The sequence below is a fragment of the Diabrotica undecimpunctata genome, chromosome 4 (assembly GCF_040954645.1).
Source record: "Diabrotica undecimpunctata isolate CICGRU chromosome 4, icDiaUnde3, whole genome shotgun sequence".
Lineage (NCBI taxonomy): Eukaryota > Metazoa > Arthropoda > Insecta > Coleoptera > Chrysomelidae > Diabrotica > Diabrotica undecimpunctata.
The window spans coordinates 89,894,631-89,966,719 of record NC_092806.1 but is presented as its reverse complement, the minus strand read 5'-3'; the positions used below and the strand labels follow the sequence as shown (position 1 = coordinate 89,966,719).

The window sequence follows — 72,089 nt, the reverse complement described above, 5'->3', positions numbered from 1 at the left end:
CATCATTAATAACATAAAATTTGCAGACTAAACCCCAATTATGACAGAAAATATAGACGATTTACAAATTCTTATAGAAATCATTAACAGATAAAGCAAAAAGATAGGACTAAACTAAACAGATAAAAGTCAATCTTTACAAATAAGAAATTGAGTATGGTTATTAGATTGAGATCGTCGAATGTTATGTAAGGTCGCAACTGCTATATGGGGTAGAAGCTTGGACCCTGAAAGCCAAATCTGTAAAAAAATTAAAGGCATTCGAAATGTGGCTATATAGGCGTATTCTTAAAATTCCTTGAACTGTAAAAGTCTCAAACGAAGAAGCGTTAAAACGAATTGTCTATCTGGACATCGTATCTGGGCCACATAGTTCGAAACGATAAATACTCTCTTCTACGCGTCATCATGCAAGGAAGAGTAGAGGAAAGAAAAGTCTTGGGAAGAAAGACAAAATCTGGCAGAGAAATATCAGAGATTGGACTAACTTCAGTGTTGAAGAAATATTATATCTAAAAAATCTAAAAAAATATATAAAGTCAAATTTAACACGCTTCCATGCCTTGTAGTGAAATTTTGTTTCTTATTACGATACCGGATCCTGTAAAATTTTAAATACATTAAATTAAATCTCTCGTAAATTATAAAGCCTATCTCTTAGATTAAAATAACAAACTTCATAGTATTATGATATGTAGTATTGTGCTAATGTGTAGGTGTCAGTATTCTTTTAAAAGAGATTTATAGGTTGGTATATCAATTTCACGGTTATGTGTCATACGGTTTCATCTTTCAAACAAACATTAAAAACCTTAAAAAGTTTCATTTTACATACAATTAGCACCTTGGCTCTGAAAATGACCTATAATTATGCATTGTTAAAAATTGTATAGATTTATCAATTTAAAATGTTCTTTGTCGTCTTTCGATTATTTATCTCAATTCGTTCCTAATTAAGCACATGTTGTCTACAAGGTACCTCTCTCATTTTTTTATCACTACTTTTTTTACCTTTTGCCATAGTTTTCCTCATTTTCTTTATTGATATCTATTTCACGAATATTGGGTAGTTTATTGTTTCATGAAACTTTCTCTTTGTATGTCCGTATCATACAAGTTGTCTAGTTTTTATAGCGTATATAATGTCGTATGTTAATTCCATTTTATGTAACAACAAAATACTAAAAGCTTTGTTTTCAAAACTTACACCAAATTAATTGTATCTTCTGTTTAGGCAAAGTGTCTTTCTCAAGTCTCAAGTTTCTCGAATCCATCAATCATCTATTGTATTTCTTATCAAGATTTTGAAGCCGCTGTGCTCCATTAGTCCATTTTTGTGGCTTTTTGTCACTGTTTCTCTTTTTTCTTTATTGCCATCATTACGTAGCGCTACAACACTGGGTGGGTCTTCGCTAACTACAACTTTTTTCCAAGTTGATCGATTTTCCACGAATCTTCAATGAAATGTTAATTTTCTAAGATATTATTGGATGTTTTCTCTCCATTGTATACTAAGACACCCAAGTGGCATTCTTCTGTGCTAAGTTTCTTCCATACCAGTTTTACAAGTTTGACATCTTGGTGTCTATGCATGTGTCTGATCTACCTTAAGCAATTTATTTTCCTGAACAATATCGTTATAAGAGCTTTCTTTATTCAGTATATGTTCTTATTCTATACGGATTTGTAGTGATATAATAATGAGGTTGAAAAATTTTAGAAGAATTATGCTCTGTATTTCTTTAGTGACATGATTATTAACCGTGATTATTGATCTAAGATATTTAAAGTATTCCATACTTTCGAAATTGTAGTTGTTGACTTTATTATTTTATCTAGATATATTAAATTGCTCTCTTCTCTTGATTCGCTTGTATTTGGTTTTCATTTTGTTGATTTTAAGTGAAACAATTTTCGTACTCTCTTCGCTTTGTTAAAGATGTCGTTTGCGGACGGAAGAGAGTTTCTTATGAGATCAATATCATTAGAATATGCTAGGAGTGCTTTGTACCTTGGTCCATTAATGGATTGCATCTTAAATATGCGTTATTTCTATTTTAGTAAGCTGTTCATTAATGTTTTGAATATTTAAAGCGAGAATCAGTATTTATTCGACTGTTTTATAACACAGTTTCTTGGCGCCTATTTTAATCTCTGTTTTTTTGGTTCGGTTATCATTATTACAAAGATTTTGTGGGATATCGACATAGGGAACTCGGTGGTATGTCCTTAACGTTTCCATAACCAAAGTTCGAACATTTGTCTTACTGTAAAGTCATGACGATTTTACTAGGAAATATAGTGCTATTTAATAATAATAAAGTTCAAGCAACAATTCCTATATGCATTAACTTGGTACTGATATCTCTGCTCCCCGATCTCAGATAGCAGTCAGGAAAACATTAAAACTGCTACACTCATGCTCTATTATCCAACGATTAGCCAGTCCAGGACTTTACGCCTTATTATAGTACTGATATTGCTTCTTCCCCTCATAGGTGAATATAATATTCAAGCAAGGTTTTGGAAATTTAATAGGAGTTTGTATGTTAGAATATTATTTCTCTGAGAATGTGAAGAATATCTATTTGCTATCCGGTTTATTCCATAGATTAAATATTAGAATGCTATAGAATAATGCTACAAGCAGCAAAAAAAAACGGTCTAGTAGTCAGTAATCAGAAAACCAAATAAATGTTCTTTAACATACAAAAGAAAGGATGTAGAGTAGAGCATAACGTAACAATAAACCCATATAATTTTGAAAGATTGCAGCATTTTGGGTATCGTAGATAACGTTGTCACATAGGAAATAAAATGGAATATTCAGGTAACTAACTGATGTATATATAACCCTCATAACACTTTTAAATCCAGAAGTCTAATACGAATACCTAAAATCAGGATATATACAATAGTGCTTAAACCAATGCTATTGACTGCATATATGACGAGAACGCTGACAAAACAATGTAAGTAAAACTCAGGTATTAATATGTAACGATGAGTCCAAGCCATCACCGTTAAACCAGCGTGCGCGCGAACCAACCCATGAAGTAGGAGTGTATCGACAGTAGAAAGGGCAAAGCTCCGCTATATAAACGGCAACATTTCCTCACAGAGACAGAATCGACAGGTGTTGACTGAAGGTTCTCTTTCTTCCCTACCCCGGCTTGCGGACGTGTTGAGTTCACAAGCTGTTTCCGCCCCATACCGTCTTTACCCGAAAAGCGTGTTGAGCTTTTCACTACCCGTACTCTGAAGCAGTCGTGTTGCGATTGTCGAGGAGTGTCCTATTAACCCGAATCACTTAAGGGACGTGTTGAGTTCCTTTCCTTCCTTTATACCTATCGTCCGCTGTTATTAAAACCGTAAAATTTCAAATACACATTCGCTTGCCGATAAGACTGGTTCCATATGACAAGGTCAAACTTAATTTGAATAAATAGGCCAGGTACTGAGAAGACTAAACCAAATTGTAAATATGTATATAAGATTTTTGTCAATTTAATTTAAGGAAGGCAATAAAGTTTTATTTTTATTTTGAACTCTGTCTCTGACTGTCTAAAAGCTACCCGGATAGTGACTCCCACGAGAGGACGTCACAAATGGCGCCCGAGCAGAAAAATACGTTTTAAACAATAATACCGACCGAATTCCGAATTTTATTTTCATGAGACAGTACTACGTTTCAAATTTTAATCAAAGACAGGGTGATTCACAGTTCAAAAATGACAGACGCTCCGGAAACGTCGAAGGTTAGTTGGGTGTACCTATTAAAGAAAGACGAACTTATAGCCGAATTAACAAACAGAGAACAGCCGACGGAAGGGAATTTCAGCGAGCTAAGAGCGAGATTAGTTGCGATCATCAAGGCAGAGGAAATAGAAGAAAACCAGATGGAAGACAGACAAAGAAAGATGGAAATAGTACGCAAATGGGGGTTACACTTTGACGGTTCAAGAGACCCGATAGAATTCATAGAACGGTTGAAAGAACTCCAGACAGCTTACGGCCTACAAGACACCCACGTTTTACAAGCTCTACCAGGAACATTAAACGGGAAAGCATTACTATGGTACAGAAACAATAATAAATATTGGAACGAATTAAAAGACTTCGAACAAGATTTCCGCAATTTCTTCGTTTCCTCCGTTCTCACACAATCTCTGGAAGCTCAAATCCGGAACCGACTCCAACGAAACAACGAAGGTGTAAAAGACTACATCATTGATATTCAAACAATGATCAGAAGACATGGTGAATTCAATCACCAAGAAGAACTAAACAGGATATACACCAATATGAACCCGAAATACAAGTTGTATATAAAGAGGCAAGACGTATCGTCAACACAGGACATCATCAGACTAGCGGAAGAATATGATATGGTCCAAAAAGAAATATACAACAGAAACAATACACGGTGTGACTGGACACAGGCAAATAGTCGTAATAACAAAATACAGAATTTCGACAGACAGACTTGTTGTTGGAGATGCGGCCGCAGAGGCCACAATAGAAGAAACTGCAGAGCTATCGCTGTACTCTTCTGCAGCCATTGCGGAACCCGAGGAACAACTTCCAATAACTGCCAATGTAGAAGCCGACCGGAAAACTCCAACAGGACTGGACAAGAAGGAGGCAACCCAGTCAGCATTTAGAGTCCTCCCTAACAACCTCCAGCTACGCACACTATACAGATCAACGACCCCACACAACGATAACGTTCAGCAACGGTAAAAAGTTAAGAGCACTAATAGACACAGGAGCCCAAAATTCGTTTATAGGACAAAAAGGTAAAAAAATATTGGAACAATGTGGAACAAAAAGCGACAGAAAAGCTTTAAAGATCACGCTGGCAGATGGAAAAACCAGCAACATAGAAATCTGTTTTACAGCAAAATGTTCCATAGACAACGTTTGGAGAAATGCCAAGCTACATTTTTTACCAAACCTAGCTTCAGAAGTAGTACTGGGAATGCATGAAATAACAAGATGGGGCCTTGATTTATCAAACATCTTAAATAGAAATCGCGTAAGAAGGAGAGAACAATACCCAACCAGTACAGAACACGGATCCAGATCGTACAATGCAGACAATAACCGAATACCGACCAATTCCAGGGTCAACGAAACACCAACCGCAAGATATCCGCTCCAACAGAGAAGCAAAATATATAACAAAACGACCCACCGACTACCGACCGATACCGCGGTCGAAGACCAGACCGAAAATATACCGACTACCGACCGATACCGCGGTCGACAACCAGACCGAAGATATACCGAACTACCGACCGATACCGCGGCCGACGACCAGACCGAAGATATTCCGTCATACATACCGGAATTCACGAACAGTCCGAAACGAGAGCAGCTCGACATCAGTACTACACTAAACAATACCGAAAAAAAACAATTACAGGAATTGTTACTAACAGAATTGGAAAAATTTAAACAAATTAAAGGAACAACACATCTAACCGAACATACAATAAAACTCAAACATAATACACCGATCAAACAAAGATACAGGCCTCGAAACCCGGCAATGCAGAAGATCATAAACGATGAGATAGATAAGATGCTAGAAGAGAACGTGATAGAAAAATCCAATAGCCCATACAGTTCCCCCATCATCCTAGTAAAAAAGAAGGATAACAACGGATACAGATTTTGCATCGATTTTAGGAAAATCAACGACATCTCAGAAAAAGATGCCTACCCATTACCGTACATCAATCATATCCTAGAAAAGTTAAAATCTGCAAAATATTTTACCACGTTAGATCTAAAAAATGGATATTGGCAAGTACCACTTTCCGAAGCAAGCAAACCCTTGACCGCTTTCATAGCACCAGGAAAAGGACTATTCCAGTTCAAAGTACTTCCATTCGGATTACACGCCGCCTCCGCTACTTTTCAACGATTACTAGATACAGTAATCGGCCCAGAAATGGAACCACATGCATTCGCCTATTTAGACGACATAATAGTACTGGGGAAAACGTTCGAGGAACATATGGAAAACTTAAAAGAAGTACTGCACAGACTACAGCAGGCCAAACTACGAATTAATATAGACAAATGTAAATTCTGCAAAGAAGAGATAAATTATTTAGGCCATGTAGTAAACAAAACGGGAATAAAAGTGGACGACAATAAGACAAAAGCTATAGTCGAATATCCCGCACCAAAAACCGTTAAACAACTACGCCGATTTTTGGGCATCATCTCATGGTATAGGAGATTTATAAAAGATTTTTCACGAACTACAACCCCTTTAACAAAGCTACTAAAGAAAAAACAACATTGGACTTGGGACAGAGACCAAGAGGAAGCATTTAACAAAATAAAATTACTACTGACACAAGCTCCAATACTGATCTGCCCGGACTTCCAGAAAAGATTTTTTTTACAATCTGACGCTTCGAACCACGGTTTAGGAGTAGCTTTAGTACAAACAAACGACGAAGGACAGGAACAAGTCATCGCTTACGCAAGTCGAACCCTAACAAATGCCGAAAAAAATTACAGCGTTACAGAAAAAGAACTACTAGCGATCATCTTCGGTATAGAAAAGATGAAACCCTACATCGAAGGATACCCATTTTCAATTATCACAGATCATCAAAGTCTACGATACTTACAAACAATGGAAAACCCTACAGGTAGAATAGCTAGATGGGCAATGCTTCTGCAACAATTTGACTTCGATGTCATTTACAGAAAGGGCTCCCAGAACGTCCTGGCCGACGCGCTCTCTAGAGAACCAGTAGATCTGGTTTGCTTAATAAACGTAGAAGATGTAGAACCCGACGAATGGTACAATAAAGCTTTAAATAAAATCCAGACAAATCCGCAACTATTTCCAGACTACTCTATCAAAGATGGACTTCTCTATCGACACTTCTGGGACAAATACGATTTAAAAGAGACAGAGGTATCCAACCCCTGGAAATTATGCATCCCAAACCACAAGAGACAACAACTCCTGGCAGAAAACCACGAGCAACCGACCGCAGGACATCTAGGAATAGCCAAAACAATAACCCGCCTAGCTAGAAAATACTACTGGCCAGGGATGTTTAAAGACGCCGCAAAGTTCGTCAGGAACTGCAAGAACTGTCAGCAATTTAAGCCGCAACAAAGCTTAACTCCAGGCCGCATGCAATCTACACAAATTCCGCCACATCCATGGCACACCGTTTCAACCGACATCATAGGACCCCTTCCAACATCCAGCAAAGGAAACAAATATATAATGACATTCCAGGACACCTTTTCAAAATGGGTCGAAGCCATACCGATCAGAACAGCAACGGCAAAATCAGTCTGTCAGAACTTAAAAGATAAAATCATTATGAGATTCGGATCACCCAAAGAACTAATATCAGACAACGCAAGAACATACGATAACAGGGAAGTACGAAAGTTGCTAGACGAATTCCAGATTTCTAAAAGAAACATTCCGCCATATTCTCCCCAGAATAATCCAGTAGAAAGAACAAACAGAGTAATCAAAACAATGATAGCTCAGTTCTGCGATAATAACCATAAGAAATGGGACACGAGCCTTCCAGAACTACTATTCGCATATAATACAGCTAAACACGATTCAACGGGTTTCTCCCCAGCCTTCCTGAACTTTGGACACGAACTAGAAATTCCAAGTAAAGTCGTAAACACCCCAAACGACACACAACATACCGATCAAAACATAAAATGGCATAAACTACGAGAAACATTCGAATTAGTACGTACAAACCTGGCAAAAGCTTTTACAACTCAAAGCCATTACTACAACTTACGACGAAGAGAGTGGAAACCCACAATAAACGACAAAGTCATGAAAAGGGAATACCAACTCTCAAATGCCGCCAAAAATTTTAACGCCAAATTAGCACCGAAATTTTCAGGCCCATATACTATAACAAAAGTGTGTTCTAATGTAATATTCAAATTAAAACACGACGATAAAAACCGTACAATAACAGCTCATATCAAAGACCTAAAACCCGCATTTACCGATTTCCCTACTCCTTAATCAGTCCAAGCACTTACAGTCAACACCAAGTAGTGACAGTATATTTTAATACAGTTTACAGTTACCTTCAAATACAATGTCAGACACATTAGAAATATATTACAGTGACATAGAAATGGACGGCACAGTTACGCCGCCACCATACACCGTTCCAGAAGTAATATCACCATTAGGGAACACACCAAAACCTAACACCCCGGGCAAAGGCTGCGAGCCCCTGATAAAGGCTATTTCCAAATTCAAGAACCTTTTTGATGAACCAACCATGGGCATCACAAAAATTCAGAAAGTCCAGTCAATTCCAGTGTCAATCCCGCTGCTCTCACTAGTTCCGCCGCAGCATAAAAGAAAAAAATACAGGCTGAGACTCCCGAACCAGGTGCTGAGGATAAAAACCAATAATTGAAGCCCCACGAAGGAAGACGTTTTTTTTTAAGAGAGAGGAAGACGATTTTTTGTTTAAGAAGACGATATTTATATTTTTTTTAGGGCGGACATTTTTTATTTCGATGTATTGTAAATTTTTTTTAGGGTAACCAAGTACCTGGCAAGGAATAAAAATAAAAAAAAAAAAAAATTTTGTTCCAAAATTTTTTTTTCCCCAGGAAGAGGGGGTGTAACGATGAGTCCAAGCCATCACCGTTAAACCAGCGTGCGCGCGAACCAACCCATGAAGTAGGAGTGTATCGACAGTAGAAAGGGCAAAGCTCCGCTATATAAACGGCAACATTTCCTCACAGAGACAGAATCGGCAGGTGTTGACTGAAGGTTCTCTTTCTTCCCTACCCCGGCTTGCGGACGTGTTGAGTTCACAAGTTGTTTCCGCCCCATACCGTCTTTACCCGAAAAGCGTGTTGAGCTTTTCACTACCCGTACTCTGAAGCAGTCGTGTTGAGATTGTCGAGGAGTGTCCTATTAACCCGAATCACTTAAGGGACGTGTTGAGTTCCTTTCCTTCCTTTATACCTATCGTCCGCTGTTATTAAAACCGTAAAATTTCAAATACACATTCGCTTGCCGATAAGACTGGTTCCATATGACAAGGTCAAACTTAATTTGAATAAATAGGCCAGGTACTGAGAAGACTAAACCAAATTGTAAATATGTATATAAGATTTTTGTCAATTTAATTTAAGGAAGGCAATAAAGTTTTATTTTTATTTTGAACTCTGTCTCTGACTGTCTAAAAGCTACCCGGATAGTGACTCCCACGAGAGGACGTCACAAATAAGATGAGTATTACTAGAAAAGACATCAGAAGTATTGCCAAGACATGTAGAGGATATAGTGAAATCTAAATATCGTAGAATAAGATGTATCGAGCAGTATCGAGCGAGAACATTATTGATGAGGAAAGGGAGACCCATCGCTGAGAAAGTGAGAAACTAATTGCCAAAAGCAAAGGGTACTTTGTAATAAAGTACTCGTACTCTAAAGCATAAGCATGTCTTTTCCTACTCTTTAAGTAAGTGATGGATTCGACCGTTACTTGATGAAAATTTATTTTATTTGACAATAAAACAGGTATGCGTGTACATGTTATAGCCTGTAACTGAATAAGTTGAAGAGGGGACAACTGTTTGTCTCAAGTTGGTCATTCAGAATTATGGCTGTATATTTTAATTTGCTGATTTCCCTAAATTCTAATTTCCATAGAATCGAAAAATACCTTAAGGCTTTTATTTTAAATATACTTTTTTAGTAATGAAAATACGTAAACAGAACCTTTAATATACATGTAACCTTTGATCTCTGGGATAAACCCATCTCCTGAACAATAGCGCCGATATATTAATTTGAAATTTTGTACACTTATTTTATCCGTTATGTCCTTATTATCCATATATGAGTTGTCACCGATATGATAAACTCACTTACTTTTCACAAAGAGACTCTATATTAAGTACGGTGATTACTATACATATCTAATTCGAAATATCGTCGAAAAGTAACAGTATGTAAAATTTAAATTTTTAATGAAAAGTTAAAGATTAGCCATTTCTTATGGGGTGTAAACGAGAAGCCTTTACGAAAATTTAAGTACTAATAAGACCACCGCAATCGGACGTACCCTGGGCAATGAATAATTAACGGGATAATCACCAGTTCAATATGATTTTTGTCAAATCGGTCCTTTTTAGGACCAACTGTACTAATTATGTCTATAAATATTAAGGGCATATCTAGAGATAAAGACACTTTACTTTACTTAACTTTATCAGACATGTGCGCTTAGTACAAATGTGACGTATTTCTAGTGCAGGAAACATATAGAGGACCAAACCTAGGGCATTTGGTATTAATCTGATCCCTGAAAATCACATAATAAATGTAAAAGTGCTATCTCTGCCGGCAAAGAAGTAAAGAAAAACTTAAATAAGAGAGGACAAAACTAGTCAACTGAGGGAACCTTTCAACTATGTTGAGCTTGGATCCACTATCTACGTATATAATGAACAATATTACGGTTCCTGATTGAGGATCTGAGCACAAAGCTTATTATAAATTTTGTTTCAAAAACACAACAATTGCTGATATACAAAGTCTGCAGACAAGCAAAATAAAGACAAAGTTGTTACCTTGCTTAAACCTGGCAAAAACTCCAACGACCACAAAAGCTATCGGTCAAGATATTTATTTTCTCAGCTATATAAAATACTTCTGCACATAATCCTTAATATAATTTTACCGATAATAGAACATTTATACAACCCATATCAGTAAATACTAGGACTTTTATTATGCAGACGATACATCTCCTGTTGCACAACCAAAAACTTTTGTTGATGAAGTGGAAAAAAATCTAAATCATATATTAAACACAATAAAAAAATATATGCAAGGTTGAATGCTCCAATAAATGAACTTTGATAAAATAAAGGCAGATATCGAGCACAGTTTTATTAATTAAATCTTGCCCAAGTACCTTTGCTCCCTAGAGCATCTTCAGAGGTATCTGAAATAAGCCCAGAAACGTTTTTTTAAAGAAAGAAATTGATTAACCTCGATAAAGACTCAAAGTTATTGGATAATAAAAGTTTTTTGTGTTAACGTTTTAGACTTACTTCGTCAATTTTGGGCTATCCAACAATAATTGCAGAATGTCATAAATATAAAATTAAACATAAAGTTGAACATAACACTACACTATACAAGGACAAACAGTTTAAAATTATTTAAAAAAGTCGAAGATACATTCTGGTCGACAACAGAAGAGAGAATGGCTCCCGGTATTAACGGAAATGTTAAGGTGACATGTGACATATGACAGCTTGGATGGGCAGTCACAATCATGTAATTGTAATCTGCACATTTTAAAATTCTATATAACTAAGCATTGACCAAAGGTCCAACTGACACTACTATAGAAAATTAACTAGATTAATCTAGTTAAAATATTCTATATGTCATATTTCATCAGTTAATTTCTTGTAGTAGTGTCAGTTGGACCTTTGGTCAATGCGTAGTTACATAGAATTTTGAAATGCCTAGGTCAGATCTACATGATTGTGACTGCTCATCCAAGCTGTCATGTGTCACATTAACATTTCCGTTAATACCGGGAGCCATTCTCTCTCCTGTTGCCGACCAGCATAGCTCCGACTTTTTTAAATAATTTTAAACTGTTTGTCCTTGTCTAGTGTAGTGTTATGTTCAACTTTATGTTTAATTTTGTGTTTATGACATTCTGCAATTATTGTTGGATAGCCCAAAATTGACAAAGTAAGTCTAAAACGTTAATCAAAATAAAACTTTTATCATTCAATAACTTTTTATCAAGGTTAATCAACTTCTTCATTTAAAAAAACGTTTCTTGGCTTATTTTAGATGCCCCTGAAGATGCTTTAGGGAGCTAAAGTACTTGGGCAAGATTTAATTAATAAAATTGTGCTCGATACCTGCCTTTATTTTATCAAAGTACAATAAAAATAGACTATGAATCAATTTTAAGCCAAACCGCGGAAAGAGTCAGGTGTGCTCCTTCAAGGTCCCTAATAGAGACGCTTTCACAAATCTGAACATCCAATAGTGTCATGAAATTCTTAAACTCTGGACTTGCTATAAATAGCTTGAAGATAATTTGCATCACACCTTGTCATTCACAGAACTTTGTTTAAAACTAAATGGCAAACTACAACCAGAAAAATAATATTCTTCGCAAACTTTTCAGCTAAAAATGGGAAGCACATCCTTCAACCCTTAAAACGTAGACGTAGACGCTTGCACTCTACGCCTTTGCTGCCGAATATACCTTGCCAGTATGGATGACACCAACACATACTTAATATGTAGATTTTGCTATAAATTAGTCAGCCAAATTCAGCGGATATTAAGACTCACATCCATACATAAGCTCTAGAATATCGTAGCTATCAATCCACCTAATATCCAAAGATAAGTAGCTAGAGAGCGAAAGAAACCAAGTCTAGATTCGCAACATCCGCAAAAGAATAAGCTGCTCCTCGCCATCTGAACCCCCGAGAGGAATTTCCTTATGGTAGCTATCTTCCTAAAATCTTCCAGGACGGCTTTTGCCTGCAAACACAGGTTAACCTGTGTGAATGTGGGGTGGAACAAGATTCATCCCACCTTCTTAGATGACTTTGTTTGCCCTTCAAATCACTCTTTTCTGAAGTGACAAGGTTTAATTATTTGAACTGAACATATAAAGTACAGTCAGTAAGCTATTGCTTTTAAAAATCATTGCAAATTTGACACTAACTCCACTTATATTGATTACATATTACCCCTAAATAGAAGATAAAACATTCAGAAGTATGTAATATTGGTGAGGTGGTATATTCTTGTTAGATAAATTAAGCAGTCTTCCCTTTTTTGCGCATTACTACCAATTTTTACACACAAATATCTATCGTAGCACTTAAATATTTATTCTAAGATAAACTATCTAGAATTATATATAGTAAACAGACAAAACCAGAAATACAGAAATAAAATTATAAAGAAGCTGTATACAAGATTACGTAAAACAATGGATGAAATAAAAGAAGTTCTTATTAATCGGATTCTTAAACGAAACGTATAAAGACATACTGACGTTAACAAAATACGTTAGGAAATTTCCGCATATAAAAAAATACATCCAATTTGGTAATGAAATCCTTTAGTATCCAAAAAGCTATTTTTAGAAAAGCACGTAGCTACCAAAAACAGGTATTTGATAGTATACATATCTTTTACATACTGTAATGCGTATGAATGATAACAAAAATAAAGAGTCCGTATGAACCGTTTAGAACATAAGCTGGAAATATACGGCTTAATCGCCTAGTTGCCAAACTATCGGAGCTTACTTAGACCGATATACTTATGGTTCCAATATACAGTGAAAAAGATCTGAACGACCCCTATAATATATACACGTGAACTAAGCGATATACATTCATGATACAGGGCTACTTATGAGCTCCAAAAAATTTTTAAAAATTATGAAACTATACATGTTAACGAATCAACAGAGTCAATATTATGGAATAGTCAAGTGAGCTCCGTATATCGGTGTCCACTTGACCACGGAGCTCTTTTGAACCTGAATTTTAACATGGGCGGAGTTCACTTTATGCCGTAGATATATATATATATATATATATATATATATATATATATATATATTTATATATATTTATATATATATATATATATATATATATATATATATATATATATATATATATATATATATATGTATGTATCTTCTTGCCTATTGGCCCAGTCGTAGCGTATGAGGAGTAATTGGAAAGGAAAGAAGGCGAGAGGTACAATTAGAAAAAATTAAACAGAACATGTCATAAAAATCATTAGATATATCAAGTAATAGAATAAAAAATAATAATAACATTTTTTTGATTGTACACATACACATATCTTTATCTATTTTCTATCGTTGAAGGAATTATTGGTGTAGGGAATGGCAGCTGTCTCCGAATATTATGAACTTCTGGGCCATCCAAAAGGTAATTTCCAGTAATATGCTGCTCAATGAATTCCGTTTTATCGCCGGCTAGGGTTTCGTATAAAGACCATGGATATCGCTGAGCGAAAGATACATATTCCAGTCCCGCAAAGTACCGGCATGCTGAAATAAGGTGTTATTTGGTATGTACTAGTACAGGATTGATGATTCCCATTCTGAAATTTTTTTAAGAACAAGTCTGTAAATAAAGTAAATTCAAAATCACATCATATTTGTACTTTATACTTGCAGTCACATATTTATTCATTTATATTATCTACAAAACAGTAATTTTTCCTAAGATTGAAAATAATCACAAGAAAACTAAAATTTAACAATCCTTGCTAAGAGACTCATAATAAAACAAAAACAAAAATTTTAAATCACAAGTCTTTTAGTTTAGAGTAATTTGACTAAAAAAAAATTACATAATTGCAAGTTACAAATATAATAAAAAGCGAGATATTAGAAAAGAACTAATATGTATGAATAAAACTAAAACAAAATGTGTCTCTAGTGCGGGACTCTAACCTGATGCAATGAGACTTGGGGTAAAACAGAAACAAAAAATGTATCTAAAAAAGAAGGTCTGTAAGAGAGACAAGATCGTAAAATTTCAAAGCAAAAATATAGTTTAGAATAATTCGACAGAGAAAATTACATATATACCTATAAATAAGTTAAAATATAAGCGAAAATAGAATGAGATATTAGAAAAAAACTAGTATGTATGAAATAAACTAAAAAATGTGTTTCTATTGCGAGACTCTAACCTAATGCAACGGACAAAACGGAAACAAAAAATATCTAAAAAGATCTGTACGAGAAAAGCAATCACAAAATTTCAAAGCAAAAGTCTTCTAATTTAGAGTTATTCGACAGAGAAAATTTATACAAGTTACAAATATACATAAGCAACAATACAACAAGATATTTGAAAAGAACTAATATGTATGAATAAAACAAAAACAAATCTACTAAAACTAAAAAAATGTGTATCTGGTACGGGGCTCGAACCTAATGCAACGAGACTCGGAATAATACAGAAACAGAAAAATGTGTCTAAAAAGAGGGTCTGTAAAAAAGAAAATGACATAAAAATATATATAAGTTACGATTGTAATCAAAAAATACAACGTGACATTAGAAAAGATGCATAAATAAACCTAAAAAATGTGTCTCTGGTGCGGGGCTCGAACCTGATGCAACGAGACTCTGAATAATACAGAAACAGAAAAATGTGTCTAAAAAGAAGGTCTATAAAAAAAAGAAAATGACATATAAGTAGATAGATAGTGTTCCTTCTGGAGCGGAAGTGACGTCACACGTCGATCGTCAAGCGTACGTATCCTCATGGGTCAAGGCCACGCCCTCCTCGTGACGTAGAAACGTGCCTAGGGTCTCGAGGCCACGCCCCTCGACCAATGGTGACGTAGGAACGTACCTCGTGTCTCTAGACCACGCCCCTCGGCCAATGGTGGCGTAGGAACGTCCCCCCATGTCTTGCTGACCAATGGTGGACGTCCTCGTGACGTCGGAACGTGTCGTCGACCAATGGCGGCATAGCAGCGTCAGTGGTGGGAATAGCAACACCCCCAGCGACTAATGACAGCTCAGAATTTGAATAAAACATCATAGAAATGGCGGTATAGCGATGAGGGACCAATGGTGACATAGTAACGCCCTCCTCGTGACGTCGGAACGTATCGTCGACCAATGGCGGCATAGCAGCGTCAATGGTGGGAATAGCAGGCCAATGCTGACATAGTAACGCCCTCCTCGTGACGTCGGAACGTGTCGTCGACCAATGACAGCATAGCAGCGTCAGTGGTGGGAATAGCAGGCCAATGGTGGCATAGTAACGCCCTCCTCGTGACGTCGGAACATGTCGTCGACCAATGACAGCATAGCAGCGTCAGTGGTGGGAATAGCAGGCCAATGGTGGCATTGGAACGTCCCCCAATGTCTTGCTGGCCAATGGAGGACGTCCTCGTGATGTCGGAACGTGTCGTCGACCAATGACAGCATAGCAGCGTCAGTGGTGGGAATAGCAGGCCAATGGTGGCATAGGAACGTCCCCCAATGTCTTGCTAACCAATGGTGGACGTCCTCGTGACGTCGGAACGTGTCGTTGACCAATGGCAGCATAGCAGCGTCAGTGGTGGAAATGGCAACACCCCCAGCGACCAATGACAGCTTAGAATTTGAATAAACAACATAGAAATGGCGGTATAGCGATGAGGGACCAATGGTGACATAGTAACACCCTCCTCGTGACGTTAGAACGTTTTCCTCGACCAATGATGCCACAGAAACGTGTCTTCGACAAATGATGGACATCCTCGTGACGTTGGAGGCCAATGGTGTGCATCAACGGCCAATGAGAAAGACGTGCATCGACTAGTGGTGGAGTCGTACCACAATATTAACGAAAAGACACCCCCAGTCCCCCCCATTCCCCCTAAAAGACGCCCCCAGTCCCCCCATTCCTCCCGAAAAGACGCCCCCCCCAATAATAACGAAGCTACACGTCCAACGTAACCAATGAGAACGATGTTCAATCGCTGGTCGGTGACTGCGTTCTATGAATTGACAAAGAGAAGAAGACGAATGACAGACAAAGAGAGCAATTTTTCCTCGTATTTTTTTGTAATTAAAACCTACAACCATTAGCGTAAAACTTCTAAATTTTTTCAATTTATATTTTACGAGTTACTTCGTATATATTTTATCGATTACCATAATAACAAAAATTCGTTTATTTTTCAATTTATACTTTACATGATCAGTTGAAATCTTTATAAAATAGATCTTGCTACTGAGAATAATGACATCATCGGATACGCCGGCTATTAAAAATTTCTCACGCGATCACGATATATAGCCGGAAACACGTGCACATTCCAATTCCATTATTTAATGTGAGATAAAATATATTCGCATGGAGGCAGGAAACAGGTGCACAATCCGGTCTAGTTAATAATTAAGAACGGCATGTGATGCATAAATGAATAGTCTTACGAAATATTGCGCAACATAGTTTTAGAGTGGGAGAGGCAGTTAGATAAAGAGCAGATGCACTACATATCGTCAGTTCAATTCTGATCATCCTTCAGACAAGTTGTGTGTTTTGTGCAGCGTCAGCAATTATACAAAGTACCGTTCGGAGAAGTTCTGTGTTTGTAAAGTGCCGGCAATTATATATACAAAAGTAAGTTTTATAATACTTAACCTTTTTTATATCATTTAGAATTCATCATTATCTTTACTAATTTCCAATTCTTAATAATTTTTCTGATTTAAACATTTTATTCAAATTACTTGGTTATATTCTCTGTTCTAAAAAAAAAATGTTTGTAAATAGTGCGGTATTTGTAATTTTTTGTTTCTATGAAAGTTTTGTTAGTTAAAACTATTTCATTGTTAAATTAAAAAATATACATATTATAATAGATAGAATTTTTGTAAAATAATATTGCTAGTCAAAGATATTTCACTGTTAAATTAAGAAACTGCTAGTCAAAGATATGTTACTGTTAAATTAAGAAAATACATATTGTTGCAGATGGACCTAAAAAAGATTAATGCATCCTCTCTGCTTACAGAGAAGAAAATCAAGACAATTAGAAAGCTGAACAGCCTACCCGTAGGAGTACCTCAGAAGATAATTGCGGCAAGAGAAGTCGATACGAAATTTGGGAAATCCATCCTTATTGAATTAGAAAAGGAGGTGACGTTCTTGCCGCAAAGGGTGGTTGAACTCTACTTGCATTTGGAACATTTCAGCGAGGGAAAGTACAGCTTGGTGTTCCGAGGAAACGTTGCCACTGGAAAGGTGCAGCCAGCCGCCTCGTTTGAAATAATAGAAAATTAGAGGATTAAGAAAATATTGGTGAGTTTTTCATTTATTGATTTATTGCTTTTTACTTAATCATGAGTAACATTGGTGATCTTAGTAGTGACATTGTACAACATTTAATTCAAGCGCGTGATGTTTTGTTTCGAAATTATACACCGCGAGAAGCGAATATTTGGTTAAATCACATTAAAAGGCATTTGACTTTGTTTACTAAAGCGATTCGGTGTGGGGACTTGGAATTAGCTAAATTACGGCAACTACAGACAAACGCGGGGCATTTAAAGACAATTAAATCGGAAATTCAAAATTTCGGTCTTCGCGTGGGTGGTGGAATTACTAAACATCGTCGGGTTAAATGGGAAGATGTAAATTCCGCATTCAAGAGTAGAATCAGAACAGGTATAATTATTAATCTAGGACACAAAGATTTAATGCAATTTTTCGGGGATTGTTTTAAGTTATTTAGAATTCGAATTAAAAACATTTTAAAAAAATTAAATATGATAAAATGTAATATGACATTATGTGGAGAATTTATTAGAAAATCAAATCAAGGAGGTGATATTAACCAATTTAAATATTTTAATACCAAAAACGAAGCCATAGACGCAGGAACGGACTTGGTTTTATGGTTTCACACAAACATAGTCGATAAATTAATGTCTAAGCTATCGGAATTTGAAGAAACGGGATCAGGGTGGGCTTTGAAAAAAATAGTTTCTTTAGAAGTCAATATAAATAAATATGAAGTGGGAAATGGAGCTACGTCGTTCATTAGACTACCAGAACAAATCCAAAAGAAGCACGCATGTATTAATATCAACAACGATGATGAAGCATACTTTTTTTGGAGCATAGTTTCAGCGATTTATCCAGCTAAATGCAGTTCAGATCGTACATCTTCATATCCACATTATGCGACTGTCTTAAATATCGATGGGCTAGAGACACCTATGACTATAAAGGGTATTTCAAAATTTGAAAAGTTAAATAATATTTCTGTAAACGTGTATGGGTTAGAAATGAATGTTGCTAAAGAGAGAACATTTTACGTAACAACGCCGGTAAGGCTATGCAAAACCAAATTAACTAAACATGTAAATTTATTGATTGTACAAGATAAATATTTTCCAAAATTGAATGACTACGAAGCACCTATGGCTCACGATGAATCTGTAGAAATTAAGTATCATTATTGCATGATTAAAGATATGTCTCGACTTATGTCCAGGCAGTTAAGTAAGAACCGTAATAAAAAAATTTTATGTGATAGGTGTTTGAATTATTTTAGTAGTTTTGACAGATTAAATGATCATGCAAAATACTGTGAGAAAATTAATGAATGTAAAGTTTCTTTTCCATCATATCAGAATGTTGAATTTAAAAATCATATTTATAAACAAACAACTCCTTTTGTAGTCTATGCCGATTTTGAGTCAATGTTGAACAAAGTTAAAAATAGTCCATTAAAATGCAAAACAATTAAGTATCAGCAGCATAAAGCCTTTAGTGCAGGTTATTACGTAAAATGCTCTTACGATGAATCTCTGTCGTTTTACCGAAGTTACGCAGGTGAAGATTGCATGGAGTGGTTTGCCAAGGAAATGACGTTGTTGGCGGCATTTGTGCAAGGAAAAATTAAAGATATTGTACCTATGAATGTCACACCCAGTTTTAATGCATCTAATTTTCACATTTGCGAAAAAACGTTTTCAGATAAGGATGTAATTGTTCATGATCATGACCATTTTACCGGAGATTTTCGAGGATTCGCACACCAAGTGTGTAACTTAAATTTCAAAAAACTTTTCGTTGTCCCAATTTTTTTTCATAATCTTAGCGGTTACGATTCGCATATGATGATTAGAGATCTTGCGAAAAATGGTAGTATCAGCTTACTACCAATAAATAAGGAAAAGTATATTTCATTTACAATATACGATTCTGAGGTCAGTATTAAGTTGAGGTTCGTTGATTCACTGAGATTTTTAAATTCATCATTGGACAAGTTGGCTGCCACATTGCAACCTGAGGATTTAAGATATTTAGCTAGCGAATTTCCAAATACCACTCCCGAACAAATGGAATTATTGAAACGAAAAGGCATATTCCCGTACGAATATATTGAGTCTTTCAATAAATTGAATGAAACGCAACTACCATCAATTGATAAATTTTACAGCTCATTATCGGGTGAACACATCTCCAAAAATATGTATCATCATGCTCAGAATGTTTGGCAGTCATTCGGTATTAAAAATATTTTGGAATATAGTATGTTGTACATGAAAACTGATATTATGTCACTGACTTGCATTTTTGAAAATTTTCGACAAAAATGTCGAAGTACATACAGTCTTGATCCTGCATGGTACTATACCATGCCTGGATTTTCTTGGGATGCAATGCTTAAATATACTGGATGTAAACTTGAACTGCTGAATGATATCGATAAAATCATGTTTATTGAGAAAGCTATCCGAGGTGGTATAAGTCAAGTAAGTAATCGGTATTCTGAGGCAAATAACAAATACATGCATAATTATAATCCATCAAAGCCTAGTAAATATGTGCTATATTTAGATGTCAACAATTTGTATGGTTGGGCAATGTCTCAATTCTTACCATATGGGGGTTTCGAGTGGGTCGATACCAATATTGATGTCTTGTCTATTCCTGACGATGGAGATACAGGATACATACTACAAGTGGATTTGGAATACCCAGAACACTTGCATGACTTACATCGAGATTTACCGTTTTGTTGCGAACATCGTGTGCCACCAAGAAGTAAGCTTCCAAAACTTATGACCACCTTGTACCATAAAAAAGAGTACACTTTGCATTATCGCAATCTAAAACAAGCTCTGAATGCAGGACTCAAACTAACAAAAATCCATAAAGTGTTGAAATTCAAACAGAGCGCTTGGCTTAAGCCATATATCGATCTTAATACAAAATTGCGAACTGCAGCAACTACAGCATTTGAAAAAGACTTGTACAAGTTAGCCAACAACGCCATATTTGGTAAAACGATGAAAAACATTAGGAAACATCGCATTGTAAAATTTGTATCAAAATGGGATGGAAGATATGGAGCGAAAAATTTGATTGCTAGTCCAAGATTTCATAATAGAACTGTGTTTATTGAAAATTTAATGGCAATCGAACTTAACAAAACAGAGCTCATTTTCAACAAACCATTGTACATCGGCATGTCAATTTTAGATATATCCAAAGTGTGTATGTACGATTTTCATTATAACTTTATGCTGCCATATATGGGAGTTGAAAATTGTAAACTAATGTATGGGGACACTGATAGTTTTATCTATGAATTAAAATGTGATGACGTTTACAGAGATGTTATTAAAGCAAATTTATCCAAATTCGATACATCAGACTATTCTGAGAATAATATTAATGGAATACTTCAAGTCAACAAAAAAGTTCTCGGAATGATGAAAGATGAGACAAACGGTCGCATTAAGACTCATTTTGTCGGACTTAGATCTAAAATGTATTCGTTTAAGATTAGTACGACGGATGAGGATCGAAATGCATTGTGGGATAAATACAAGAATAATATGGATGATGCAAATATTGAAAGACTTGCAAATAATTTAGGCGTCACAAAAAAATCTAAGGGTGTAAAATATTCAACGGTAAAAAATGACATTACTTTCGATGATTATGTTAAGTGTTTAAACGAATTTACAACTAAAAGTGTTTCCCAATCAACGTTTCGTTCCTACGCCCATGATCTTTTTACAATAACACAAGAAAAAATTGCATTAAGTCCGTATGACGATAAACGTTACTTGCAACAAAATTCTCATGACACTTTACCTTGGGGTCATTATGAAACCACAATGATTGAGTAAAAACAAAAATTAATAAATGAAAACATAACCAATTTTTTTTATAGCTTTATCAATCTCCACACGAAAATGGACTGGCTATTTGTTAAATGAATATGTAGAATGATAATTGTAATTTAGTGAAAATCAACATTTGTAATTATTATAAGTAGAAAATAAAAACTCTAAAAAATATACATGGTTTTCCTGTAATTTTAAGTCTCAGCTTATCTTTTCCAGCGTTGTGAGACATTCAACGTGAAAATAAAAAAGACATGTTTGCATAAATAGCATTTATTTTGATTATTACATAAAATCATTTACAACTTTAATTTTATAATAATATAAATATTCTCTTAAAGCATTACTTAACAAAGTGTCTGTGGAAATTTCGCAAAACGCAGTTAAAGCTTCTAGTGGTACATATAAACTGCTTCTGCTGCAAAAGTTTGATTGTATCAAATCGATAACATTTCTATAATAAGCATGAAAGTGTAAATTATCCAATAACGATACACGATGACACACCAGACTGCTGTTTACTTCTAGGATTTGGTTGACATCACTTTCATCTAGATAGTATTCCAGACCATGCTTTTCAATAACAAGGAACTTGGTTGAATCATACACTATTTGTTTAATTTTACAATAGTCTCCACACTGAAACTCGATAGGATTGTAATCATCTTGAGAGGTGCTGTTAAAGAAATCGCTAATCTTCTGCTTAAAAACTCCGATTATATCATCCCACTCGAACGTGTTTAAACTAATTCTTGCATTCTTGTTGTGCTGACTAAAAATAATGGCTGATGAGAAATGACGAGCTGGAGAAAGGCCAACTTTGATTATACAGTTGTCAAACGGAAAGGATGCTTCTAGTAAATAATATGGTTCATTGTTGGCTGCTTCTTCGAATTTCGCCAAAACTCTATCTAATTCAGCATCATAATCGATATCATCTGATGGTGAATCAGCAGCTACCACCATATCGTCTGATGAACTATAACCACTATCTTGAGAACTCATATTGATGAACTGGCAGGAACAACTGGGCATGAGCTTGCAGCATTTATGAAATTTATACTTTTTGTCACCCCCCACTCATTTAGTGTATATCTACGCGGTGTATGTAAAAGTAGATCCTAAATGATATCTTTAACGTTAATCCAACTATTATGGCTACTATCGAATCCTAACCATTGAACATACATCTTATTTCCACGTCTGCGCAGTACTTTCTCTACTAAATATATGTCTTTATTTTTTGTTTTCTGTAATTCTTCTTCGTAGAATGCTCCTTTGATAGGCGCTCCAGTCATATCTTCAATCAAGTATGTTGTGGGATTCGTTATTTTAATTTCAGTAATTTTAAACAGTTCTGTTGTCCAATTCGGTTTATATCCCTTATCGAAAATGTGTTTATTTTTACTAATGCGAACCACGTCACCAACTTTCAATTTTCTTGGACCGGCAATTTTCAAGTGAGTATAATATTTTCGTAAAATTTCATTTTCGTTAGATTTATTAACATCAATAGGTCTAAGTCGAATTTTGCTGTGTTTCGTGTTGTTGTACTCTTTTGTAATTTGAGGCAAGATATCAATCCATTTGTAAGTTCCATTAAGACTAAAATACTTGTAAAGTTTTTCCTTCAATGTTCGAATAACTCGTTCACATATGGCTGCTTTTTTAACACTAAAGGTATTATAGTGATTAATACTATGCTTTTTCATGAGATTTTGAAACTTGGAATTGAAAAATTCTGTGCCTTGGTCTGTTTGTAAATTTTTCGGACATCGTCGAGTATGAGCGAGAATTTTCGAAAATGTTCGAGTAATTTCCTCCCCTGTTTTCGTCTTTAATGGTCGAGTCCACACAAACTTTGAAAAACAATCAATTACAACAAGAATGAGCTTGTAAGATGTATTTTGACTGGCATAAGGTCTCATCTCAGCAAGGTCCATTTGCCACAAATCGTCTAGTCCTTTAATGATTGTTCGTCGACGAGGATAATTTTTTCGTGCAGGCTTGTGTAGCTCGTTAACTAGTTGTATCTTCTCCTCGGTAAATGCCATGTCTAGCTTCCAACGATTCGATTCTTTGAACTAACGCTAATTCGTTGTTCCGTTGGCTTTATTATGTAAGAGGTAATCTTCCATTACATTAAGACGTTCATCTAAATCATGTGAATTAAGATCCGCCGTTTTAATCTTTTTTTCTATTTCCAACGTTTTCATCATAATTTGTGCATTTTGGTTTTTCGGCATCTGTAATATTCTTCGTCATTGCTTGTTTAAATATATCAAGATCATTTTTAAATTCATGCATTTGTTTTGATAAATCAGATATTTTCGAAGCAGTCATTTTATTCTCATCAGACAACTCGTTAACTTTTTTACTTAAATTAACTTCTATTTTACTAATGGAGTTTGAGATTTTTTGTTAGAGTTGAGTATCTTTTTGAATTCTATTTTTTTGTATCAAATTAATCTCTTTTCTTAGAAAAGTTTTCGCACGAACAATGCTGTCATCTACATATTTCTTATTGGAAAGATGATTACCTGCTACAGAAGGATCTCGTGTAATGTCTTTATGTACTTCATGTATCTGGTTTTGTAAATCCAAAATGGATTGCTTTAAGCCTTCACGTAGCTTTTTAACAACTTGTTCATTAGAACGGTAATGATGACGACCAAACTTGTCAACACTCATGTTGGAAATGATGTTCCAATAATCCAAACATTAATATATAATATCTGCTTCAGGTAATTCGTTGATAATGGCAACAATTTCGTTATTGTGGGATATGTTTCCTGCTTCTTGGGAAGCAACTAGCAATTTGAGTCTGTCGCATAGTTCGTTTGGATCATCCCAATATACATATTTAATAGGATTATCGTTGTAGATCAAATGAGAATTATCGACGAGCCCTGACCCTTTGGAGCTAGATGGTGAAGATAACGATGTTCGAGGAGACGTTGTCATCGATGATGAACGAGTCTTTTTTGCTAAACGAACAAGACCTTCGAAAGGTTGTCTCTTTAATGCAGTAGATCGAGTTTTCGGTGGCGATTTCTTTGTTGTTTCATCGGTAGGTTTAAATAGCGGTTTAATAATATGATGATATTTTTTCCCAGTTGCACCTTTAAGACGACCTTTGGAATCCAGATGAACTTCTGTACTATTTAATAAACTTTTATAGTGCTTTAAATCTGTATCATTATAATCTTCAGGGTTATCATAGAAAATTAGTTGGTATAGACCTGGCGTTCCCGGCACCCATCCTCCTTCCCCACTACCATCACTGATAACTTGTATACTACCTTTGTTTTTGTTAAAGTTTATTCGTCGTTTACCCAACATCCAGCCAATTTCATCATTGTAAATAGGTCCGTAGTTTTTATCAATTCTATTATCTTTTATCCACAATTCTTTTATATACTTATGGCTCATTGGAGGATATTGCTCGATATATTCATCAATAGCCTCTTTCGAAACATTATTAGGATCAAATATGTCATGTTCGTTAACTTGATCGATTGATACTGCATCGGAAAATACATCGTCATCTCTAGCTTCTTTTTTTATCTCTTCCTCCGTTTTCACCTCTTCTTTTTTAACGTGTCTAAGCTTGTTATTAATAGCATGATGCAACGTTTTTGACGATTGCGCAATATCTGTTAGAAGTTTAGCTATGGGCTTAAAGAGTTTATTTAGCGACTCATCTTGTTTTGTTTTACCTAACTTTAATGCCAAATACTTTTTGCGAATGACACGAGCTAGTTCGGCAACTTTACGCGTGCGCGCAGCTACCTCTTTGTCTGACATATTGTTATACAATGCGTGTTTTTCGATCATACCTACAGTTTTATAAACTTGTCGAAACCTTTACGATATCGTCCGTTAGAAATATCGAAATCCTTAACAATGACGAATGTACCGTATTTGTCCTTCCAACATTAGGAACAAAATTGTTTAAATTGCTCAAATGTCATATCAGGTGATACGTGGTCATCAAAGACGTGTTTCAAATTGAGCTCATCTTGCTTAAACAATACAATAAGATTCGCATTATCACGTAAAAGTTGTTTGTCTGCTCGACTGTATGATTGACATAGGTATGCACAATCAATGTCTTTATGTCTACCCATACAGTAATATTCACGTATTGTTTGTTGTGGATCCGTTGATACGTCATCAAATATGAATATTGAGTTTGGTTTAGCTTTACTTGGGCTTATAACATCATCATTATCTTTAAATGGAAAATAACCTACTTCTTTAATAATAACACTTCCTTCAAAAATTGATACTTGGGCTGAAACAACGACTTTGAATAAACGTAAACATTTTTGAATTTAGCGCCATTCAGGTCAAAAAGTAATGCCAACATAACATTAGTTTTTCCACATCCGCTTGGACCACATATGATAGCACGAAATGAATGTGGTAGCAATGCACCATGTTTGCTGGTTCTTGTCGCGTTGTCGACAAAATCCAAGTTTTCCTCGGCTAGTGTCTTGTGTTGTTGAATGACCTTCATCTTGTGATTGAGATGTATTTTGTACACATGGTTATATAAAGACATTTTTCAAAAAGCGATTCATTTCAATGTTGATCGTTCAAGGTGAAGGAGTGTTGAATTCTCTGATCAATAGTCTACCGTTTGAATTGCATGCTCCTGGTTACCAATATCTAGGACCTGGAACTAAATTACAGAAACGTCTAGCTCGTGGAGATCCGGGGATAAATCCGTTAGATCGAGCTGCGAGAGATCACGATCTCGCATATTCCCGAAGTAATTCATTGAAAGATCGACATAAAGCAGATTGGGTGTTGGAAAATAAAGCGTGGGAACGAGTTAAAGCAAAAGACGCATCTTTGGGTGAAAAAACCGCTGCCTGGTTAACTACTACAGCAATGAAAGCTAAACGAAAACTGGGTATGGGTATGAAACGTGGTAAAGGTGTTGGTTCATTTAAGCGACATGTGTTACAGCCAATTATCAAAACATTGAAACGTGCTCCTCCGTCACCAAATCTGCGTAAATCCGCTCTACTTGCACTACAGCAGCAAGAACGGCCGTTAAGAATGTAGGTGGGAAGAAAAATGTACGTGTTCCAAGAATTATTCCATTTGAACCAAAAGCTGGTGGGATTTTACCTTTAATCCCAATCTTTGCAGGCCTATCAGCTCTCGGAAGCCTCGCTGGGGGCGCAAGCGCGATAGCGAAAACTGTTATCGATTCAAAGAATGCTCAAAAGAAACTAGAAGAAGATAAACGTCACAACAATGCAATGGAACATCTAGGCAAAGGATTATACCTGCGAAAAAACGCTAAAGGTGGCTTTGGATTATATTTAAAAAAGACAAAAAATTTCCGCTGAAGCTACCTAATAGGCCTTTAACCAATGTGGATTTAAATAGATTTGTTAAACTACTTAAAATTTCAAATTTCCGCGGCGTGTTCATGCGAGATAATTTACCACGTAGCCCTCGTAAACATGAATGTGCTATTATTAATCTCGACATTTCCACAAACCCCGGTACACATTGGGTAGCTTACAGAAAGATAAACAACGATATAGAGTACTTTGATTCATATGGTTGCTTGAAACCACCGCGAGAACTAGTATCCTACTTGAACGGTGGAAGAATTTTCTACAATAACGACCAACATCAAAGTTATAACCAAATTAACTGTGGACATCTTTGTTTAAAGTTTCTCTAGAATGGAACCATCTAACGATATATTGAGAAGTGCCATTTGCATTTTTATGAAAAATATAACGAGCGTTGTTTGGTATGAACTACCTCAAGATATTCGTCGCGCACTAGAAGATTATTTACCCTGCAAGAAAGACTATGATAGACATGAATGGAGTGATGTTTGCGGCATGTATATGGAAAGTAGATGTGTATTTCGTAATGTGTCATATTATGAGAAAAATTTGTAACAGTATAAGAATAAAGAAAGGAATTTTTAACATATTTTGCTATTTAATTTCATACACCTATTCAAATGTATCAGTCATGTCTCGATTGTTGACCTTGACAAGTACTTCCAACAAGTTTTCGTTTACTCCTCAAGTACCTCTTGTGCTTGACCCTAACCGACAGTATTATGTAGCAGTGTTGGGATTTTATACATTTAATTCGATTCCAAACATCGATGGCGAAAAGTTTTACTACTACGAGAAAAATGATCGAAAAAAGTTGTGTAGCATCGATATTCCGTCTGGATCTTATGAAATTACCGATATCGAAACGTATATTTATAACGCATTAATCGATAAATATAATTCGATTCGAGATAATGAGTTCATCTTAAGACCCAACAACAATACGCTCAAGTGTGAAATCTTTAGTCAAGATCATGCTGTTACTTTCGAGAAAGATGACAGTCTCGGCAAAATATTGGGTTTCTCATCAAACAGAATATTGGTGCCAGGAAAAATGCATTCTTCGGACCAACCTGTAAACATTATAAAAGTATCGAGCCTACTTTTTGAATGCAACATTACCGAAGGAGCCTTTTACGAGGACAGACCTGCGCACACCGTTCTACATTTTCCGATAAGTGTTGATCCTGGTTTCTCTATTGACGAACGTCCTCATAATCCTATATACATACCAGTAAGCAATAGCATACGTGAAATTGCCAACATTACCGTTAGCGTACTCGATCAAGATTTAAGACCAGTCAACTTTAGAGGAGAGAAAAGTACACTTCATTTGGATTTTAAGGAAACGATATAGATGGGTTTAATTATAAAACAAAGCTCTACGCATCAATATCCATTAGTCTTACGCAAATCTTACAAGCGACGTGACGTGTCTGCTGTCAATAAAGCCTTTCTTGTTTCCATTGGATTACAGCTAAAAGATGTCAGAACGTCAATACATTCGACGACAGGTTCAGGAACCTCAACCACCTATTTTAGATCTGTACCAGAAACCTCAGTTCGACGATACTATTAGAAAAGAAGAATTTCGTACATATACACCTTACATCAAGTCATTTAATAATAGCGACGTTGTCGAGTTTATCATCAATCAATCAGATGCATTTTTTGCCATACACGAAACACTTTTGAAAATTAAAGGAAGTATAAAGAAAGTGGGTACTGGAACTGTTTCTCTTGCACCGAATGCTGGAGCCTTCTTGTTTGATACATGTACATACATCCAAAGTTCACACGACATGGAAATAGTTCGAGATCCTGGTGTAGTTAGCACTATTCGCAGTTTGTTGTGTTACACTCCTGACGATTCCAAGTATCTCAGTACTGCAGGATGGAACTATCCCAATAATCCACATTTATCGGGAGACAGCTTTAGTTTACTGATTCCGATAAAACATATTTTCAACATTTTCAACGATTACAATAAATTAACCTATGGTCGTCAAGTGTTTCGATTTGTTCGAGCACGTAATGATAGAGACAGTATTTTAGTGGAAGAACCTAATGCCACAACAACAACAACAGTGTCTTTAACTGTTACCAGCATGGAACTGAAGGTCAAACATGTCTTTCCGAATGACGATGTGAAAATTGACCTAATGACTCCGATTAAGAATAATACGCCGATAACCATACCTTTCCGTAAATGGGAACTTAATGAACTACCTTCACTTACGACTGGATCCCGACGTGAGATATGGAGTGTAAAGACAACTTCAGCTGTTGAACGTCCACGCTATGTCATTGTAGCTTTTCAAACTTCTAAACGAGATGACATTCACGCCAATCCAACGTTATTCGATAACATTAAGGTGTCCAGCGTACGAGTGGTTATTAATGGTGAATATTGGCCTAACGAGAGAATGCAATTGGATTTTGCGAAAAATGATTATGCTATAGCTCACTACAACTATACCCAATTCTTTCCCAGTTATACTCATTCGTCAACAAAACATCCAATCTTGGATTATAATGCTTTTAAAAAATATGCTTTGTTTACTTTCGACTGCTCCAAACAGGATGATACGTCATTTAGATCGGGAACCGTTGATATTAAGTTGGAAATCGAAGCAGATGAAGGTTTTCCTGCAGGCACTCGAGCGTACTGTTTAATTGTCCACGACAGTCTACTCGAATACTTTCCTCTAACTGAAGTTATCAAAAATATCATTTAACTTGACTTATTCAATCATATCCAATTCAGTATACTATCAGCCATCATGAGGATCGCATTAGTTGACATTCAAGGATTCACCGTAGATGGGTGGTTTGTTCCCAAAGAACTCAGCATTGAAATTGGCTTTAAACATTGCCATTATATATTTAAACCTCCACAACCGTTTGCTACATTAAGTAATCAAGATAAGAAGACTGCTGTGTACTTGGAGAAAAACGTGCATGGTCTTCGGTATTCTAATGGAGATGTTAAATATTCAAAAATAAATAAAATACTGGAATCTAAGTTGTTGTATGCAGCTGACTACATCTACGTTCGCGGAGAACAACAAGCAGAATTTTTAAGATACAAATGTTATATGCTTGACGTCTGTCCCATAATTATTGATGTTTGCAAGTTTGATGATTCTCCATACTCCACTGGAGGCTTTGCTCCACATGAATACAACTGACACGCTACTGGACTATTTTCCTGCTCCTCGATAAATGTGGATCACCTCCGTCAATGGTTGTGTAACAAAATATTACCTATATAAATTGGATTTTTTTAAATAAAAGATTAAAAGTTTTATTTTAGTTTTATTTTAACAGTTTTACATATTTATTTTAATGCAAGATGATTCGCATTTACGATTTACAAGAAATTTTTTAATGATATTAATCGCTATAAAGGCATTTATTACGAATATAATACTTAAGAGTATAATCGATAAACCATATTGATCGATGTCATCATTATTAGTTTTGTACCATTTTGAATCACTTTCGGTGTTATTTGGGGATATTAGCTTGATCTTATAGAATGCTCCTCCTGATTTTGGTATCGCTTTGAAAAATACTGGAAGCTGTCCATAATTCACCACTTCATGATACATTAGAGTCCAGTTCGGTCGATTACAATCAGTTTTTTCATCATTAAAACATATCGCCTGGTTCTTAACGTTGTTTGGAACGTTTGTATAAAGGACATTGTTAACAATAGCTGTAAGGATGATGAATGAGGTTGTTAGTGGAGGCATCTTGTCGGTTGAATTCTTTTTAACGGGTATTGTGTTGTTTTTGGTAACTTTCTTTCTGACAAATTAAACTCTGCAAATCGTTTTTCAATTGCAGTTCTATCTTCGTACCACTGTATATCGGCTTTTAACTTTTGTATTTTTTCGTACAACTTTTCTAATCTACACCGTATGGAAGTCATCGATGAAATAAATGTCTTTCGCTCCAAAAGCCAATATAAATAATATTCTTAATCACCCCCACTACCCTGGTATAATAAATAGAAATAAATGTTTTAATTCTTTATTCAAAAATACTGTTATTTAATTCACTAATTGTATCTTCCTTATAATAATACAAATATTCCCTTAATGCTAAACTTACAATACTAGTATCACAAGAAGCCTCACAAAATGAATATAAAATGTCTATTGGTTGTAAATCGTTTTTGAATGAAGTAGCAATTTTTAACGCATTACAATAGTAATCTAAAAATCTCAGTCCTTCGAGAAAACGAATGCGTGGTAAAATTAACTTTTCATTTCCTTCAATAAGATTTTTAACATCTTTTTCAAATATCTGCAAAGTAACACCAAGTTTCTTAACATTGAGCCATTTAAGTTGATCTGTCGCTTGAGTTTCAATTGCTAACAATTCACAACATTCTGGAGGTTCATCTTCACAATAGCATTGCAGAGGCATCAGGAAAAACTGATTATATTTACGATTAAGTTCATCGATGAATTGGATCCAATCACATATACCGAACGATATCTCATTATTCTCGCTGCTTAATTTAACACCCGGCCCAAATGATCGAGCTGAACTTAATCCAACTAATACTTTTAAATGCTCAAAATTATACAAAGTATTAAGCAGCATCATTTCACTTTTGGCTCTTATTTCCACACTGTTCATGTTGTAATGACTACGTTTTACGAAATAACGCTGTGAACATGAACACGTTTAATTATATCTTCTTACCTCTCCCACGCTAAAACTATGTTGCGCAATATTTCGTAAGACTATTCATTTATGCATCACATGCCGGGCTTAATTATTAACTAGACCGGATTGTGCACCTGTTTCCTGCCTCCATGCGAATATATTTTATCTCACATTAAATAATGGAATTGGAATGTGCACGTGTTTCCGGCTATATATCGTGATCGCGTGAGAAATTTTTAATAGCCGGCGTATCCGATGATGTCATTATTCTCAGTAGCAAGATCTATTTTATAAAGATTTCAACTGATCATGTAAAGTATAAATTGAAAAATAAACGAATTTTTGTTATTATGGTAATCGATAAAATATATACGAGGTAACTCGTAAAATATAAATTGAAAAAATTTAGAAGTTTTACGCTAATGGTTGTAGGTTTTAATTACAAAAAAATACGAGGAAAAATTGCTCTCTTTGTCTGTCATTCGTCTTCTTCTCTTTGTCAATTCATAGAACGCAGTCACCGACCAGCGATTGAACATCGTTCTCATTGGTTACGTTGGACGTGTAGCTTCGTTATTATTGGGGGGGGCGTCTTTTCGGGAGGAATGGGGGGACTGGGGGCGTCTTTTAGGGGGAATGGGGGGGACTGGGGGTGTCTTTTCGTTAATATTGTGGTACGACTCCACCATTAGTCGATGCACGTCTTTCTCATTGGCCGTTGATGCACACCATTGGCCTCCAACGTCACGAGGATGTCCACCATTGGTCGAAGACACGTTTCTGTGGCATCTGACGCTGCTATGCTGTCATTGGTCGACGACACGTTCCGACATCACGAGGACGTCCTCCATTGGCCAGCAAGACATTGGGGGACGTTCCTATGCCACCATTGGCCTGCTATTCCCACCACTGACGCTGCTATGCTGTCATTGGTCGACGACATGTTCCGACGTCACGAGGAGGGCGTTACTATGCCACCATTGGCCTGCTATTCCCACCACTGACGCTGCTATGCTGTCATTGGTCGACGACACGTTCCGACGTCACGAGGAGGGCGTTACTATGTCAGCATTGGCCTGCTATTCCCACCACTGACGCTGCTATGCTGTCATTGGTCGACGATACGTTCCGACGTCACGAGGAGGGCGTTACTATGTCACCATTGGTCCCTCATCGCTATACCGCCATTTCTATGATGTTTTATTCAAATTCTGAGCTGTCATTGGTCGCTGGGGGTGTTGCTATTCCCACCACTGACGCTGCTATGCCGCCATTGGTCGACGACACGTTCCGACGTCACTAGGACGTCCACCATTGGTCAGCAAGACATGGGGGGATGTTCCTACGCCACCATTGGCCGAGGGGCGTGGTCTAGAGACACGAGGTACGTTTCTACGTCACCATTGGTCGAGGGGCGTGGCCTCGAGACCCTAGGCACGTTCCTACGTCACGAGGGGGGCGTGGCCTTGACCCATGAGGATACGTACGCTTGACGATCGACGTGTGACGTCACTTCCGCTCCAGAAGGAACACTATCTATCTACTCATATAATACGTATATACAAGTTACGAATGTAATAAAAAAATACAACGAGATATTAGAAAAGAACTAATATGTATAAATAAACCTAAAAAAAAGTTTTTCTGGTGCGGGATTCTAATCTGTTGCAACGGGACGCGAGATAAAACAGAGCCAGAAAAACGGGTCTAAAAAGAAGGTCTGTCTGTAAGACAAGAAATGACGCAAAATTTCAAAACAAAAGTCTTTTAGTCAAAGCAAAACTTTAGTTTAGAATAATTCGACAGAGAAAATTACATATATACGTATAAACAAGTTACAAATATAATCGAAAATAGAATGAGATATTAGAAAAGAACTAGTATTTATGAACTAAACTGAAAAATGTGTCTCTGTTGCGAGACTCTAACCTAATACAATGGATAAAAGAGAAACAAAAAATATCTAAAAAGGTCTGTACGAGAAAAACAATCACAAAATTTCAAAGCAAAAGTCTTTTAATTTAGAGTAATTTGACAGAGAAAATTTATACAAGTTAGGAATATACATAAGCAACAATAGAACGAGATATTAGAAAAGAACTAATATGTATGAATAAAACAAAAACAAATCTACTTAAACTAAAAAATGTGTCTCTGGTGCGGGGCTCGAACCTGATGCAATGAGACTCGGAATAATACAGAAACAGAAAAATGTGTCAGAAACAGAAAAAAGTTTTTAGACACATTTTTCTGTTTCTGTATTATTCCGAGTCTCATTTTACTACTACGAGCTACTTTTCAATTTCACTGACTGTACCTCCAAATATCAGTTACAAAAGCTGATTTCTAGCGTTTACTTTAAAGATATAGTTTCTCTTCATTTTAAAAGAAGAAATTATTACAAAACAGAATTTGAAAACAATTTTATTGATTTAAAAGATATTTTTATAATGAGATACGTTAAGGGTAGGCTAACAAGTCCCCAGATTCGTAATACATGTCGCGGTGTAATAGATAGAAAAAAATCTTATATCCAAATTAAAAGCGCACATTCCTCAAAATCGTATTTTGAGAAGATTTGCCGGTTAACGAACATGCTTTTAAGGAAGAAAATGATTATTATTAGTATTATTTTATTATTTTTATCGATACATATCATTTATGTTACATATATTACGATGTAAATTGTGTATTAAGTGTAAAACTTATTATAATAAAATTAAAAGTTTTCAGTTCATTGGAATTTCAGTTTCATTTAGGACAATTTCAGTGAGAAATAAAAAAAACGTACTTCATAAGTAGAAAGGTAGCCATTTCGCTCCACTTTGACCTTTGACCCCTGACGTCACAAGCACCGTCCGCTCACTGGTCACGTCCCGCGATGACGTCATGAACGCTAGCCCGCGCCCCGTCATGACGCCCAGCCTACTAGGCCAATCGGTCATTTGGTAGGCGTCAATAGGTATAAAAAAAGTATTTATCAAAGGTGTAACGGTCATTCGTCATGGTTAGAACGGGATATACGAAGCAATGTGTCGATATAAAGTGTAAATACAAACCGCAGAGAATAACGCAAAAGCGAATAGTAATGTCAAGGTTGTCGATATGGGTATTGCAAACATATATATTTAAACTTGTGTGTTAAAGAAATCCGCAAACTCAAAGTACGATAAAGAGAAACTATTTTTTAATCGAGTATTTAAAATATGAAAAATTACAAATGTATTTACAAATTAGTAAAGATTACAGATATCACCGATGCAGAAAGCCGCAAAATATTATTTTTATTAAAATGCAAATAGCAGAAAAACACATGAAATTGATAAAGTTGTAAGCAGGCAGCGATATCGCCAAAACCGCAAACTGTTATCTAGGTGTAAAACAACAGCGAAGACTTCATCGTTTCATTTTAAATAATATTTTTCAAAGAAATGTGTGTTAAATATAAAAAGCCGCAAACATAAAGTACGATAAAGAGAAACTATTTTTAACAAAAACAGTTTTTAGTTGTAAAGAATTATGTTTTGAATCGAGTATCTAACTCTTGACTTGAAAGTATTTACAAATTAGTAAAGATTAGGTTAAATATCAGTGTTGCAGAAGACCGCAAAAGTTCTGTGGTATCGTAAGCGTAATATAAACAAATAGTTCATAATAACCCAATGCACATATTCGAAATGCAATAAATATTTATGAAAAGTAGAAAATTATAGGTGAGATGTTATTTAATAAAGAGTTCAAAATAAATAGTAATAACTAAAGTAAATATACTTAATGGTAAAAACTTACGATCTATGCATCCGTGTGTATGTATAAAAAATTCAGCCACAACGCCAATGGGTAAAGTAACAGGTCATGATCCGTGCTCTGTTTAAAATTTTCAAACACAGCGCAAGGAAACCATTAGTGGCAGGCGATTCACACCTTTCCATGCCTAAAACTGAAGCGTCTTGTGAGCAAGACTCAGTATGTATATTCTAAGCAAAATAATATTTTCTCAAAAAAGGAATTCCAAGAAAGAGGCGATAGATTTACTATATAATTTCTTTATTATTATTATTATACGCTGCACACATTAGTCATATAGGAAAACACATAATAGACCCTAACCGTCAAATATTACTGAAAAAAAATATACACGACAGGAAGGCGGGAAAAAGGAGCAGTGGTTAAGGAACAGGTAAATAGGTATTCCCACCAACCACCCGTGCCAGTTAAACCGACACTACAACATCTCGTACAAAATAGGTTAAATATAGGATCAAAAACAATTAACAAAAAACCGGTATAAGAATCAAATTTAAAATTCGATGATTATACTTAGTAATGGTACAGCTGAAAGTAAAAAACCGTTGAAAACCCTCTCACAAATACCAAATATGTTTGTCTGCTTTACAGGACTGTTTAAAGAAAACAAAATCTATTTCCCTAACAACCACGATCGTTTTTCCATAAAAAGATATTAAAATATAAGGCATTGTCCCACTTAGGCAGAACGCGTAGCACTTTGGCTAGTTTGCAAAACTGAACGCAGGATGGCAATACAAAAAAAAATCATACAACCAAGCCCTTAAGCTAAAGACGGTCCTGAAAACAACAAGGTACAAAAAGCCCTCTTCAAAGGTAGATAAAAACATTAAGAAACCAACTAAAAGGTGAGCAGAAGAAGGAGGGTGGCTTCATGCCTACTACGCAGACTGCAAAGCATAGAATACAATGAGATGTTGGTAGTAGGTGTGAAAACAATGTACACAGTACCAAAGGTAAAATAACCATCTTCTACGAATACTTCCATCGTTTCACCCTCGTTCACATACAAGTTCTCGATGTAAAATATCTGTCCATCTATAGAAAACTGCAATTGAAGCAAGTCACCCTCACCATAATTATTACCTAGCCATATCTCGCCATTGTAGACGAAATTATTTATTGCGAACGTAATCAACACAAAGTCAAGATCTTGTGTGAATTGAACCAAATTCAAGTTGATGAATTGAAAGTTTTTTGATAAAATGTTAATTTGAACAAACGGGAGAATGTTACACCGCACCTTGGCTCCTCTCACGTCGAATTTCCTCCTCAGATTAAGAGGAAACGAAGCATGCATTAGTGTACATAATTTTGATCAGACATGCTTTTATCGCTTTGTGACCTATTAAAGAACATGCACAAAGAGTATCCAAGTATCCTCATTATTCTGATGTATTGAAATTAAAAACTATTCAGGCACCGCTGAACATCAAACAGATTCCTATGTTTGAAAAACAGAATAACATATCGATAAACATATATTACCTAAAAAAAAGATAAACATTTTACGACCCTGCCAAACTATTTAACAAAGAACAAGAAGGATCAACATATTAACTAATTATTAATACAAGATAAATACGATTATGCACAAGGTTGTATTAGATATCAGTACGTTTGGATAAAAAATCTATCCCGCCTTCTTTCCACGCAGCTTAGCAAAGAAAAGAAAACAAAATATTTCTGTAATGCTTGTCTTCACTATTTTAGAACTGATGAAAAATTAAATATTCATAAGGCATGCTGCAAAGGGCGATCAAATCATATACGCGATAGATGCCTACAACCATTTTCATCATCTACTCAGCTTGAAGCCCACACCAAGGATTGCATAAAAATTAATGAAACAGCCATTAAAATGCCTGAGAAAAGTAAAAACATTCTTAGATTTAAAAATTACATGAACAAGATTAATCCCACTATTTGTGGGTAATGGCCGGTTTCTCGATATTTTGAATTATATCCCGACGTCTTTGTATGGTTTCCGAAAACATTTGGCTTAAAAGAGTTGAAGAAGGGGTATTTTCCTCACTTTTTCAACACTCCTGAAAATACTCACTACGAAGGCTGCTTATCAGATATTGGGTATTATGGACCCAACACAATGAAACCAAAACAACGTACAGCTTTCCTCGAATGGTATGATGAGCATAAAAATGACAAATTTCATTTTCAACAAGAATTATACGCTTACTGTGACTCAGATGCTCACTCGACGCGACTGACAGAAGCTGAAAGGCCTAAAAATGAATCGAAAGCACAGCTAAAGACAGCAAAAGTACTGCTGAAGAACCTGAAAACACCAAGCTAAAAAAAAAGCCGCCCTCAAACGCAGAGAAAAAGCTGACCAATCCGTAAAAAGGTAAAAGGCGTACCTTCTCCGACAGACTATGGAAATCTAGAGTAACGGTGGCCAAACAGCGAGTTCTTCTTCTAAATTCAACTCTAACAAAACCTTGAAAGCATCACTTGAAATGGTGATGAATGGATATGAATATGCAACTACAAAAACTATTAGATATACTACATCCTTAAAACCTTATAAATAACATCAAAAAACAACACGACAGTATGGTAAGGAGAAAGGAGCAGTGGTAAAGGAAACAGGAAAACAGGTATTCCCACCAACCACCCGTGCCAGTTAAACCGACACTGCAACATCTCGTACAAAAATAGGTAAAATAGGGTAACAAATATCCAGCAAAATAAGTGTACAATTTCTGTATAGACGCTAAAACAAAAGGCATCGCTAAAGGTCAAATATTTCGTACAATGATATTTAAAGAATACCCGCCACAAAAATAGTTATAAACATGAAAACAGGGCTACATATTAGAAAGAGCATAACACTACCTATAGAAAGTAATACCATTCTACACGAAGTAGGTAAAACAAATGGTGATAACCCTCTTCACTTCACACTTCATGCAACACGAAGTAAACGAACAGAAAATAGTAAAGTAACAAAGAAGTATTTACGAAGCAAATATTGTTCAATATATATAGCCAGCTATATCGGTTCTGAAAAGCCTAGCTCAAATGGAGCAACTGTGTGTCATATTTGTGAGAAACGCTTTTTGGCAACAGATAACGTTTTAGACAACGCTAAGAACCACAGGAATAGAGACGATAGATTTTACTATATAATTTCTTTATTATTATAAGTTGTATACTTTAGTCATATAGGAAAAAACATAAGAGGTCCTAACTTCAATGATTACGGAAAAAATTTACAATCGTCAGGAAGGTGGAAACAAAGGAGCAATGGTAAAGGAGACAGGAAAACAGGTATTCCCACCAACCACCCGTGCCAGTTAAACCGACACTGCAACATCTCGTACAAAAATAGGTAAAATAGGGTAACAAATGTCCAGCAAAATAAGTGTACAATTTCTGTATAGACGCTAAAACAAAAGGCGTCGCTAAAGGTCAAATATTTCGTACAATGATATTTAAAGAATACCCGCCACAAAAATAGTTATAAACATGAAAATAGGGTTACATACAAGAAAGAGGATAGCATAACACTACCTATAGAAAGTAATACCATTCTACACGAAGTAGGTAAAACAAATGGTGATAACCCTCTTCACTTCACACTTCATGCAGCACGAAGTAAACGACCAGAAAATAGCAAAATTAAAACAAGTATTTACGAAACATAAATATTGTTCAATATATAGTCAGCTATAGACAATTCTAAGAACCGTAGGAAAAGAGACGATAGATTTACTATATAATTTCCTTATTATACGTTGTATCCATTAGTCATATAGGACAAAAAAACACGTAATAGACACTAACCGTCAAAGATTACTGAAAAATATACACACGACAGAAAGTCGTTATCTGCAGTGTACAGGTCAATACAGTGGGTTTTTAACGGTCCATATTGAGGAGACCTGTTTGTTGTGTGTGTGACCATAAAGGATGAAACGAGTGACCTTATCTAGGTTCTCGTTAATCAGTTTGACCAAAAAAATATTTGTCTATAAAAATATATAGCTTGTAGACAACTATTATATATAATTAAAACCGTGACAATAAATCTGACGCATAAGGATGTAGGAATGTTTTTGGATGATACGGATATTGTTTGTAGTAGAAAACCTCATATACTTTAAATATGTCGTAACCATCGAAGTAAAAAAAAAATCTTTATAAAAACACACATATAATTCAACCATTAAACCCCTGTTGAATTAAATAACAACTTACGAACAACAGACAGAAGTAGCTTTGAAAAGAACCTTTTTAAGTTAATGAATAATGCAGTGTTTGGTAAAAATAACCATCTTCTACGAACACTTCCATCTGTCCATCTATAGAAAACTGTAATGGAAGCAAGTCACCCTCACCATAATTATTGCCTAGCCATATCTCACCACTGAAGACGAAATTATTTATTGCGAACGTAATCATCACAAAGTCAAGATCTTGTGTGAATTGAATCAGATTTAAATCGATGAACAATGCAGTGTTCGGTAAAAATAACCATCTTCTGCATAAAAATCATAACCGTACTAAAAAAAAGGACACGTAAAAAGAAAATTGCACATGGTTTAGTTCTGAAGCAAATACATAGGGTACTTAAATTCAAACAGGCTCCATGGTTAAAGAGTTACATAGGCATGAACACAGATCTTCGAAAAAAGGCAAAGAATGAGTTTGAAAAGAACCTTTTTAAGCTCGTGAATAATACTGTGTTTGTTATGGACATTGGACGCGAAATTCTCCGTTAGGTTTTTCCACACAGATCTCAACATTTACAACTATGGACTACATGACGTATATTTAAGTTACATCAAGAACTACGTAGAGTGTTTAGATAACTTTACGACAAAGACGGCCACACAGAATCTAATACAGTCAGATAAGCACCATGTTTATACCATAACACAAAACAAGGTTTGTCATCGATATTTTGATACCTCAGACTAACGTAAAGACAATATTTATGGTATCCCTCAGGTTAACAAGAAGGTGTTGGGTATGATGAAAGATGAGAATGAAGGCCGAATAATGACTGACTACATAGGGCTCCGATCTAAATTGTATACAACAAAAGTAGCTATCACAGATTCCTAGTTCGCGTATTTCATTGTACAACAACAACATTATTGTGAAAATGTACAAAGGTTAGGCAGTCTAAGGATAACTATCGAAAGTATTTACCAACAGAAGTACAAACACCTGTTTCCACTATTAAACAGATGACAAGGGTAAAGACATTAATGACAATAGATCAATTTTTATTTTTAAGTAAACGTGTATAAATAATAATAAGTAAATAAGAAGTAAGTATAGAACAGAAAGCTTAAAACATCAATCAATTCCTTTAAATTAGTAGTAAACAGTAAAGAGGTTAAGTAATATTTATAAGTAGACATAGTCACGTATAAAAAGTCATGTACAAAATAAAAAAAAAGAAATATTATTTTGCTTAGAATATACATACCTGGAGGTATCGTGTTGGTGCTTCAGGTTGTAGACACTAAATAGTACTCAATGCTCTCGAGCAGGCTTTTTATAGTATGTATATGGTGGGGTAGTATCAAGGCTTGGTCTTAAGACTTGTTTTTCTAAAAACGTATATCTAACCACAGAATCTGTTGTTGATCGGGTTATGCAAGCTTCTGCATTGATTAAACCTACCAAAGCGGAAAAACAATAGTGATAACTGAAACAGTTTTATAATGACTTAACCAATTATTTATCAAAGTATTGATACACACCGCAGATAATACGGAAAAGTGCAACAAACAAATGCAAGGACAATAACGATAACGAAAACGTTCCCGCACTTTGAAAAATTGTTTAAAAGATTTTTGTAACACCTTAACCACTTATTTATCAAAGTATTGATTTATCTTCATATAATAGGAAAATGCAGCAAACAAATGCATGGTTAGGACGATACAAAACCAAGATTGTTTTTCGTAAAATACACAATAACAAAAATATTAGTGGTTTACTCCAATGTATATAAGGCCTACCAAGCTGTTACACAACCATACAAAATGTTCTGCTATAAATGCAAATGTTTATTTTGTTTTTGTCAAGAGACACTAGAGTAAGTTACTATATAAATTCTATTTTATTAGTTATTATTGTTTATTATTTATTATTTTTATAGTTATTACACAAAAAATGGGGTTCTGGTACAGCCTCATTGTGGCGGAAGACCTCAAAAAAACGAAGAGTAAGTAAATTTTAATGAATACTGATATTTATACTAACAGACATTTATGTTTACAGAATAGATAAATTAATAGACGGTACTTTAAAGGAGGGCGAGGAGCAGGGGGAGGCAGCTGCTGAAGAGTATGTATATACCACATTTTATTACATATAGAATTATTGTTTTATTGATTTACAGAGCCATCCTGGATATTTTGGAGAGGAGCCTTTGTATGAGTAAGTATTAAACGTGTTGCAATATGTATAATATAATGCGGCTTTTGTTTCAGGCTTGATGGTTTAGAATGTAACGATGAGTAAGTAAATTTTAATGAATACTGATATTTATACTAACAGACATTTATGTTTACAGAATAGATAAATTAATAGACGGTACTTTAAAGGAGGGCGAGGAGCAGGGGGAGGCAGCTGCTGAAGAGTATGTATATACCACATTTGATTACTTATAGAATTATTGTTTTATTGATTTACAGAGCCATCCTGGATATTTTAGGCGAGGAGTCTTTGTATGAGTAAGTATTAAACGTGTTGCAATATGTATAATATAATGCGGCTTTTGTTTCAGGCTTGATGGTTTAGACAGTAACGAAGAGGAGGATGAGGAGGATCAAACAACAACGCCACCACCCCCCAAAAAAAAGACGTTTAAATAAAAATTTTAAAAATTTCATGTGTTTATTATTTTACACTTTTACAGTAAAAACTACATATAATAGAACCATTAAATCATTAGAGAATCATTATAGCATTACTGGTAGTAGGTGTGAAAACAATGTACACAGTGCCAAAGGTAAAATAACCATCTTCTACGAATACTTCCATCGTTTCACCCTCATTCACATACAAGTTCTCGATGTAAAATATCTGTCCATCTATAGAAAACTGCAATTGAAGCAAGTCGCCCTCACCATAATTATTACCTAGCCATATCTCACCACTGTAGACGAAATTATTTATTGCGAACGTAATCAACACAAAGTCAAGATCTTGTGTGAATTGAATCAGATTTATGGTAACGAATTGAAAATTTTCAGATAAAATGTTAATTTGAACAAGAAACTCGCACTCAGCCATGTTCAAGCAACCAATAAAGATAAAAGAATATCAAAGACTGTTACATTTTCAGGTCGAAATTCGAAATTTATATCTTTGTGTAGAAACAAACAAGAAACCGCAGTCATTTTGTAAAGGATATCAGATAAGAATGGTATTGTTTAAAAGAAAAATCATAAAAGAGAATCAAATAAAGTGTTAATAGGCCAATGTCTATATACTAACAGATGGATGCAGACTTACACAGAGACACACAGAGTGTAACAGAGGTTTGCAGAACATAGCAGGCGCCATCAGTGGCACGCTAACAGTTCAGACGCCATCAGCGACATGCAAGCAGAGGGTAGAAGAGGGTAACAGAGGGTAACAGAGCGTACCAGAGGGTAGCAGAGGGTAACAGAGGGTAGCAGAGGGTAACAGAGGGTAACAGAGCGTACCAGAGGGTAGCAGAGGGTAACAGAGGGTAGCAGAGCGTACCAGAGGGTAACAGAGGTTAACAGAGGGTAACAGAACGTACCAGAGGGTAACAGAGCGTACCAGTAGGTAGCAGAGGGTAGCAGAGAGTAACAGAGACACACCGAGGGTAGCAGAGACCATATAACAGAGCGTAACAGAGGGTAGCAGAGGGTAGCAGAGAGTAACAGAGACACACCGAGGGTAGCAGAGACCATATAACAGAGCGTAACAGAGGGTAGCAGAGGGTACCAGAGGATAGCAGAGGGTAGCAGAGGGTACCAGAGGGTAGCAGAGGGTATAAATACAGGAGATGAAAACTATGACATCATTTGTTAAGATGTCGTCAAACAGAGCAGTTCAAGTAAAAAGACTCGCCGCAATTGTGAGGGCAAAGTATAATGATCTCAAAAGGATGCAAATTGATCAAAAAGAGCTACTAGAATCGACGTTAAAACCAGTAACTACACCTCTTAATGAAATACTCAACTACACAAATGAAACCAACACTAATAAAACACCAGATCTCGAAGAAGACGAAGCACAAAATATTCAAACAAAACACCTCACTTCCGAGGAAGTTCGACGTACTCAAGCCGTGAAGGGTAATGATGCCTACCCTTATCTTAAAAAATATATCCAAGATGTGGGGAACATCGACCAAGTATACGGTCCGAGATTTAATTGGTCTACCGGTGACTGGAAGTTTGGAACCCATCCCATTGATTTTGATAAAGATAACATTCAAATGGATTCACACATTTTTAAAGCTACACCTGGTTTATACGAATTGCTTTTTTCCAAAAACCCTCTACAATACACACTAGCGGATCAAAAAATCTACAAATCTCTGCTAGATATATCAGGTGCCCACAAGGACGGACGAGGCAGGCTACGTCACCAATCTCACACCGTTAAATACGAAAAAATTATTAAGCCCATGTATCCAGCTAAAAGAAAAAAACCACAGACTTTACATTCTAACGTAAGAAATGACGAATCACGTGACCACGCTGCATCGGAACACCTGTGTAAAAGAAGACCACAGACCGTAAATGGTATTACAAGAAAGGTCGAAATACATGACCACGATGCGTCAATGTCAGTACATCAAAAGTCTAAAAGACACAACAATGTTCAAGATACACCAGACATACAGCAGGAAAATAAAATTCGTATTGAGGATCTGAGTGCTGTCGACAAACAGTTACTTGACGAAGTGGAAAAAATATGGACCCTCTATAACGAAAATAACGATCCAAATATACTTGTAGAAGGCCTCAAAATTCTTTCGAAAAACGATGCTCTACAAGGAAAAGAAGCAGAAGAAATAATAAGTGAATTGCGTTATCTAGAGCTTATTCATTAATTGTCTCCATCTAGCGGCTACTAAGAAAACGGAATACTTACTTCAGAAGTCATCATCCCACTAACCGATGCCTTCCTTCCAGAATATCATGTAATATGTATTAATTTAACAAATAAAATAATATGGAATTTAGCATGCCTTTTTATTTTCTACATAACCAAAACGCCGCGCCCGCGTCATTATCTTTACCTAAGAATATCGATGACATCACCTATCTTAACCGTTTGACATAATACCTTGATAAAACACAACAAGTATGTTTTGCACACGGCACTATCTTTGCCTAAAAGTAGCGATGACGTAATTCTCGTCGACAGGTAAGATCTTGTTAATTTTGCAAAGATTTTCTAGCCGAAGTGCTACGAGTTCTCCCGAAGCGGGACAACGCCCTAAATTTTAATATTATTTTCTGAAAAAATGATCGTCGTTTTTGGCAAAATAGATTTTGTTTTGTTCTAATAATTAATTATAAATGTACATACTTTTATTATTTTGAATAAACTCGGTTTTAATTGCTTTATCACAATATGATAATAGCTAGCCGCAACTCGAAAATATAGATAATTTACAACCGGGATTTCGTAAAAAGACTAACTGATATGTTTTAAATACTTTATACAGCTGTTTTTATGTAAAATTGAAAATAAACACCCCTGTTTTTTCTCAAACAGTATTACCCTTTTCCTTATCATAGAGTGTCACGTGACCTATGGTGAAAACGTATAAAAGGCGCACAACAAGATTTACTCTCATTTCTTATCAGTCAGCTCTGACGTTAAGACGTGCTCTCTCTCTTATCAGCTCTTGCTCTTATCATCCTTTACAGTAAGTGTGCATTTTTTTTTTTTGAAAAATAGATATTACATTTTGAATTTTTAGTTTTTTTGAAAAATTGTAAAGTTTTTTGATTTTTAAATTTCTAATTTTGATAATTTTCGAAATGGTTCAAAATTGGTCATTGAAGGTTTTAGCGCGTAGATTCATAACTACATTTTGTGCGTACCTACATAGTTTTCAGCTCTCTGCGACAGGGGGTTCTCCTAGCCGCGGCGAAGAGAACTTGAAAGCTCTGTTGGAGGATGCTATGGCTGATGCAAAGAAGCAAATTGGTTACAAAAAGGGTGACAGAATCCGTATTGTGGCTTTAAATGACAATTTCAATCATCCGATATCGACAAAAGTGACCACAGAAGACAATATGGATAATTTATTACAGCAAGTTGAAAACATATTGACATCTAACGATACTGTTCTTTTGGGTGACACGAAATTCGATATTCAAATTTTCAAGATGCCTAGGGGTAGCGGTCGTCGTAGAATGATAAATTTGTCAGAGGATCGTCGAACCAAAAAGAGCATTACACGGATTGTTAATACTGATAATCTTTGTGGGGCTAGAGCAATCGTAACGGCTCTTACATACATCACAAACGAGATTTTGGGTCACAAATTGATCAAAAGTGATGTTCATAACATACGTATAGGTCGAACATTACAGACGGTTTTGGCGGAAAAACTTTGTGGTCTATTGGGTGGTTGCTATGTCGACGGCTTTTTTTTGGATGATTTTAAGAAGGCCGAAGAACTGTTGAATGTGCAAATTAAGATCATCTGCTCTGAAAATTTCAACACAATCATATACGAGGGTCCCGAAAAAACAAACAAAATTTATCTATATAAAAACGGTAACCACTTCGATGTAATCAACAGTTTGAAAGGGTTGTATGGCACACATTTTTACTGTACAAAGTGCGATACACCTTATCAGGGCTCAAATAAGCACAAGTGCAAGAAAGCACCTCTGTGTACAATCTGCAAGCAGCCAGAACACGACTTGTCGACGCACACAAAGATCCTTTGCGAATTATGTAACCGCTTCTGCTTTAATATTGAATGCCTGCATAATCACGAAGCAATGTGCAAAGAAGTATTTAAATGTGAAAAGTGCAATAAAGTATGTAAAAGAGCCAACGAGCATGTGTGTGGCTACTCGATGTGCAGGAATTGTAACACATTCGTAGAGATAGCTACGCATCATTGCTATATGATGAAAAAACCCGCCAAAGGAGGAATTTGCGAAGTACCGTGTGTATGTAATAATCGTAGTAATGAAGAAAATATGGGTTGTCGGAAGCATTATAAAACAACTGTTACATGTAAATATCCATGTCAATGCAATGGCCTCTCTAACACACCCATAAATCGTTGCACATATACAGAAAAATATTTATTTTTCGATTATGAAGCAATGCAAGACACAGGTATACACATACCGAACTTGGTGATAGCCCACGATTTTAATGGTAATAAATTTGTTTTCAAAGACAATGAAGAATTTTGTAAATGGTTAATTTCTGAGAAACACAGGGGTTATACAGCAGTAGCTCACAACGGGAAAAGTTACGACTCGTATTTTATTTTGAAATACTGTGTAGAAAACACGATAAAACTGTACACCATCTACAACGGGTCAAAACTGATGCTGCTAGAAGTACCTGCTATTAAATTAAAAATAATTGATAGTTCGAATTTTGTGAGCGGTCCTCTGGCAGAATTCCCCAAAACGTTTGGATTGGCAGAATTGAAGAAGGGGTATTTTCCTCACTTTTTTAATGTGCCTGAGAACCAGCAATATGTTGGGGCTTTACCAAACCCTAAATATTGTGGTCCCAATACCGTGAAAGAGAAGCAACGTACAGCTTTCCTCGAATGGTATGAGGCCCATAAAAACGATGAGTTTGATTTTCAGAGGGAGCTACATACCTACTGCGATTCAGATGTAGATATTCTACGAAGAGGTTGTTTGGAATTTCGTAAAGAATTTTTGGGGATCGCTAACATAAACCCGTTCCAATATCTGACCATTGCTAGTGTTTGTATGGCTATATATAGAGCCAAATATCTGCAACCAAATACTATTGGGGTTGTAAAACAGGATCTTAAGGATACGTACAGTGAAGCATCCATAAAGTGGCTCAGTCAGTTTCCAGACGTACAACATGCTCTTAATGGAGGCGAAATTACGATCTGTGGTGCAAAAGTGGATGGCTATGATGCCTGTACAAATACTGTGTACCAGTACCACAGTTGTTTCTGGCATGGCCACCCCGAGTGTTTTGCACCCAACACAATTAATCATGTCAACAATGAGTCAATGAGCGACTTGTACGAACGAACACTGAGGAGAGCCGCACAAATAAAAGAAGCTGGTTACAAACTAGTAGAAATGTGGGAATGTGAATGGTTAAAATCAAAAGAATGTAAAAATGCACCGAGCCCTCAAATTGTTGAACCCTTAAAGCCTCGTGAAGCATTCTTTGGCGGACGAACAAACGCCATAAAACTAAATGTGACTGGTAAAAAGCTTAGATATATAGATATTGTATCGCTTTACCCTACTGTACAGTATTATGACCGCTACCCCATTGGCCACCCTGTTAAAATACATGCACCTGAATCATACAACCCCTCGTGGTTTGGCCTAGTACATTGTCAAATACTACCACCTACCAACTTATATCACCCAGTCCTACCTGTCAAAACTGACAAATTAATGTTTCCGTTGTGTAATCAATGCGCCTTGGAAGATTGCGAACATTGTGATCATGATGACTCAGAACGCGCATTAAAAGGTACGTGGACGCCTCTAGAGATCAATAAAGCCCTAGAAAAGGGGTATAAAATGTTGAAAGTGTACGAGGTGTGGAATTTTGAACAAACTTCGACGGATTTATTTAAGGGCTATGTCAAAGATTTTATGAAAATAAAATTAGAAACTAGTCCACATACATATGCCTCAAACGAAGAATACGCTCGGGTTGTAAAAGAACAAATGGGCATAGACTTAGACTTGGAGAAGATATCTCCAAATCTTGGTAAACGAGCAGTCGCTAAACTATGCTTGAATAGTCTATGGGGCAAGTTTGGGCAAAGAATGAATATGAAACAGACAGAGTATGTTGTGGACCTCAAAAGATGGTATGAGCTCTTGATGGATGATAAGATTAACATAACTAATGTGATATTTGTTAACGACCATATAGCCCAAGTCTCATATGATTACAAGGACGTATTTGTAGAAGACCCCACATCTACAAATATTTTTGTGGCTTTATTTACGACAAGTAACGCTCGTCTGAGACTGTACGATATGATTGATAGGTTAGGAGAGGCTGTAGCTTATTTCGACACAGACTCCGTTGTTTATATTGATGATGGCCTAAACACTGTCGAAACAGGTGAAATGTTGGGCGATTGGAGCGATGAGCTTGGGTCAGATGATTATATTGTAGAATGGCAGGCTACTGGACCAAAAAGTTATTACTACAAAACAGTCGAGGGCAAAGAGGTGACTAAAATCAAAGGCTTTACTTTAAACTACGAGAACAGCCTAGTACTCAATACCTCAGCGATGAATGATATCATACACGATCCCACCAAACAAATCAAGCTCACATATGACCAAATATGCCGCGATGTCCACACTAAAGACATAGTGACGAAAAAAAGGGTATCGAAGACATTCAAGATGGACTACAAAAAACGAAAAATTGTACATAATGATGGGTGTATGGATACATTGCCTCTAGGCTACAAGGCCTCTTAGATTGATGTTAATAGTGTGTCACATGTCAAAATCTCTTCATTCACAGTTGAACACTCGTAGAGTACACACGTATCAAAATGTGGTCTGTAAATATTATAAATCAACGAGAAATTAAAAAATTTAATGCTCATCAGTGCACTTTTCAACTATGCTGTGAAAACTATGTAGGTGGTGGTCTTAATCAAGACTCTTTGAAAAAGAAATTAGACTCTGCTCTTAACGATATAAAAAAGCAAATTGGCTACAAAAAGGGTGACAGAATCCGTATTGTGGCGTTAAATGACAATTTCAATCATCCTATTTCGACAGCCACTAGTGCAGATGTCAATATGGCAAAAATGTCAGAACAAATTGAAAATGTAGCCAGTTCCAATGCTTACATACAGCTTAAAGATACGAAATTCGACATTCAAATCTTAAAAATGCCTCGCTAATTACTTTTTTATGTAAAATGATTTGTTTTGAAAATTATCATTAAATTTAAAAACATCGGTAATATTAAAAATTTCAGACTGTTATCTTATTTTCAATGTTAAAAAATGCTATCTTCCGTTTTTAAAAAATATTTCAGAGCTACTGTACTTTTTTGCATAGGTTATATTTTGACAACATCCATGCTTTGTTTACGAAGAATATCTACATATTTAAGTGTAAAAACCTTTTAGCTTTAATCCCTGATAACCTTCCCAAGAGTCAGTACTATTTAGTCAGTGGTAGACTACCCCAAAGTAGTAGCCGTTGAACTAAGTCTGACCACAACTCTGTATAATAAAAATCTTAAAAGATGCTCAGATAAATCACCAAAAGATATCTGCTATGAGTCACTGGCTACTTAATGAACCTGTCTGGTTAACTCCGGAGCTATGTGTTTGTTAGCTGCCTGATACCCAAAAGATACTCTGCACAGATCACTAAAAGATATTTACTGAGCCTTACCTTGAACTAGCCCTGACCACACCTCTGTATAATAAAAAATCTTAAAAGATGCTCAGATAAATCACCAAAAGATATCTGCTATGAGTCACTGGCTACTTAATGAACCGGTCTGGTTAACTCCGGAGCTATGTGTTCGTTAGCGGCCTGATACCCAAAAAATACTCTGCACAGATCACTAAAAGATATTTACTGGGTCTTACACTACTTATATGCGATTTCTACATAAGCAAAGCATGGATGGGCCCAAATACCGTAGGCCTGTCTTATGTCTTTCTATGCTCTGTATATTGAGACATATGGCGGGGAATCTTAACGAGGCCGTAAGCATCTCCAATACTTCAATATTCTTTGATATATCCACGAATATGTCATATAATGTTGACGTATTGCCTCCTGGGTAGGCCTTGGAAAGAGATGTAACATTACTTAGGGCTATTATATTTACTTAAGTTTTATAAACACCCTGTACAAGAACATTTTGGTTAAACCTATATGTAAAATCTTCATTTTATCCACCCTGTATAATAATTTTTGTTATTTATCTATTATTTATAATCTCTTTATTCTTAATGTAAAAACAATTACTAAACATTTGGTATTTCTTTTAATTATTATGTAAAATAAATTGATACTATTAGAAGATCGACAATTCTCAAACAAACAACAGGAAATTGTTATCTAACCGGTGAAAACGATAAATTTATTATTTTGTCCGCATATTGTCCAAACTTATGACTTCTGATACTTACAACAATCAAATTTTACATATTTTTATATTCTTTTCTTTAAAGCAAAAATTTACAAACATTTGCTTACCCTTAGTTATTCAGCGTCTAACGTTGTCAATTGTTGTTGTTGTTGATTTCCAAATATTAATTACAGAGGGCACTGATGCTTCATGTTCGGCTTCTCATCTAAAATTATAAGTTTACATAATTTGTACAATGCTTGTACTGTGTAATATTTTTTCTAGGTACTCATGTATTCTTTCTTTTACATTTAAAAACGTTTTTTTTTTATTAAGCAAATAACGTGACTTTGTTGCGCATGCTCATTAGACATTTGGGACATCTGCATATTGGGCATTTTGCAAAAAAAAGCTGCGTAGGCATTTTATTTACATGCTTGTTAAAAGCCAGGCACATTTATGGTATTTGTTAAAAACTAGGCATACTTAACGCAAAATAACAATATCTTACCTTAGTATCTGTATACTTCGTCTATTCCTGTCGGTCTTAACGCCTTAGTTTTTGACAATTTAGAACTTTATGGGCTTTTTATCCCTTTGGTATACTCTGTAAGCAAAAGTAAAACTGTTTTAATCTCTTAATTATTTTACCACTTTTTGAAATATTTTGCCGATACAACCGCCATTTTGTACATGTGTATTAAATCTACATTTTTTACAAAATACATGCTAGCGCTTTTACCTTCCTTACGTTTTTGAATCGTTTTAGACACCAGTCATTGAATAATAATAATAGTTCTTAATACTTACCTCTGTTTTCTTCTGTTAATCCTTGTTCTTGGTAGGTCCTTACAGGCATATAAATGTATATTTACATATTTTTTCACAAAATTTTTACATTTTGCCACATTTTTCTGATTTTTTACACTATAATCCATAACACGCACATTTCTTTGAAAAATATTATTTAAAATGAAACGATGAAGTCTTCGCTGTTGTTCTACACCTAGATAACAGTTTGCGGTTTTGGCGATATCGCAACCTGCTTACAACTTTATCAATTTCACATGTTTTTCTGCTATTTGCATTTTAATAAAATAATATTTTGCGGCTTTCTGCATCGGTGATATCTGTAATCTTTACTAATTTGTAAATACATTCGTAATTTTTCATATTTTAAATACTCGATTAAAAATAGTTTCTCTTTATCGCACTTTGAGTTTGCGGATTTCTTTAACACACAAGTTTAAATAAAAATATATGCTTGCAATACCCATATCGACAACCTTGACATTACTATTCGCTTTTGCGTTATTCTCTGCGGTTTGTATTTACACTTTATATCGACACATTGCTTCGTATATCCCGTTCTAATCATGACAAATGACCGTTACACCTTTGATAAATACTTTTTTTATACCTATTGACGCCTACCAAATTGCCAAATGATTGGCCTAGTAGGGTGGGCGTCATGACGGGTCGCGGGCTAGCGTTCATGACGTCATCGCGGGACGTGACCAGTGAGCGGACGGTGCTTGTGACGTCAGGGATCAAAGGTCAAAGTGGAGCGAAATGGCTACCTTTCTACTTTCATATACACAAGTTAAATTGTCCTAAGTGACAATATAATCAAAAATCGACTAACCTGGAAAGAATAAATCAAAATTATGACTAGAAACTAAATTCTATTCTCCGGCATAATATGTATTGAATTAATAACATCTATTTGTTAATTAATAGTTATCTGCAGTTAGAATCTGCACTTATCGTTGCAGATTCAATGAAGTAATTTCAATTTATTGGCGATGCGTTAGAATATCTGTTCTAATGAAGTCACATCATCTGTTTAGAATGGCATGTTCTGTTTCAAAAAGCTCGTTATATTTTCTACTACTGATTGTCAAAACTTTTCTTAGTTCATTAATTTTGTGCCTATATATGCCTAAATATCAACAACAATTTGTTCTGTTTGGTATATACCTATTAGTCATTATTCGGATTCTTATTGCAGTTTTTAATATTACCTTACAGTTACACACACCGTATTTTAATTGTTTGCTTGATTTTTATTTCCATTTTATGCTTAAATATTTTCCTGCTATATTATTTGTATTATGGCTTTTCGTATCTGTCAGCTTGAGTTACCGTAGCGTATTGTAGTAGTCATGTCTTTACTCGATGGCTGAGCTTTACTTTCATATAAAATAATTTTTTGGCAACACTGCGGTGAAGCCAACAGGTTAAACATACATAAACAGTGAACATTTTTCCAAAATTAGAGGTGAAATCAACGTTTTAAAAGATATCGTAAAGTAGTAGTAGTAACTACGAAACTACGAAACTACGAAAAAATCGTAGTAGTAACTAATTATACTGGTGCAGAAAGTGTGAAGTGTATAACTGACACTAGAAAAACCCATTTGGTACGATCAAACATCCATAAAATAACATCGAAAACAAGTAAGGTTATCTGCAATCCAGTTCTGCGATAAAAACGGCTCACGTCTCAACGTCCGACAGTGTTGTCAGACTTCAAAAAAATAATATAGAAAGGGAAAACAAAGTATCTATTACGTGATATATAAAAACTAAGTAGCTTTAAGAGGAGAATTGATCTCCGAAGAGTCGATCTGTATTCATTTTCCTATCGTAAAGCAAACAAAAAAAAAATAATTACATAAAAACCATTATATACATAAAAATATTTTTGTAAAATACAATATGTTAAATAAGTAGCTAAAATGGAATATGAAAATCAAATTCCAAATTCAGATAATATTCAGAGTTATTTTCCCAAGTTAAAAGATGCAGCATATGAGAATCCACCTATAAGAAAGTCCGGTCTGGCATGAACTCCTCTACCGTCGCTTAAAAACAGAACAAACAGTATTTCCCCAAATGAAATCAGGAAAAACGCCACTAATAACTCATCTCGTTGTGCTTTCACGTCGACAAGCATGTCAGACAACAAACTAGCACAACAAACAGAAGCCACTGAACAAACTCGTCAGCATGATGACGATATAGGTTGGACGTCAATTCCAAATAAGAAGCGTCAGCGATCAGAAGATAGCCCTCCGCATAGAATTAAAAAGCAAACTACTATCCAGGATTTTTGGTTGCAGAAACCTACGCCAACGACCAATAGATATAGCCCTTTAGCTACTGATGATATACAAGAAGAAAATAAAAATGCCGATACCAAAAAACCTCCACCAATATTCATTCAGAATGTCGAATATATAAAACCGCTACGCGAACTGCTTGATAAAAAAATACCAAATCTATATACCATTAAATGTCTTAGGGATAACCAAATTAAACTCCAATTAGATTCACGTGAAAACTATTCGGATAATTATTAAAAAAACGCAGTTTCACACATACCAGATAAAACAGGACCGTGGATTTCGAGTAGTTATCCGAAATATTCATCCCTCAACAGAAATTAATGATATTAAAAGGGCACTCGAAGAACTAGGACATTCAGTCAAAAATATCTCCAATATAAAACGAAAAGAGGATAAAAAGCAACTACCACTTTTCCACGTAGAATTGGTTGCTAATGCAAACAATAAAGACATTTATAAAGTCAATAAACTACTTAACTCAATAGTTGAAGTTGAACCACCACATCCGAAAAGAGAAATTCCGCAATGCCACAGGTGTCAACATTTCGGACACACTCACAAATATTGCAATAGAATGCCTCGATGCGTAAAATGTACAGCCAATCACTTGTCATCCGAATGTCCAAACCCAACACGAATTAAAGATGTGAAGTATAAAAATTGCCAAGAGAATCATTCTGCCAACTACAGAGGCTGTTTGGTCTACAAAGAGCTCCAAAGAAACCAATTTCCAAAGTTGAGGGAGAAAATACAATCTCATTGCCCGCCAAGTTCCTCAAATACTCGTCGCCCATCTATTACATATGCACACGGTGTGGAGGGACCAAATCATACTACCGCATCTGTCTCAAATACTACACAGGAAAAACTGAATACAACAGAAACAAGTAACAGTCTAGAACTAATGGTCCAAAAACTTATGGAGAGAATGGATTCTTCTTCTTCTCGTGCCACTCCTAGCGGAGATTAGAAATCATCATGGCCACTGCGACTTTGTTAGCAGCGCGCCTAAAAAGTTCAATCGAACTACACCCGAACCATTCACGTAGATTACGAAGCCACGATATTTTTCTTCTTCCCACACTTCTTTTGCCCTTAATTTTGCCCTGCATGATATTTCTTAAAAGTTCGTACTTTTCACCTCTCACAATGTGCCCCAAGTATTCCATCTTTCTAGTTTTTATCTCTATCATCTCTACCATCTATTTCTATTTAGAGAATGGATATTGGAACGCAAACGGCCTCACAAACCATAGTGAGGAGATTAAGGCATTTATAAAATTAAATAATCTTCATATCATGATGGTCTCTGAAGCTCATATAACAAACAAGAGCCATTTTAGTATGCCAGATTTTTGCACCTATGTCACACCACACCCAATGGGAAAAGGTCATGGTAGAACTGCGTTAATCATTAGAAGTAACATAAAACATCACGAAATAAATAAAGTGTGTAAAATCAACATTCAGGCAACCTCTATATCTGTAGAACTCAGTAAAAGACACATAACGATGTCAGTTACGTATTGCCCCCCTGGTAAAATAATTAAAGAACATTTTTCTAGTTATTTCAATGGGATTTGTCACGGCTCAGCAGGTGATTTTAATGCAAAACATACAAGATGGGGTTCAAGATTGATAACAACACGCGGAAGAGAACTTATTAAAAGTTTAAACGAAAATAACTTAACTACAATTTCTACTGGGCAACCAACCTACTGGCCTACAGATAGAAATAAAATACCCGATCTCATCGATTTTGGTATCATAAAAGGAATAAGTAAAAACTTATTTACCTGCTTTATTGCAGCAGGTGATTTTAATGCAAAACATACAAGATGGGGTTCAAGATTGATAACAACACGCGGAAGAGAACTTATTAAAAGTTTAAACGAAAATAACTTACACCTCACCTCATTCAAATTCGACGTGCAGTAAAAGTAAACAAAACCAGGCTATGCTACGTAAGATTCCATAGGCGTGCGGTTTTGCTTTCATATTTCCTATCAAATTAATAAAACAGTATGTACAATTAAAGATTTGTTTACTATGAACAACGAAGATAAAATATACAATGTTAGTATTATTTTCAAGAAAATTCAAAATTAGCTTCACTACTGTAAAATAAAAAGAAACTTATGATTTGACAAAAATAATAAAGCAGTAATTGCAACGTTGTTTTGACACTTAAACGATCGAAATCGAAACATCAAATACACTTATTTTTTAAAGTAAATCGTGTGTTAGTTCGCCTCAAAAGAAGTAACTTATTATTATGTTTTCAGTTTTTATTTGAAAAACAATAAAACTCACGTGATCCAGATTACAAATGTTACCAGAAATTGAAATCTCATTTTATATAAATTTCGTAAATTTGAATACAGATATACCTTAACTTAAAATGTTTTCATAAACGAAAATTTTGTATTAAAAAAAAAATAAGGTGCACTTGGAGAAGTGCTGCCAGAAGTAAAATCTTCTTAAATTGCGTTGAAATTATGAGTATTAATATCTAAGAGCTTCCGGTTTAAACGGGGCTGCCAGTCATGAACTGAGCTCTTAATGGCACTCCATTCGTTGGTTTAAGGAAAACGAAGTTTCAAACAAAAACCTATGCAAATGTCCGAGAAAATCATTCGTCAAAAATAAAAACATTCTACATATCTGACTAATAAATAAAACAAAAAACTCACAGTGTAAATTAATATTTTATTTATAATCAGAGTCTGACGTGCTGCTCTCATTAACTACGTTAATTATTATCAGTGGTTCAACTTGAGTCTCAATGATATTGTCAAGATCCCACATCTTTTCTTCGACTTTCTGCTGAACATGCTGTATACATTTAATAATTTAATACGAAAGAAAAACCGTATGCCAAATTTTGATTTATTGACTAAGAAGGCTTCTGGCTGAGTACAAAATTAACAACTGATCAAATCCTATAACCCGATATAGAAAATGAAAGGGAAGGATATAACGAATATATTAAGATAGAAAATCAATTACATATCTTAATAGATTCGTTATATCGTCCCTTTTCATTTGCTATGTCGCAAGTTAGGTTTCGATCAGTTGTTTATTTTGAACTTAGCCAGAGGCCTTCCTTAAGTCAATAAATCAAAATTTGTCTATAGTAAATTTATTTTCATTCATAGTGCCTTATGATATCTCGTACATAACTATACGTTCTATATAATCAAGATCCTGTGTAGTGCCATTTTGGTAGTCGCCATGTTTTTTTCTATCTTAATATATTCGTTATATACTCCCCGTTTAATAAATATCGACAACCGAGTTGAAGAAAGCAGATATTCAAAAGTGGTTGCGATCAAAAGTTTTGACAATTCAGTTCTAAAAGTAGAGCTTTTGACTATTGTGAATAAACATAAAAAAAATACACTATTGTTAGCATATTGTAGATGAAATGGGTAAAGAAAAAAGAAGGTATTCACAGGCACTCGAGGTAGATTCTGAGTAAAATATTAAATAAGTTACACTTTGAGTTTTTTGTTTTATTTATTACTCAGATATGTTGAATGTTTTTATTTTTGACAAGATTTTTCTGACCTTTGCATAGGTTTTTGCTTTGAAATTTCGTTTTCCTTAAACCAACGAATGGAGTGCCATTAAGAGCTCAGTTCACGAGTGGCAACTCCGTTTCAACCTTAAATATTACGTTAAAAACATTTTTACACATTTAATGTAATTGTATTTTAATTCCGTGCATTAAAATAACGGATTCACGTTATTATGTTGTTGGAAAACCTCATTCTAACATGTTTATTCAGTTATTTTCAGTTCTGTTATTCCTGTGAACGACTTATGCTACGATGTCTACTTCATATTTTCATATGTATTTCATAATACAGGAAAATATAGGTTTATACATCGTTAAAATCATGATGTGGGAGTGCCCCTCGTAACAATCATACTGTTGACGCTTTATTTATACTTACCGCAGCTCTATCTTGTATTTAGTGTAGAAATGTTTAGAAAGGTTTTCGAAGCCCCGCCCATTGTAACGTCAGAGGTGAGGTAGTCCATTAATAAACACAACTGACCGTTTCCACTAAACAGACTCGAGTTTCAAAAACTCGGGACTCGAAAAACAAAACGAACTGTTTCAAAACACGCCAGTCTTTAGTAAAGTTTGTGAAAAGTTGCTATTTTGTTTTATTGGATACGAGTTTGTGTTTTGTTTTGTTTTTATTTTGTCCGTTTGGTGGGAAACCGCCATTAGATATTACATTTAATTTTAAAACAATTTTTACATATTTAATTTAATTTTTTTAATTCAATGCATTACAATAACGAATTCGCATATTATGTTGTTGGAAAACCTCATTCTAACATTTATTAATTTAATTTTATCTTTGTTATTCTTCTGATCATAAAATATAAATGATAACATTTATTATAAATATAAATGAATAAATTCAAGCACTGTAATTCCCTGACGCCTGGCTAAAATATTATCACTAGAACAACAGTGGTCCAATTAAGTTATAGCAATTCTTCCGCGTACAAGGACTACTAAATGATATGGTATGCTGAGTTTCGTATACGATGTCTATTTATATAGTTTATGAGGTGGATATTATGTACGTTTATACATTGTAAATCGTGATTTGGGAGTGCTCCTCGTAATATTCATAATGTTGATAACGTGTGTTGGTTTGTTTACTGCTACTGCATCTTTAAGATAAATTTGGTGTAACTACAATTTCTACTGGGCAACCAACCTACTGGCCTACAGATAGAAATAAAATACCCGATCTCATCGATTTTGGTATCATAAAAGGAATAAGTAAAAACTTGTTAGATATTAAACGTTCTTTTGACCTTTCGTCGGACCATTCCCCCATATTCATTGATGTGATGGAACATGTATATAATACAAATAAATACTTCATGTTTTCAATTCATAAAACAAATTGGAGTATGTTCAGATTTAATATTCAAAATGCAATTAACTTAAATCTTCCTCTTAAAATAAATAAAAATATTGAGGAAGCAGTTGATTACCTTACAACAATCATTCAACAGGCAGCTTGGAGAGCAACTCCAAATTAGGGATGGCGGTTTTTGACAAAACACCGGTTTTCGGTTATACCGGTTTTTTTTTGCTTACGGTTTAACCTGGCGGTTATAACCGGCCAAAAAACCGGTTTTTGCAAAAACCGGTTTTCGGTTTTTTTAATCCAGTAGGTTACAAGTTTGCTTGTGTATTTATAAAATAAAATAAAATGTGAATTATAGTTTTGTTTGGAATAATTACTTGAGAATAATAATTATGATTGGGATCCAAAATAATACCGAACCTAATCCTAATCACCCCTAAAAACCTAATAACCGGTTTTTACTTTAAAAATAAAAAACCGGTTATAACCGGGACAAAAAAACAACCGATAAAACCGGTTATTGCGGAGTAAAAAAATCGGTTTTCGGTTAAAACCGGTAGGTTTTTCCCATCCCTACTCCAAATCTAAATCAGAGTAATAACACTGTGAACCATATCCACATCATATACAAATCTTAAATAACAAAAAGAGAAAACTAAGAAAACAGCGGCAAACTTCTAGATCTCCTGAGAACAAAACTAAACTGAATAGGGCTACTCGTTTGATTAAACGAGAACTACACTAATACAAAGATCAAGGCATAAATTCCTTGAAAATCTCACTGCCACGGATGACACAAATTACTCTATTTGGAAACTCTCTAAGAAACTTAAACATCAGATTAAACATGATGGTCCCATTAGAAATAAAGATGGTGATTGGGCCAAGGCCGATGAAGATAAAGCACAAGCATTCGCTAATCATCTCAGCTAAGTTTTTCAACCACACTCAAGAACTATCTCTAAGAAAGAAGAAGAATTTATTTACAAGAACTAAGATGCGCCCTACCAGATGTCAACTCCTATAGAAAATATCAAAATTAACGAAATTAAAAAGATAGTTGAACATCTCAATACTAAAAAAACTCCAGGGTATGATTTAATATCGGGAAAAATCTGCAAAAATTTACCCGAAGAAGGATTTCAGCTGGTTATGTACATATAACACTATACTAAAGTTAGGCTATTTTCTGTTTCAATGGAAAATGGCACAAATTATTCTAATACCGAAACCAAATAAAGATCCACACGAACTATCATCCTATCGTCCAATCAGTTTGCTTCCCATTATGGCAACAACATGGAACAATTGAGCAGGTACATAGAGTTGTGAAAGTAGCAAGAGATGTTATTGAAAAGAAAGAATACTGCACTTTTTGGATGTCTCACAAGCATTTGATAAAGTATGGCATGAGGGGCTGCTATCTAAAATAAAAACTCACTTTCCTCATTCTCTATATTTTCAGGTAAGATACAATGAAGCAGTATCAAACATATCTCCAATTCTATCGGGAGTACCTCAGGGGAGTATATTGGGACCAACTTTATACTTACTCTATACGGCAGATATTCCCACAAGAGTAAACAGCACAATTGCTACTTATGCAGATGATACTGTGATAACGGCTTCTAGCTCGGTTCCTATTATAGCCTGTAAAAATTTACAAATTCATTTAAATGAACTAGAGAAATGGTTAAAACTGTGACGAGTTAAAGTAATTACTATTTAAATGGGAATAAGTCACAATTAAAGGTTAAAGTACGTTTATTGACGTTTCAATTTCCACTTCGGAAATCGTTTGGAAAAGTTAAATTGAAACATCAATAAACGTACTTTAACCTTTAATTGTGGCTTATTCCCATTTAAATAGTAATTAATTTAAAATGCCACAAGAAAATAGCATCAGAACAATATTGAGTTAAAGTAAATAGCAGCAAATCAGCACATATAACATTTACTTTACGAAAAGAGAGTGTATCATCTGTGCGCATAAACAATACCATAATACCCAAAAAAAGTGATGTTAAATACTTGGGAGTACATTTTGACAGCCGATTAAATTAGGGAAAGCACATCTGAACAAAGCGACTGTAACTAGGATTAATATGCAGGAAAATGCATTGGTTCATGAACCAAAAATCCAAATTAAGTCTACATAACAAATTATTACTGTATAAATGAATTCTAAAGCCAGTTTGGACCTACGGTATACAGATATGGGGTACAGCATCTAATTCTCATTTACTCAAACTTCAACGTTTCCAATCTAAAGTTTTGAGACATATTACCAATGCACCATGGTGTGTGCCCAATTATGTTATACATCGAGACCTTCAGATCCAAAATATTAAAGACACCGTTGTCTCACTCAGTGGCACTTACAAAAATAGACTACTGAACCATCTAAATACGCTTGCCCAAGACCTACTTAAGCGACCGAGGAGAGGAAGACTAAAACGCTGTGATCCCTTAGACCGTTCCATACCTTTATATACATAAACGTATACTCTATCATTTTATAGCTACAACTATATAGCTACAACTATAGCTATATAGCTATACTATATATACCTATAACTTATAATTGCGTGTGTATTTTAACTATTGCTATTTTTTTAATATGTTAGTAAATGTCTTTGTAAACTGTTATTTATATTTCAAATATTTATATATATTAGAAATTTTTCTTAAAGGATTTTTGTCACTGGACGGATCTCCCCTGTGTTAATTACGTGATAAACTTATTGATTATTGTTTTTATTGTAGAAACAGATTACAATAAATAAAGGATTTTAAAAAATATAAAATAACATATTTACTTTCAATTTTCACATCCAACGTATATACTCTAAAACTATATATACTCTATAGCTATATATGGTCTAAAAATGTATTTAATTTGATTTTTCTTCAAACCTCAACATCGAGTTTTCAGAATACTAAAGTGACGTTGGCCAACAGACCAGTAACATGGACCCGTGATTCTCTCACTGGAGGGGACCACATCACGCCAGAACCAAAGGACAAGACCTAAACTCATCACATTAACTTATAGAATACATTATTTTATTCTGATTGTTAATTTATTAGTTATAATAAAAAAAAATAAAAAAAACATAAAACGTATAACATACTCTAAAACTATATATACTCTATAGCTATATATACTCTAAAAATGTATTTAATTTTTAATAGGTGGAAATTCCTCCGCCTGCCGAACCTATCCGCCCGGGGGTGGGATAACGGGTAGGTGAGGTACTCGCAACACAGGTACTACGGGGAAGGTGGAGCCCCACGAAACGTTTATTTTTGCATACGTGGCGTGGCACCTTCACTTTGGTGTCGGACTCGTAGGGGCAGAGGTTTCGTTAACGTACGTATAGCCGACAGGCCAGGTAGTCCAGGGTCTTGTCAAATTTTATTTGGAGGGCACAAAGAATAGCAATGTTATGGCGTCTGTCATATCAGTTCTTCTTCTTCTTCTTTTTTATGTGACATTCGACATAAGACGTGACATTTGACATAAAATGTGACATCCGACGTATGACGTGACATAAAACGTGACATTCAACGTATGACGGGGCGTTTGACATAAAACGTGACATTATATGTGACATCTGACGTATGACGTTGCGTTTGACTCAGGACGTGACATTTGACGTGAAATGACGTGAACGACGTGCCATTCGACGCAAGACGTGACGTTCGACGTTCGATGAGATTTGAGGTGAAATGTCACTTAAAATGATGTGAATGGCGTCTTTGCATTTGCTGTTTGTGACAACATATTCATTAGCCCATCCTCTTTCATTTACCGCTTCATACGTAGTAATTGAACCAATAACAACAAAGATATGCCGTTTTGGCAATGTTACCATGTTTGATTTTATTGTTGTAATATTGGATATCCCATTCTCTTTCATTTGACGTCTCATACGTCAAAACCGGACCAATAGCAACGAGGATACAGCATAGTGCCGTTTTAGCAATGTCTTTCCATCTGTTTTTTGTGTTAACGTATTGAATATCACCTCCTCTTTCATTTAACGTGTTACACGTAGTAATCTGACTAATATTATATACGTAGATTTTGAAACCTACGTCTTGTTTGCTTTTTTTTATACAGATTATTGTTAACAGATTTTAAGCGGCTATGTGGCTTACCAGTATGAGTGCTTAGCTCCGGTGCGGGTTGTCGCATGTTCGAGTCCTACACACCATAGAATTTTTTTTTTTAATAATTTGGATTAAAAATGGCTTATATAGCTAGTGACGACTAGTAGATAATAGTTGAAATACAAAAATAATATGTAAGTTAGTTCATATTATTATTAAAAATGGCTAATTAATGGCGATGACGATTAGCGATCAAACTATGACGTCAGCACGGGACGTCGGGGCACGGAGCGGCTAGGTTAAAAAGTCAAAGTGGAATATAGTGACTACTGTTCCACTTTCGCCATCTACCTCTTGCTCTTCGTTTTTCGATAATTAGTTATATAATATAATTTGGAGTGTTATTTGTGTTTTCTTGCTTTAGAATTGTCAATCGTTTAGCTCGATATGAAATAGTAGAAGATGAAAACGGCAGCATATTTATCGATTAAAAAAGGAAACGCGATAACGATATTTGGAACAACTGTTTTATATTATAAGAGACGAAGAAGAGCCGAAAATTACCAAAACAGGTAAATCAGGCATCATAAAGAGGAAGTAGAATGATCTATGATACAGCTTAAATGGTGAAAAGAAGTAAGCTTAAATCAAATACCAGCATAAGTCATTCAACTAATTGAGGAAAAAAATTAAATGGATAACAATATTCACTCCATTTACAGAAAAGGCGTTGACACGCAAAAATTTTAAGAATTTCTTTAATAGCCTCCAGTCAACAATTTCCCTAATCATGTTTAACAAACATACCGAATGCACTGTATATACTAACCCAAGTCGACAACCAACTTTGCAGGTATGTATTAACACTAGAAGGACGGCTGAAGCGACCTACCTGCAAGGACGGCGGTGGTCAATTTGGCCCTTTTCTTGCTTTCGGGGTGTTCCAATTAACTAAAAATTTATTGAGAAATAAATTTATTGAAAAAATACATAATAGATTTATAATAAACATTTTGTTTATAAAAAAGTTTTATTTACATGCACTGTAAGTGTTGATTACATACAATTGTTTCTGTTCTTGGACACTTGCCACAAATTCTTTTGTTTACAGTTGTCACACAAATCACTGGTTTTGTTATAACGAGATGATGTTTTGCACTTTTTTCTTTCTGTCTTGTCTAGAATTGGATGCACTAAATACGTTTTCTTGATTTGCCGATGAAGCTATGTTCGTTAGGCCCATAGTTAGTTCTTCTACGAGATCCAAGATAAATTTGCGACGTGAAATTTTCTTGTCCGTGACAGCGTTGTAAAGAGACCAGGCATTGATTGCAGGCAAATCCAATACATTATAAAAAACTCGGTGGCAACGGCCACCGTCTTGAACTTGCTTTTACCGTGTACATTTGATCGACAACATCGACACCAAATTTAGTTTGATTATAAAATTTTATAATTTCTGACTTTTTCTTTCCTGCTTCTTCGGTTGCTACTGACAAGTGACGTGTTGAAAATAAAATAACGTTTTTATTTGCTTTATCTTGGTAACCAATTGCAACGAAGTTTTTATGCTTGAGAGCTTTTGTTGAAAATAACTGACTCTTTTTATTTTTCAAGGATTTTGCCAGTTCTCTTCGAATTCTATTGACTGTTTTATTATTTCGTTGACCTACAATTGTTGTAATATTTCGTTCGAGTTCTTGAGCAAGATGGATAGAAGTAAAAAAATCATCAGTTGTTACATTTCATCCTTTTTTAGGAAGGGTTTCATCAGTTTCAACACTACATGATCAGAAAGTATTTCATTTGAGGGACGAGTGTCATCTTTTGTGTAAATTGAATATGTAAATCTGCACCTCGCCTTTGTTGGAAAAAGTTGGTCATCAATAATTGTTATGTTTTCGTTAGGTATAAAACATGATTGACAATTTAAAATAAATCGCTCTCAAACCTCTTAAATTAGACAAAATTTTGCCCTGAAGTTTTTGGCGTCTGGTTGACCGGATGTCAAAACGTATAAATCGCATTATTTGTAAAATCTATCTCGAGACATTGTCTTTGAAAATATCGGAGGTCCCCACTTTCTGACCACAAGCTCTTCAGACTAAAACTGTTTTGCCCTAAAATTACACGAGCATACAAAAGCCCAATAAACGCTTCAATTTCTTCTAGTGAAATTTTCACTTCTTCAGTTTGCAATTGTCGACAAGTTTCAACTTCTGTGCACCGTTTTATGTGTTTCAAAATATAATCGTGAAATATAATCGTAAGTGAAAAGTACTTGAAACAGATCCGACAATAATTTTTGTTTTTGCATATGATGTGGGTCCAGAAGGGTCCTTCAGAATATTTCGTTTAGAAGCTCTACCTCGAACAGAATTGTTTAGATTGATTTTTTCCCACACAGTACCATCAGCAGATGTTTCTGCATCAATGATAGGTGTCGAAAATTTTTTAAGATCTTCATTATCAGAGGCTTCATTATCGGAGTTACCAGTGCTCTCATCACTGGAGCTTCTCGAAGGCGGTTGAAAATTTTCATGGCCACTGTTATCGCTGCCAAAAATAGTTGCTTCAAATTCCTCATCCTCTTCATTATTTTCTAGAACATCTTGAACATCAGATTCAGTTTCAGATAATTATTCTAGTTTAGCTAAATAATCCAAAGCTTGTTGCTGAGTAAGACCACGACTACAACTTGACCACATTTTTAAAAATCAATCTAATATCAGACTGTCACGGACGGCTTTTAAACTAATACTGCACAAAAATGTCAAACCGATAATAACTTGATAACAAATCCTAGAAATAATATTAATGGAAAATTATATTCTCAATTGAACGAAATTCCCACAAAAAAGTGAAATTTATAACCCACATAAATCAATTCGGAACAAAATTACCATTTGGTCTTCTACGAAATTCCCACTTAAAAGTACATATTTGTGGAATAGCCCACATAAATCGATTCGGGTCAAAATGACCATTTGTCGTCCTAGGGATATTATTAGGTAAAACAAGAAATTTTAAATAAATTAAAAATAAAACACTACCAATGTATAGTTTAGTTTAGAAAAAGTCAAAAAATTACGAAGATCTCCTTCACAACTAATTGAAAAAGCAAATTGGTCAAAATGATCGCCTCCGTCTTTCTAGTGTTAAGATCAACTTTAAGGTTATGTACGACTCCCTTTCTAAAGGTACACATTGATGCACCCATGCGAGAAAAAAGATTTATCATACCGTTACATTATATCACATTTTAACGTTGAATATTTTATCGTTCCCTTTGGGTTAAAAAATGGATGATCGACTTTTTTCCGCACAGATGCAAACATCTGTACCTTTACAAAAGGAGTCGTTTTCTGGGTACTAAAGAACCGTCTATGGCCATCATATAATTTTACGCCAATATTTCACGTTCTACGGCGCATTATTCCTTAGATCCTATCCTACTCACGTCACAGCTATCTCCTTACGTCACAGGGATAAGGAGCAGTAAATGGGAGGCATATGTCTAACAGTGAACGTTGGAGCTTTTTCGCGTTTATCATGTCTTCTTCTTCTTCTTCTTCTTCTTTTTATATAGACATGACTCTGTCTGTTTTTTAATGTGCTTCCAGTAAGTTGTCGTTCCATCGTTTTCGTCTTCTCTACTGATCGTCTTCCTGTTGGGGAATCGTCTCTTGCCGTCTTTACTACTCTATTTGTTGTCATTCGGCTCATTCACTTATGATTGTTCTATTCTACTCTTCGATTTCTTACCCAGTTTTTGATGTTCTCCACCTTGCATCTACGTCGTATATCTGTACTTCTAGCTCTGTCTCATAGTGTCTTATCATTAATTTTTTAAAGTGTTTTCATCTCTGCTGTTTCTAACATCCTTTTTGTCCTGTTTGTGTCAGGTCTTGTTTCTTGTCATTATTGGTCTGATGACTGTCTTGTAAATTCTGCCCGTTTCTTTCCCGATATTTTTATTTCTCCATATTGTTTCATTGTTTCATCAAGAGGTTTGGGCAGTGTTGTAAAAACAACCTGTATAATATTGTAATAGTATAGTTATTTTATCAAATTGTGCGCTCAGGTCGTCAGCTATCGTGTTAACGTGTGTGCGACTGATTCCCTACATCAGGGACCCGCCCTTTCCTCGTTATATAACTTAGGACAGACAGTGCTAATTTGCCTCTCGGCAAGTAAAGACGGGCTGGGGTGTGATCCCGAAAAGTGCGTGGTGCGTAAGTGATAAATGCGCTTGTAAACCCGGTGTTTTTTGTTAAACGTATATCAGTTTGTTTCTCTCAATTCTATGTATCTCTGTTACTGCCTCCCAGCACTGTAAAGCTAATGATATTTGTATAACTCTTTTTAGTATTATCAGAATTGCGATAATTATCAATGTTGAATTAGCCCTTAAGTTCACTATAAATAAATCGAAGGAAAAATACATTTTAATTGTTTTATTGCTTCAGTGGTCCTTAATAAATATTTTGAAGCAATTAGTTGTTCAAATACGTCTCTGTTAAATGTGGATAGTTTGGCAACAAAGTTTACCCTTTCCATCATTTGTGGTCTCTTCGAACCGCATATTGTTTATCGCAATTCCTCTTCCGATTTATCTTCATAAATCAAATTAATTTTCTCTTATTTAATTCTTTTCCCATAAAAATTAAAATGAAACTCATTACTAAGTGCTCTTCACAAAATAGAACTTTGCATAAAAACATAAGATAAACAATCTCACGGTACATGGAACATTACGTCACCACGCAAGTGTTTGAAGTGTTTATTTCAACATTCTTAGATTTATTGCTCTTCGCCGGTATCAAATAAAATTGCTGACAAGAAACATGTGATGTGACTGGATTTATGGATTTTTTACGATTCATTTCTATTTGGTGAGTTCGTTCCAAGATATATTTTTATAATCACGCGTACAGGGACATTCAAAAGTTCGAACGCATATTATTAGTATACAGGACGAGTTTATATTTCGCAGGATTCGTACAGACAGTATTTTCTGAGACTCTTGTATATTATACGGGGTGGACTAAGCTTTGTTTTATTATCTGTCTACCCAACAGACGGAGTTATCACGTAAATACCATGTGAACTCATGAAATATTATAATCATTCCTACAAACAGTCAAACTAGTCAGAATTCGTGACAAACAGTTGATCAGTGAGAGAACAAGAATACTGTCATTAGTGCTATCCTCCCTACTCGCGCTGGTCGTCGGACGGTTTGGCCGCTTCTTCGAAGAAACCTATTGATACTGCCATGTTCGCATTAAACTAGTGACGTACCAGAAAAATAAAATAAAAAGTACAGACAAAAATTGAAATGAACGATTATTTTATAAAAACATGTTATGTACATCGTAATAAAAAAAACGTAAATTTCAATAGGATTAATTGGGAGCATTATAAAAGCTTAAGATACCGCTAAAATGTAAGTAATGCAAGCTTGAGTGAGTTTGAGTGAGTTTGAGTGAGATGAGTTTGTTGTTCATGAATTTCATGAAGCCATCACAATGTGGGTTCGACTCTGAAATAAAAGAGAGAAAAAGATTAGTAAATTGTTAAATAAATTAATTTTGACTTACCTGGTATAGTGTTAATAATTTCTGAATAGTATAGTTGCCTAGTGTATAGGTGAATCGTCTAAACCTTAAAAAGAACAAAAAAAGAAGAATTCTTAAAGAAATATTTAAACATAGAAATTTTGAAAACGTCAGAAAATAAACTGTCAAGCAAGTCTATGGGAGCTAAATTAATAGGGGTTTTGTTAAATAAGAAATTACAATGATGTGGAGATGAAAAGAATAAATTGTATTAGCATTGTAATAGAATAAGTTTTATATCTGAACAGTTTTTTTTATAAATTCCCAAATTAGATGTGATTAAAGTGATTATGAGAAATTAATGTGGATTGACAAATGTGTCAGAACAGGACAGTTTTATGGTTTAAAAAAAATAGAAGACGAAAAGAAAAAAGAACGTTGGTTGCGGTTAGCAACGAATGATAGATTTGAGGAGGCCGACAAGAAATTTTGAAAGAGAGTCCTGAAATTGTGGAATAGGTCGGGAGTGTTTTTTTAACTCGTCTAAAGAGAATTTTAGTTTTTCCACAGTTTCCACAGCAGAGATATCCAGAATTTGTTCCAGAGAGTAAGAGAAACAATTTAACTTATAAATTATTATTGGAGTACAGAAATGTCATTTAAATTGAGAAAATTAAAATTCATGAATTAACATAATTGCGATAGGCCTTAAAAAAATTGAAAATATTAATGATCATTAAATTAAAAATAGAATAGTACGTACCTTAACTTCCGAAGAGAGGATTGATATTCCAGTTTCACCAATTATTTTGCGAGTAGTTAGTTTTCTTTAAATAAATCAGAACTGTTTTAAAGTAAGGTTGGATAATAATTTTGGGGATCATTTGAAATTTTGATTATATTTGAATGCAAGTTAAAAGTCAGCGGAATAAAGTGTTCATTTTCTTTTCTTTATAGTTCATTTAAACACTTTATAAAGTTGCAATATTTATTTAGTTTTTAGGTACTTGTATAGTCTCCACATTTTGTAATAAATTTTTATTGTCATGACTCTAAACCACATTAAGATTTATACGATTCCTATTTTTGTAAATTTTTAAAGGCAACCCAAGTTGCAGACGAATTTTATTGTTTATATTAAATTTGTTCAATATTAATAAATAACGTGCTTCATTTGGGTTAATTTATCAAAGGTCTAAAGTAAATTTTGGTTTAATTTCTTTTTGAACTCTACCAGGAGACTACAGAGTCGACGTCACACAGTGACAGATTGCTTAGAACACATAATTGAGCTAGCTGAGGTATATATTAAATTAAACAACGAACCACAGATTTTAAAAATTACAACATTTATTATAAATAAAAATAAAATTAATAAAATACAACTTTTTCAATTGACGCTAACAACGTGGGGCCTCTCGGAAAACAGAAATAAGGGTGTTTTTAAGCAGATTTATTAATATTACACAGATTAGAGTAAAAATAAATTGGTGTGATTAGTGTTGCAGAGATTCTGGGGCAGTTAAAGTTAAATTTGAGAATAAATAGATATTAGGATAAAATGGCAGACCGAATGACTTTAAGAAATGGAAAAGAAGTCGTACCGAAAGAGAGTAAAGGAGAACAGGTATTAGAACAGGAACAGGATATACAGGTAGATGAAGAAAGCAGAGGAAGGTCAGGAGAAGTTGTAGTATATTTAGAGCAATGCATACAAGAAGCAGGACAAGGTGATAGAGAGGGAAGTCTAACAGATAGTTTGAGAGAGGAGTTGGATGAGACAGTGAGAGATAGACGTGATGAAAGTGAGGATGAAAGTAGAGTGCAGGAGGAGAGACGCAGGGAAGGAGATGTTGGAGAGTCAGGGATGACACAGATGGATATGAGGCAAATAATGCGGATGCTACAACAGATGGATCATAATATTAGGGGGGATATGCACAAAATGGATAGTAATATTAACAATATTAGGGGGGATATGAACAAAATGGAAAATAATATTAAAGGAGAACTTAGGGGAGAGTTAATTAAAATGAGGGAAGAAATCAAAGAAGAAGTGAAGATAGTCAGGGAAGAGATGCTACACATTACCCAAGGTTTAGAAGAGAAAGTAGAACAGGTTAGAGGAGAAAGTGAGGATTTTAAGAGGAATGTACAGGAGGAGATATCCAGAGAAAAGGCCATAATTAGAGCGGAAATAGGACAGGAAATTGGGAGCAGATTTGTAGAGTTGGGAACATCCATTCAAGAGAATTTACCAAGGGAAATAAACAAAGAAGTTAATAAGCAGAATAAAGAGATTGTTAGGGAGGTAGAAAGTGTTAAAAGGCAAACTCAGGATCATGAGGAAAAACTTACCATTATCAAAAACAATATAAAGATGGGATTGCAGAATTTGGAACTGGAAATTGGTAGGCATGCAAATCAGGCGGAAAAGGGAGATAGAGTATTACAGGGACAAGTTGAGGAATTGAAAGAGAAATTTAAAAATGCAAGTGAGGAGATTCAGCGTTTGGAATCAAATCTAGGACAAACAAGGGGAGTGAGTACTGTGATGCCGAGTTATAATGATGGGGGAATTAAGTTTGACGGAAACCTGAATCACTTACATCCTAGAATATTTGTAGATATCATCAAAAATAAGGTAAAGAATGTAAGGGATCCGATAGAAATGAAATTGAATATTCGAAACATGTTAGTGGGCATGCCATTATTATGGTTTTGCAATAATGAAAATTCCATAAATAATGTGCAGGAATTTAAGGCCAAGTTTATTAACTATTTTTGGGGAGAAAACCAACAGGCTAGTTTCAGGGAACGGTTGTATTTTGGGAAATTCAATTATGAAAAAAGTACCAACTACAATCTGTACGCAATGCAGTTATTCCAGACAGCACAATACTTAGAACCGGCTATGCGAGAAGAGGAGATTGTCCTATACATCGCCAGGCAATATAACCATAACATGGCGGAAACAATAGCTCTTCACAATATAAAGACGATGGAAAGTCTGACAGGATATCTTCAGAGGATTGAGAGGAGTGTAGGGACGCAGAATCGAAATGGAAAAGAGCAAGGGACATATAGGAATAACACAGCAAATAGACAGGGATATGTGAATCGAGGGAATAATTATAGGGAAAGAGAATTTGAGAGACAAAATAGAAGCAGGGATTTTACAAATAGGGGAGAGAATATGAACAATGCCAGGAGAGATATCGGAAGATATAACTGGGAACGTAGACAAGGGAATCCAAACAATGATAGAGGGAATAACTGGAGACAAGGAAATGACAGAGGCAATAATTGGAGACAGAACCAGGGAAATTATCCACAGGAGACGAGAAATAGGGAAGCTTACAGAGAAGGGAATCCAAGATATAATAGGGGGGAAAATGAGGAGAGAAGACAGGTGAATGTAGTTAGAACAGAG

General features: G+C 35.1%; 1 long non-coding RNA gene across 1 annotated transcript; it reads right to left on the bottom strand.

The window, feature by feature from the left end:
- Positions 1-35,711: 35,711 nt before the first annotated feature.
- Positions 35,712-51,124, bottom strand: LOC140438306 (uncharacterized). The gene is made up of 3 exons (XR_011950494.1): positions 51,073-51,124; positions 41,097-41,289; positions 35,712-35,768 (listed from the first exon to the last, which is right to left on the bottom strand). It is a non-coding gene; the product is annotated as an uncharacterized lncRNA (long non-coding RNA).
- Between the last annotated feature and the right edge of the window lie 20,965 nt (positions 51,125-72,089).